Source organism: Bombina bombina, chromosome 10, assembly GCF_027579735.1.
Source record: "Bombina bombina isolate aBomBom1 chromosome 10, aBomBom1.pri, whole genome shotgun sequence".
Lineage (NCBI taxonomy): Eukaryota > Metazoa > Chordata > Amphibia > Anura > Bombinatoridae > Bombina > Bombina bombina.
Window position 1 is genome coordinate 25,471,878 of NC_069508.1, and position 67,608 is coordinate 25,539,485.

Sequence of the window (67,608 nt, forward strand, 5' to 3'; positions counted from 1 at the left end):
CCTCCAGCAGACTCTTATTCACCTTCCTCTGTATCAGAGGACAGTTCATGCAAAGTTACATCAAGCGGAAGAGTGGTGAAACTTCCGGCCCGATATAGGGACTGACTTTAGCTAGAACAGTGACCGGAAGTATGGGCAGAATAATCCCATGGTCACTGTGGACTAGGGTAGTCTACCCCGATGTCCAAGTCAGGATGTGATTAATGTTGGTTATTTTTCTGTAACCAATTTGCTATATACTGTTCAAAAATGTTGTTGTATGCTCTTTGTATACCCTGTTATTTGTTATATTTAAATGTATGCTTCGCCCTTTGAAAAGGGGGAAGATGTGATGAAAGCAGGAAGTGATGTCACTAGTTTGGGGGTGGGGCTTAGGTCCGGTAGTCTGTGTCGCAGTTAGTTAGTGAAATCAACCTGACTAGATGTATGTTTCTATGCTCTGTAATAAAATAGAGTTGTACCATCATTGCTGTGTCCTGCATCTCATGACAAATGTTATTGTTACTGTAAGGGGATTCTGGGCTTTGTAGTCCTTCTGATTCTATTATTCAGCATGCTGCCATCCATCCCCTTTCTACTTTTTCACTTCCTATTCTCAGTTAGTATCTTCTAGACCAGCAGTCGCCAACCAGTGGTCCATGGACAACTGGTGGTCCACGAGAAGCTATTGGTGGTCCTTGACACCATCAAGCAGGAATTAATCTCCTCTGATGGTGTCACCCCTGTCGTGCCTCAACTCCCTACAGTGCCTGGCTGGACATCAGTAAAAATAGACGGAGGAGTTAAATTACAATCTCCTTACGCATGTTGCATAGTACTGTGCAACTTACGTAGCTAGATTGTATTTTTAACTCCTCCCGCCCGGCGCACTGCTCAGAGGAAGATGCTTCCATTCTAAAGTCAGCAGAGGTTGGTATAGTCTTGGCTCAAACAGTGGAGAAAAAAATTCTCATATTTTATTTATTTTCTTCCTTTTACCTGTCTCTTTGTAGTAGTTTTCCTAATTCCTTCAGATGGACTTACATCAATGTTTGTCTACCTACCCTCCATCTTCTTTTTTTAAAATTAAATATATAAAAAAAAAATTTTTAATAATTTTCCTGTGCACAAAGCCATTCCACCTGAATTCCAGTAATTGCCATCCAGCAGATCAGCCATATCCCACCAGTATTATAGTAATTGCCAGTAACATCAGTCGTGGTTAGCTCACATCCATATTGAGAGCTTTCTGATATAAACTTAATTTATGACTCCAATGTCTGTCCATGATCATAAGTAGTTTTAAATAATTCCCGACTGGAGAGGTGACTTAGAAGTCTTGTGGTCCTTTTAAACATAATTGTTTCCCCCCCCCACTTTCTTCCTCTCTGTTTCCTGCTCAAAAGTTGGCACTCAGCCTTCATCTGTCATTTGGAAGTATTCTCTCAGTTCTGTCATTCAGTTAGATAATTCCAAAAAATAATTCTTACAAATGTGTAAATATATACATAATGTAAACTTAACTATGGTTATACTAGTTATGTATAGTATGTCTGTGTGTATATATATATATATATATATATATATATATATATATATATATATATATATATATATATATATATATATTACTCTTTAAAAAAATCATGTTAGTGGTCCACAGGATTAAAGATTGTGAGTTTAGTGGTCCCTGAGGTCCAAAAGGTTGAGGACCCCTGTTCTAGATCACTGCTAGCCGCAAGGTGATTATTATATAGCTCATCCAGATTTTTGTGTGTGTGTTAGATAATTTATTTTTGGCTTTGATTCAATGTACCTTACTATATAGCAGACATCCCAACCTGCACAAACTCATTTCAGGGAGGTGGCTTCATCCGCTACTGCGACACCCCCCCTCCCAGTTATATATTGGACACCTTGAAACCCTAAATAAGATAGAGACTTATCATTAAATTAGCTTCCCACTAAACTCACATTTAAAAAGTAGCTTTATTGCACAACCACATACAACAAACCTATTTTCCAGTGATCGTACGCTTGTTGAATAGTGATGTTGCGAACATAAAAATTTGGGTTCGCGAACGGCGTACACGAACTTCCTCAAATGTTCACGAACAGGCGAACCGCCATAGACTTCAATAGGCAGGCGAATTTTAAAACCCACAGGGACTCTTTCTGGCCACAATAGTGATGGAAAAGTTGTTTCAAGGGGACTAACACCTGGACTGTGGCATGCCGGAGGGGGATCCATGGCAAAACTCCCATGGAAAATTACATAGTTGATGCAGAGTCTGGTTTTAATCCATAAAGGGCATAAATCACCTAACATTCCTAAATTGTTTGGAATAACATGCTTTAAAACATCAGGTATGATGTTGTATTGATCAGGTAGTGTAAGGGTTACGCCCACTTCACAGTGCGCAGTGTAGGTGATATACCTGCCCTGACCATGCTTTGCAGACCAGGTATCAGTGGCCAGATGGACCCTTGCCCCAACACTGTGTGCCAGACATGCCATTATAGCAGACTTATATGGCTTTGGCGTTGCTTTTTGGTAATTAGAAGGCTGCTAAATGAGACTGCGCACCACACGTGTTTTATGCCCAGCAGTGAAGGGGTTAATTAGGGAGCATGTAGGCAGCTTGTAGAGTTCATTTTAGCTTAAGTGTAGTGTAGTAGACAACCCAAAGTATTGATCTAGGCCCATTTTGGTATATTTAATGCCACCATTTCACCGCCAAATGCGATCAAATAAAAAAAAATTGTTCACTTTTTCACAAACTTAAGGTTTCTTACAGAAATTATTTACAAACAACTTATGCAATTATGGCATAAATGGTTGTAAATGCTTCTCTGGGATCCCCTTTGTTCAGAAATAGCAGACTTATATGGCTTTGGCGTTGCTTTTTGGTAATTAGAAGGCTGCTAAATGACACTGCGCACCACACGTGTTTTATGCCCAGCAGTGAAGGGGTTAATTAGGAAGCATGTAGGGAGCTTGTAGAGTTAATTTTAGCTTAAGTGTAGTGTAGTAGACAACCCAAAGTATTGATCTAGGCCCATTTTGGTATATTTAATGCCACCATTTCACCGCCAACTGTGATCAAATAAAAAAAAAATGTTCACTTTCTCACAAACTTTAGGTTTCTCACAGAAATTATTTACAAACAACTTATGCAATTATGGCATAAATGGTTGTAAATGCTTCTCTGGGATCCCCTTTGTTCAGAAATAGCAGACTTATATGGCTTTGGCGTTGCTTTTTGGTAATTAGAAGGCTGCAGTGGCGTCACTAGGGTTGGTGTCACCCGGTGCGGTAAGTCATGGTGTCACCCCCCCCCCCCCAGAAAGCAGACACACACAAAAACACAGGCACACACACATACAAACACTCAGACACACTTAAACACATACTCAGATGCACACACAAACACTCGTAAACACACTCAGACACACACACAAAAACACACACACAAAAACACTGAGACACACAAAAACTCAGACACACACATACAAAATATGTAAACTGCACTGCATTAATTAGGAAGCTCATGCCTAGAGCTGCTCCCTGGCTCAGCAGAGCATCAAATGAAAGATAAACAGAGCACTCTAAAATAAATCACTGAAGAAAAGGTTTAGGCGCGCAAACTATGAAAATTCTGCTCTCTGACTCTGTTCCAAGTCTGTCAGTGCACAGCCCTGGGCCGCATGTCACTGAGCAGTGAGCACAGATAGGCAGGCAGGTTTAGGCTAGCAGCGCAACTTTGCAAGCCCCAAGGCACACCCACAACATTCATAGTGAAATTGGGCAGGGGAGGAGCAAAGTACAAACAAGCAAAAGCAGCCAGGAAAACTATTTGTTGAAATTGCAGCACTGGCTCAAGGGGCAAAAAAATTGTGTGTCTACAACTTCCCCAGTCCCACTAATGTTCACAAATGCCAGCCTCTAATAAAATAATCTATGCATCTCAACATTGTATTTCTTTGAATTTCAATAAAATTAAAAAAAAAAAAAAAAAAAAATTTTTTTTTTTTTTTTTTTTTTTTTTTGGTGTCACCCCCTGGAGGGTGTCACCCGGGTGCGGCCCGCCCCCCCCCGCCCCCCCCTAGTGACGCCACTGGAAGGCTGCTAAATGACACTGCGCACCACACGTGTTTTATGCCCAGCAGTGAAGGGGTTAATTAGGAAGCATGTAGGGAGCTTGTAGAGTTAATTTAAGCTTAAGTGTAGTGTAGTAGACAACCCAAAGTATTGATCTAGGCCCATTTTGGTATATTTAATGCCACCATTTCACCGCCAAATGTGATCAAATAAAAAAAAAATGTTCACTTTCTCACAAACTTTAGGTTTCTCACAGAAATTATTTACAAACAACTTATGCAATTATGGCATAAATGGTTGTAAATGCTTCTCTGGGATCCCCTTTGTTCAGAAATAGCAGACATATATGACTTTGGCGTTGCTTTCTGGTAAGGCCGCTAAATGCTGCTGCACATCACACGTGTATTATGGCTAGCAGTGAAGGGGTTAATTAGGTAGTCTGTAGGGAGCTTGCAGGGTTAACTTTAGTGTAGAGATCAGCCTCCCACCTGACACATAAGAACCCCTGATACCTCCCAAACAGCTCCCTTCCCTCCCCCACAATTGTCCCCGCCATCTTAAGTACTGGCAGAAAGTCTGCCAGTACTAAAATAAAAGTTTTTTTTTTTAAAAAAATTTTTTTTTAGCATATTTACATATGCTGTGGTGTAGGATCCCCCCTTAGCCCCCAACCTCCCTGATACCCCCAAAACAGCTCTCTAACCCTCCCCATCTGCCTTATTGGCGGCCATCTTGGGTACTGGCAGCTGTCTGCTATTATTTCAGTCAAAAAAGTGTTGTTTTTTTAAACGTATACTACAGTTACACCAGATATGAGTGGTGGCACTTGGCAAGTGGGCACAGTATACGCTGTGAGTCTGACACACGCTGGCAGGCAGGAAACTGCAATTAGATTACACAGGAAAAAAAAAAAAGCAGACATGTTCTAGCCCTAAAACGGGCTTTTTGGGGTGCTGTCCTTAAAGCAGAGATCAGATGAGTCCTTCAGGACTGTAGTGGACACTGAATACACTAGCCTAGCTATCGATTTCCCTATTAAATCAGCAGCAGCTACACTGTCCCTCCTCTCACTAAGAATGTAGCTTCCGAATGAATCTAAAATGGATGCTGTCCAGGAGGTGGGAGGGTCTGCTGCTGATTGGCTGGAATGTGTCTTCTGACTGTGAGGTACAGGGTCAAAGTTTACTCAATGATGAGGAATAGGGGGCGGACTGAACATCACATATGTTTGCCGTCTGCAGCGAACGCGAACATGCTATGTTCGCCGGGAACTATTCGCTGGCGAACTATTCGCGACATCACTATTGTTGAATGCTTAAATATTTTATAATACAAAGTTTATTATGTGCAGTAAATAAGGTAGTATTTGTGTTTTATTTTATTAAAATCAGTGGGGGCTTTTTGGTTACTGAGTGATGCATGCTTTGAGGGTTCTATAACGTCCCAGCAACTAAAGGCATTCCTTAAAGAAACACTTTTCCGGATTTGCGCCACGTTGGATCATGGTACTTGGAGTTTCAGGGAGATAGCATTCCATTTGCTGGCTATTACAATCAGGGAGACTCCTTGAACTTCAGGGAGAGTTGGGATGTCTCTGATAGTTTGACCTTGAAGTTGTATCTGTGTCAGTGCTGATCAGTGATCACATAAGAACTATGCAAAACATCTGGAATTATTTAGCAGTTTATTTAGGAATCCTATCATGCGATGGATCTGTGTGTTTGAAAATGTAGATTTGGTAGATGCTGTGAGCGAAGTTGAATATGATTAGGTCTAGGTCAGGGTTCATATTGGTCAAGTCCTACAAACAAAGTGTGGGAACTTTCAACTCTCCAAGGCACCAATATTTCCACACCCCTCATAATTAAAGGGATATGAAACCCTAAATGTTTTTCTTTCACGATTCAGATAGAGCATGCAATTTTAGCCACCAATTAGCAATCGCTACCCAGGCTGCTGAACCAAAAATGGTCTGGCTCCTAAGCTTACATTCCTGCTTTTTCAAATAAAGATACAAAGAGAACGAAGAAGAATTTTTTTTGCACGGCTCTAAAGTGTTCGGGTTTGGTTTGAAGAAAAGGTGGCAACTCTAATCCCACCACATATATTTTTCACCACTAAGCAATCATTTTATCCCCTTGGTTGCCAGTAACACATGTACAGAGCAGTGATGTAACCCCCTTGGCTGACAGAAGTAAACACCCAGCAATTATTGAACGCCGCCAAAGTTGCCTGTAACGCATATAATAGTGTAACTTCTTTTTGAGCCATATTTCTAATGCATAAGCGCCTAGAAGGGCCTTTACATTTAGCTGACAGGGGTCTTTAAATATACTGGACATTTAAAGGGACACTGAACCCAAATTGATTCTTTCATAATTCAGATAGAGCAGCAATTTTAATTTACTCCTATTATCAATTTTTCCTCGTTCTCTTGCTATCTTTATTTGAAAAAGAAGGCATCTAAGCTAAGGAACCAGACAATTTTTTGTTTAGAACCCTGGACAGCCCTTGTTTATTGGTGGGTGAATGTATCCACCAATCAGCAAGAACAACCCAGGTTGTTCACCAAAAATGCGCCGGCTTCTAAACTTACATTCTTGCTTTTCAAATAAAGATACCAAGAGAATGAAGAAAATTGATAATAGGAGTAAATTAGAAAATTGCTTAGAATTGCATGCTCTATCTGAATCACGAAAGAAACCCCTTGAGTGCTAACGACGGCTCTAATCCGTTGCAGAGTTTTCCACTCTGGTGCCAACGACGGCTCAGAGCCGTCGCTAGCACTCTCCCACCTTGAGGGAGATCTGGGGGCTCCCACCCGCTGCTACCCCGCCGATAGGGCCTGCATAGTGACAGGCATCGCCGGGGCTTCACGTTATGCATGGCGACGTCAGGAGCAATGATGTGATGACATCACCACGCAAGTTTATTTAAATTTCACAATGTTAAGTATAGGAGCAGGGGGCATGCTACTTAGAAGTCTGTATCTCAGGCAGCTAAGCAGCTACAGACCCCAAGACCGACCGTTGGAAAGGTAATCGCCTAACCTTTCCAACAGTGTAAGTCTTGGGGAACTTGAAAAAAAAAAAAAAAAAAAAGAGTAAAAAATATTTAAAAAAAACGTTGAAACAGCTTAGCACCCATGGGTGGGAAAGTGCTTAGCCCTCAAAGGGTTAAGTGTCTTGTATATTTGTACAGAGTTTACTGGACAGTCTGCTAAAATACTGGACTGTCCGGTTGAATACTGGACACCTGGCAACCCTACTGGCCACAGTTATTATTGCTCAAGACAAGATATGTCCCCACCCTGTCTCCTGCTTCAGTGCAACTAATTGCTTAAGAACATAGCTTGGCAATCACTGCAGACAAAGCAGTCCCAGATGATTTATCTCTGTCACCTCTGAGACACTCGGCAGGTTAGGGAGCAGTAGTCCTACAACTGCTAGATGATCTTAACTTGGGGTTTGCAGGCTCCCAATGCCCATACACGGCTTAATAAATGGAGACTTATGTGTTTCACCTTTGAAAAGCAATAGCTGCTTGTATAGGACTGGCGAGTTAATTGGTTGCAGGCAGCAGCATACGTAGGTATCCACTAATCTGATACAGGAGTGCAACAGGTGGACAACTTTATGTGTTTAAGTCCGTTTTGCTTCAGCAAAATAATTTTATTTTTACACCAGTAAAGTCCCTTTAGTTACATGAATGGTTTTTTTTTCAATTGACAAAAATGTTAAATACATTCTAATCTAATGTCTTTTAGAACCAGCAAAAAAAGTCAGCTGCTGCAGTCATGAGGGGGCAGTGGGCAGGATGCCAGGGTAAGGGGGTGGGTACAAATAGCAGCTGTGACCTAGATGAACTAAAGTTTTGTTGTGTACACCTCTGGGGCTGATTCACTAAGTGGCCCCTGGCACTACAGGTAAATGGCTTCACTCGTTACCACAGAGGCTGCTGACATTATTCTCATCTAAAGTTATATGTGACAAGGGCTGAGCCAGAGGCACCGTATACAGGTAAGAAGGTGGTCAGAGAGGCGGGACAGGGGAGTAGCGGACAGGCACAGGGCGGGACAGGGGAGTAGCGGGCAGGCACAGGGCGGGACAGGGGAGTAGCGGACACCGGACAGGCCAAGGGCGGGACAGGGAAGTAGCGGACAGGCCAAGGTCGGGACAGGGGAGTAGCGGACAGGCCAAGGGCGGGACAGGGGGAGTAGCGGACAGGCACAGGGCGGGACAGGTAAGTAGGGAACAGGCACGGGGCGGGACAGGGGAGTAGGGGAAGGGGACAGGCACAGGGCGGGACAGGGGAGTAGGGGACAGGCACAGGGCGGGACAGGGGAGTAGCGGGCAGGCCAAGGGCGGGACAGGGGAGTAGGGGACAGGCACAGGGGAGTAGGGGAAGGGGACAGGCACAGGGCGGGACAGGGGAGTAGCGGGCGGGACAGGGGAGTGGCGGGAAGGAAAGAGGCGGGACAGGGAAGACCCAGTGGTGAGTGTAAAGAGTGAGAAGAGGCGGGACGGGGGAGGGCCGGGGTTTATCTCGATCTCATTTAATGCTGCCGCTCCCTGGTGTTAGTCTCAAGCAGCAGACCAGCAAGAAGTGCGATAAGGTGGGATTGGTTTTATATTTACACTAGATTTAGCACCTGGTCATTATGACCAGGGCAGCTTGTGGTGCTCTGGGGCCACCTGGTCATTATGGCCAGGGCAGCTTGTGGTGCTCTGGGGCCACCTGGTCATTATGACCAGGGCAGCTTGTGGTGCTCTGGGGCCACCTGGTCATTATGACCAGGGCAGCTTGTGGTGCTCTGGGGCCACCTGGTCATTATGGCCAGGGCAGCTTGTGGTGCTCTGGGGCCACCTGGTCATTATGGCCAGGGCAGCTTGTGGTGCTCTGGGGCCACCTGGTCATTATGGCCAGGGCAGCTTGTGGTGCTCTGGGGCCACCTGATCATTATGGCCAGGGCAGCTTGTGGTGCTCTTGCGGCTGCAGGGTGCTCTGTCAGGGCTTGAGGGACAGGAGGCTGTATGGGTTACTCCAACAACGTAAAACTTTAGTGGGTCTCTATTAACGTCCTAAGCTTTTGGTTGCATAACAGATTATAGGCAACAAGCCCCACTGGATATGGGCACCTGGTATCTGAGAGCTCCCCAGGATATGGGCATCAGGTTGCTGGGAGTCCCCTCCTGTATATGGGCATCAGGTTGCTGGGAGTCCCTTCCTGTATATGGGCATCAGGTTGCTGGGAGTCCCCTATAGGATATTGGCATCTGGCCTCTTGGAGCTCCCCTGGATATGGACATCAGGCCTCTGGGAGCCCTCCATGATATGGGTTTCCGGGAGTCCCCACCAGGATATGAGCATTTACCCTTTGCGAGCCCCCCTGCATGGTATAGGCATGAGGGTTTTTGGGTGCCCCCAGGATATGGGCATCAGGTTTCTTGGTGCTCCCTGGGATATGTGCATTATCTTTCTGTGATGGAGGCTGTATTTGGTGCCTACAGGCAACTGGGCTGTAAATTCAGCCATGCAGATTATAGGGAACAACCCATCCGTATATGGGTTTTAGGTCTCTTGAAGTCCCCTCCCAAGATATGGGTACTAAGTCTCTGTTGGTTGTCCTGCCCCCCCCCCCCCCCCCGGATATGGGCATTAGGTCTCTGGAAGCTGCCCCAAGATATGGGCATTATGTCTCTTAAGTTCAAGTTCCTGGTCTCTGGGAGCCCCACCGAGGATATGGGCATCAGGTCTTTTGGGACCCCTCTCCTAGGATATGGACATCCAGGTATTTTTGAGCCCCCCCCCCCCAGGATATGGACATCAGGTTTCTGGAGCCACATATAATGGGTGTTGTGTTGTAATACTGTGCAGCAGTGTTTCTCAACTGTGGTCCCCAAGTACCCCCAACAGGTTTTTGTTATAGCTGAACCAGTGCACAGGGGAAGTAATCAGTTGAGCAGTAACCATGGTTACTAACCTGCTCTCACACATAAACTGATTATTTCACCTGTGCACTAGTTCAGCTATAACGAAAACCTGGCATTTTGGGGGTACTTGAGGATTGAGAAATGCTGCTGTGTTTTAAGTGGCGTATGATTTGTTTTTCTATAAAGTGTTATTGGGAGTAGGGGTGTAATGTGACCTAGGGCAGCTCATTTTGAGAGGTGGTTATATAGCATTATGCCTTCCCATTGATATTCTCTCCAAATGTCTTCTATTTATAAGCAACTGGTTGTTTAGTGTGGATTTCTTCATACATCCCTGGCCTGTGGTTGGGAGACACAAGCTAAAATTGTTTTGGGGGCGGGGAAACAGATTTCCCAGGGCCTAGAGCAGCACAAACACTAAATACACCAATGTCAGGAAGATAGAAAGATTTAGAAATGGGAAGTTGTGTTTTTTTTTATCTATCTTTGAAAAATCAATGTCCTTTACATCAAAGGGTCATGAAACAAAAATAATTTCCTTCATGATTTAGATAAATGATGAATTTTAAAACAACTTTCCAAATCACTTCTGTTATCAATTTTGCTTCATTCACTTGGTATCTTTTTTTTTTAAAAGCAGGGATGTATGCTTAGGAGCCAGCCCATTTCTGGAGCACTATATGGCAGTAGTTTGCAAGAATGTTATTCATTTGCAAGAGCACTAGATGTCAGTACTATTTCCTGCCATTTAGTGCTCCAGATGCAACCTAGTATATCTTCAACACAGAATATCATCACGGGAACTAAGCAAATTTGATAATAGAAGTATTTTTTTTTTTAATAGTTTGTTCTGTCTGAATCACAAAACAATTGTTTGGTTTTTTTTTAAACTTTCAATATTGTTAAGTAAGGTTTGTAGTGAGCTACAATTACCAGCCCTACAGGGTGACTGTACTATTTAAATTATGCACCAAGCCAAAATCTCTCATGCAAAATATAATGCTAAACACATTTCTACTCTACCCTCCTACATTTACATTCTTGCATGTTTCAGTTAATAGTTTATCATTTATTAATGTTCCCCAGCTTTAGCAATGTGTGCCATGGTATTTGATCTAAACTATTGCAACATTTATTTAACCTCACTCATTGCCAGTGCACTAAAAAAAATACTGGTTCTGCAAAATGTTACAAGCTGTATGTATTAACCAATAGAATCGTTTTGGAAAACAGATTTATCTCTTCTGATCAGTCGATCTAAAATGACTTTAAATTAAAAAGTTAGTGCAATGCAACAAGAGGCAACTATTCCTTAAAGGGATAGTAGAGAATAAATTAAACTTTTATGGATCAGATATAGGGCCCTAAGCATTATATTGTAATGTTTCTTTCATTCACAGCCCAAACTCTGCATAGCTAAAAATTGCTTACTGAGCAAACTCTCAGGACTGATGAGACTTTTTTTTTATTTTTTTTTGATAATCTCACCAGAAATGAGCTCTTTAGATCGCTGGGCCCAGAGTGTGCAATTTCCAAATTATTTCTTACATCAGATTAGCTTTGTTCTTTTGGTATTCTTTGAGTAAACACAGGTAGGCTGAGAGGAGCTCAGGAGTGTGCACGTGTCTTTAGCACTAGCAACTGTTTTTGCAACTATTTAACATTGCTACAAACATTGTTGCAAACACTGCTGTCAGTGTACTAAATATGTGCACACTCCTGAAGCTCTTATAAGCCTACATAGGTTTACTCTTCAACAAAGGATACCAAGGGTAGAAAGCAAATTTTAAAACAGAAGTAAATTGGAAAATTTCTTAAAATGGTATGCTTTATTATAATCAGTTTGTGCAATTAAAGGGACATGGAATTGGCATATTATTGCATCAACCATATTCTATAGCAAATTATTTGAATTTGCACTTAGCAGAGATTTAAAACTGATAGGTTGCACTTTCATATGCTGTAGACAAATGGCTGTAGCCTTCTGATATCAATGGTGATTGCTAAACTGTCAAACTCAAGTCTCTCACAAACATAACGGCAAGAAATCTAGAACACTATCACTGTGTGGGACATCCCAATGCTGAGTAACTAGTCCATATTATGAATGGGCAGGTTCACGTTCAAAATGGAGTTAAACAACTCTTCTGGTGTGTATGTATTTGTTTTCTTCAGCCAGTAAGCAATGGATATGAATGATCAGCTGTGCACACATTTCCTGTTAATTGTAGTAACATTATTTTAAACTTCTCTAATGGTCATTGATGGGTAAATAAAAATATAGGGTTCTCCATTCTTCGATGCAATTTGTATGACTGGATATTGACGCTGAAAATGTTACATTATGGATTTTCTTTTTTGTTATCCTGAAAATCTTAATAAAAAATATATTTAAAAAACAAACAATGTTAATGTATTTTCCTTCAACTGTTATTGTCTGAAAAGACAGATGATTTTGACTTGGGAGGTGCGTTTTGAGTCTAAAGGGACAAATTAGTCTATGTAAGAATTTGTTACTTTATCCACAGATCAGTGAATGAGACTTCAGAGAATTGGGCCTCTTGTGCATCTGTTGCTCCCTAAAATTAGATTCATCATGAGCCGCTCCATCAGCACAGGAACCTTCCAAAACACTCTCCCTCTCAACTACCGTGGGGGGAGTAGGACACAGCCTGTAGACACCGTAGGACAGGAACAGGCCTATGAGCCGTCTACAGGTGAGTGGGATATACACTGTACAGACTGATAGGAACATGCTTTATATGGACAGTTTACTCAAAATCTATCCCTTTAAGTTTGTTCCCAATGATCCACTTTACCTGCTGGAGTGTATTATATTGTTTACAGGTAGCTCCTTTAGCCTTATATTGGCATTTGAAATGGTTGATTTAGCCTGTGGTATCGCCACCTATTCTGAAAGTTTTTGGCCTTAGGGCCAAACTATAAATAAGCTGTGTAAACACAACCAGCAGAAGAAATTACACTCCCTGTGGGTTGTAGAAGAGATAAGGCAATAAAATGTTAATTTTCCATTGTTCTCTCCAAGTATTGGGGATTGGTTTATGGACAGATATTAGATAAAAAGCAGGTATATGTACACAATGTGATAAAGTAATGAAATCTGATTGTATCTACAGATATAAGAGACACATGTATATGTACACAGTGTGATACAGTAATGAGATCCGATTATACCTACAGATATAAGATAAAGACACATGTATATGTACACAATGTGATACAGTAATGAGATCTGATTATACCTACAGATATAAGATAAAGAAGCAGGTATATGTACACAATATGATACAGTAATGAGATCTGATTGTACCTACAGATACATGTATATGTACACAATGTGATACAGTAATGAGATCTGATTATACCTACAGATATAAGATACAGACACATGTATATGTACACAATATGATACAGTAATGAGATCTGATTGTACCTACAGATATAAGATACAGATACATGTATATGTACACAATGTGATACAGTAATGAGATCTGATTATACCTACAGATATAAGATACCGACACATGTATATGTACACAATGTGATACAGTAATGAGATCTGATTATACCTACAGATATAAGATAAAGAAGCAGGTATATGTACACAATGTGATAAAGTAATGAGATCTGATTATACCTACAGATATAAGATACAGACACATGTATATGTACACAATATGATACAGTAATGAGATCTGATTGTACCTACAGATACATGTATATGTACACAATGTGATAAAGTAATGAGATCTGATTATACCTACAGATATAAGATACAGACACATGTATATGTACACAATATGATACAGTAATGAGATCTGATTGTACCTACATATACATGTATATGTACACAATGTGATACAGTAATGAGATCTGATTGTACCTACAGATATAAGATACAGATACATGTATATGTACACAATGTGATACAGTAATGAGATCTGATTATACCTACAGATATAAGATACCGACACATGTATATGTACACAATGTGATACAGTAATGAGATCTGATTGTACCTACAGATATAAGATACCGACACATGTATATGTACACAATGTGATACAGTAATGAGATCTGTTTATACCTACAGATATAAGATAAAGAAGCAGGTATATGTACACAATGTGATACAGTAATGAGATCTGATTATACCTACAGATATAAGATACAGGCACATGTATATGAACACTATGTGATACAGTAATGAGATCTGATTATACCTACAGATATAAGATAAAGACACATGTATATGTACACAGTGTGATACAGTAATGAGATCTGATTATACCTACAGATATAAGATAAAGACACATGTATATGTACACAATGTGATACAGTAATGAGATCTGATTATACCTACATATATAAGATAGACACATGATGTATATGTACACAATGTGATACAGTAATGAGATCTGAATATACCTACAGATATAAGATAAAGAAGCAGGTATTTGTGTACAATGTGATACGGTAATGAGATCTGATTATACCTAAAAGCTCAACCCATTTTATTAGGTTGTGGCTTCAAAACACACTAATACACAAACCTTAAAGGACCAGTAAACACATTAGATTTGCATAATCAACAAATGCAAGATAACAAGATAATGCAATAGAACTTAGTCTGAACTTCAAATGAGTAGTAGATTTTTTTTATAACAAATTTCAGTTATGTATATTTCCACTCCCCTTGTACCATGTGATAGCAATCAGCCAATCACAAATGCATATGCGTATAGTCTGTGAATTCTTGCACATGCTCACTAGGATCTGGTGACTCAAAAATTGTAAATATAAAAGACTGTGCACATTTTTTTTTTTTTTTTTAATGGAAGTAAATTGGAAAATTGTTTAAAATTACATGCTGTATCTGAATCATGACAATTTAATTTAACCTGAGTGTCCCTTTAAATAGCATATTCTCATACATTTTATTCTCTGCAACTGGTAAAAAAGTAATTGGCAACACATTAAGGGAAAAACAATTTTACAGTATACTGTCCCTTTAAATAGGAATGATGGAGTTAAAGAAATGGAATTCCAGAAATGATGTACATGGATAGATATAGACAGAATAACCTATATAATTAGAAGTCAGTGTTTAGGTGCAATCTGGGATGTGTTGTGTTTGCCAAAATGTGAAAGACCCTAACAATAATTAACCATAGGTACTTTCTAGAGAAATAAGTACCCACTAAATGTGCAGTTTATATCAGTGCTGAAACAAAGGGGTTAAAAAGCAGGATAACTGCTGTCCTTGTGTGCAGACAAATTTCAGACTGCAAGTTGATCTTCTGCCATAGAACTTGTGCAATTGCTGGCACGCACTCTGCATACATTGTGCACACTGGCTACATTAATCTTTTTCTGGGGCCCCAATGGGAGGTTCTGTGTGATCAGAGAAAATCCAGAGAGCAGTTAGGGCTGTAGTTACCAGGTGAAAAAGTTTAGTTAATGAATTCCAAACTCCTCTGGGTAAAGTCTGCTTAACGGTCATAGAACAGTGTAAGATTGGTGTCACTGTAGCCTTGAAATATGTATATTGCTCTGCATTGGACCTGGAATTAAAGGGACAGTATACACTCATTTTTCATATAACTGCATGTAATAGACACTACTATAAAAGAATAAGATGTGTTTAAAAACTTACTTAGAAGCTGTCAGTTTAGCTCTGTTGAAAAGGTAGCTGGAAAGCCCACTGCAAGTGGGGAAATAAGACCCCCCCCTTCTTTTGCATATGAAAAGACCCTTTACACAAACAGGAGCAAGCTGGAGAAGGTAGCTGACGGTATTCTCATAACACTTTGGGGCTTGGTTAGGAGTCTGGAAATCAGAGCAATGTTATTTAAAAATCAAAACTATACATTTAAAAAACAAAAAAAACTTTATGGGCTATATAAATAGATCATCTACAAAACATTTATGCAAAGAAAAAATGAGTGTATAATGTCCCTTTAAGGCTTGTCCTGCACTCTCTAGAAAGGTAAAAAAAAAATTGTACAAATGCCACAGATTGCCCAAACCAGCTGTGTTAGAGCTGTAGCCAAACTTCTTTATAGCTAGATCTGATAAACGTCACCTATTCAGTACTTAAAGGGACAGTAACGTCAATCTTTCATGATTCATATAGAGTTTGTCATTTTAAACAACTTTCCAATTGACGTCTATCTAAATTGCTCTGTTCTCGTGCTATATATTGTTGAAAAGCATATCTAGGTTAGGCTCAGTAATTCTCTTCTGTGAGCTAAATGCTGATTGGTGGCTGCACATGTATTCCTCTTGTCATTGGCTCGCAAGATGTGTTCAGCTCGTGCCCAGTAGTACATTGCTTCTCCTTCAGAAAAGGTTACCAAGAGAACAAAGCAGTTTCTATAATAGAAGTGGGGAAAATTGTTTAAAATTACAAGCTCTGTCTGAATCACAAGTTTTGTTTTTTGATTTAGAATTGACTGCCCTTTTATTCTAATTTTATAGAGGTTTGGAAGAATGAAAAGTTGCGTTGGAATGTTGACCAAGCTGTGCAGTCTTAATTGGAACATATTTGTACGTTTTCCCAATTAAATATAATCGTATCCCTTGTAGATTAAATTAACTACGTCAAATGAGAAAAAGCTATTGTACCTCTGTTTTACACGTATATGAGAGTCGTCTCTATCATTCTTTTGTTGAAAACCAGGGACGTAAGCTCAGGAGCGTGCACATGTTTGGAGTAGTTTTGCAAGAATGTTATTCATGTGCAAGAGCACTAGGGCAGCACTATTTCCTGTCATGTAGTGCACCAGATGCTACCTAGGTATCTCCAACACATGCGAACAAAGCAAAATTGATGATAGATGTAAATTGGACACTTTTTAGAAATGGTTTTGTCTGAATCGCAAAATAACATTTTGGGTTTCCTATCACTTTAAGTAGATCTTGCAGTAATTCCTTGTGTACTTGCAGGTCGGGTGATTGCGACATTCGCCTGCTCAGGAGAAAAGGAGGTGGATCAGGCCATTCAAAGTGCAAAGTCGGCTTTCAAAATATGGAGACAGAAATCTGGCATGGAGCGAGGCCGAGTGCTGTTAGAAGCTGCTCGCATTATCAGAGTATGTTTCAGATTTAAGTCTTACTTCTCTGCACTTCTACATGGGGAGGGGCATGGTAATCCTTGTATGAGCTTGTGGGTCACTTAGCCGTTTGTAGTCTGAGGCCAAAGTCAATCTGCTGTGAAAGACACTAAACACCTAAATTACAACTCCTTGTATTGCTATATAATTACATATCAACCACGTGTAAAGAAATTAATGCCTCAATTGCTGCAAATTGTTTTTTCAGTGGCCAAACTTCACCCCCCCCACCCCACTTGGCTTCTATGACGTGGCTGATCTGGATTTGCTATTTATGTAGCCAAAGCAGTTTTTGGTAACCATGACAGTGGTTAATCTTGTTTTGCAGTTCATTATCTGATCACCTCTGCTTAGGCCAATTATAGACATATGTAGCAGGTTTAGCCTTGAGACGTCTGTACAGTGCCTTTTCAGTTCTATGAATTAGAAAAGCTACAATTTCCAGAATTCAATTAAATGTAAATAACAAAATACTGCAAAGTTGTCTTATCGTCCATAACCGAAAGCTTTATATTGCATATTAAGTTGTTTACTGCCCCTTTAATACCCACAAAAGCCTAGTGTTAGCATGAGAATGAGGTCAGCAATTACTACAGGCTAAATTCCAAGCATGTAAATAATTACAAAATGCCATAAAGTGCTTCTGTAGTCAACAACCAAGGTGCAGGGTTTCAGAAGAACAAATTGTTTGAGGGGAATTTAAAGACCTATTTGCTGGTGTCTATATGTGGGGGGGGGGGGACTATTTAGCACTGCGGAATCTGTTGACACTTTACAAATAACTGATATTAGTAGCAGGGTTCAGCTTGTGAAGTTTGCAGTGTGCACTTAAATTTACTACACATAATTAACCACTTTTGGATTTTACTATAGTGTCCCATGTTAATTTATACTTAGAACTTTACACTCCATACTCTGCTATTTCAGGCTGAGCTTCCCATGGTTGTTACAAAAAGCGCCACCTAGTGTCTTTACTAATACGGTCTTTTGTAACTGCCATAAAACATCATGTGATGTCATTATATTAACAGCCACCTAGTGTCTTTACTAATACTGTCTTTTGTAACTGCCTTACGGCATCATATGATGTCATTATATTGACAGCCACCTAGTGTCTTTACTAATACGGTCTTTTGTAACTGCCTTACGGCATCATATGATGTCATATTAACAGCCACCTAGTGTCTTTACTAATACGGTCTTTTGTAACTACCATACGACATCATGTGATGTCATTATATTGACAGCCACCTAGTGTCTTTACTAATACGGTCTTTTGTAACTACCATACGACATCATATGATGTCATTATATTGACAGCCACCTAGTGTCTTTACTAATACTGTCTTTTGTAACTGCCATATGGCATCATGATGTCATATTAACAGCCACCTAGTGTCTTTACTAATACGGTCTTTTGTAACTGCCTTACGGCATCATATGTCATATTAACAGCCACCTAGTGTCTTTACTAATACTGTCTTTTGTAACTGCCATACGGCATCATGTGATGTCATTATATTAACAGCCACCTAGTGTCTTTACTAATACGGTCTTTTGTAACTGCCATACGGCATCATGTGATGTCATTATATTAACAGCCACCTAGTGTCTTTACTAATACGGTCTTTTGTAACTGCCATACGGCATCATGTGATGTCATTATATTAACAGCCACCTAGTGTCTTTACTAATACGGTCTTTTGTAACTGCCATACGGCATCATGTGATGTCATTATATTAACAGCCACCTAGTGTCTTTACTAATACGGTCTTTTGTAACTGCCATAAAACATCATGTGATGTCATTATATTAACAGCCACCTAGTGTCTTTACTAATAATGTCTTTTGTAACTGCTATACGACATCATGTGATGGGTTTTCTATTAACAGCTTATTCACTCCTTATTACCATCACTAAAGTGTCCTCCACTGGCTTAACCCATATCTTGTGCATTTCTAATGTTGGATATTTGCCAGCAATAAAACAAACGGTGGCACTGAGACGTTATATAAGTTACCTAAATATTATACAGAACCTCTGCTTATCCATATCTATATTTACAGCTTTTTATTTCTTTTTTTCCAGTTACTTTACTCCCCATAATCTGCTGTGGTAATTGGGTTAGCTCTGATACCAACAGGCTAGTTAAACCCCATACTAATGTTCTCCACAGAAAGTGTTACCAGCTGGGTGGCATTATAAAGTAGCCGGGTGAGGGCAGTTCAATACATTGCAATGCTATTACATATTCTGTTTATAAATGTTGCTTAAAGGGATAGTCTAGTCAAAATGTAAACTTATTCAGATAGAGCAGCAACTTTCTAATTTACTCCTATTCATTTTTCTTCGTTCTCTTGGTATCTTTATTTGAAAAAACAAGAATGTAAGCTTAGGAGCCGGCCCATTTTTGGTTCAGAAACTGGGTAGCGCTTGCTGATTGTTGTCTAAATGTAGCCATTCAATCAGCATGCGCTACCCAGGTGCTGAACCAAAATGGGCTGGCTCCTATGCATTACATTCCAGCTTCTTAAACTAAAGATAGCAAGAGAACGAAGAAAAAATGATACTAGGAGTAAATTAGAAAGTTGCTTAAAATTGCTGCACTATCTGAATCATGAACGTTTAATTTTGACTATTCCTTTAAGCTATCCAAAGCGCACATTTATTGTATCATTTAAAATAAACAGATTTTTAATGATTTGTACAACAGCAAAAAAATAGAAGCTACATTTAAGACTTAACATTTTTCTGGGTGGTTAGTAAAATCAGTTCATTAAATAGGTCCTGGAGAGGTTGCTGCATTCTATAGGGAGGTAACTACAGAACCCTAAAATACCCAACACATAAATGGCTGCAGAACCACAATCCCCTTCCCAACTAGGGTGCCATGTTTTCCTGGGTGTGACCGAGGTGGCAACCCTATTCCTAACTGCTACCCCAGTCTGTACAGCTTCAGGCGCTTCCTCCTTCCACCCTCTTCCTTTTCAAGAAGATTCTCCTGCATAACCTTTATTCACAGCCTGCAGCACTGTTTATGTGGCATATGGTTGTGAAAACACTACACCTTATATACTGCCACAGGTAACTGGTCAGTCTGGTTCTAGGACGTGGCTGCTTTTCCATAAGTTGGCACAGATGGTGCTATTGCAGCTTTGTGAACAAGGACTGTTCTGTTTGTCATAACGAGCTGGCACAGAGGCATGGAGCACAGGCTGGCATTTAAAATGATTATAATTTGATGCAGCGTTGGCACATAATTATCACCAATCTGAGTGATGGGTAATTGTGCTTTTATCTGTGTATAACCTTATTGTCTGAGCTCACACAAATAATCTTTACTCCCCCCTCATCTTGGGTGAATGATTTTATTAGGAGACCTCTTCAGATAACCATTTAAACTCCAAATAAAATGTTGAAACCTTAATTTTTTTTTTTTAATGTCATTACTTCTGCAGCTTGAGCTTTTCCAGAGACGTGATTACAAAGGAGATATTCCATGAAATGATGTACCCTGAGTGGCTTCTATAAACGCCATTTTGAACGTCTAGTTTCCAAGTCCCACTAGACTATATAACTAACTGGTTACTAATTTTTCAATAGGAGCGCAGTGAAGAGATTGCTACCATGGAAACCATAAACAATGGAAAGTCTATCTTTGAAGCTCGGGTAGATGTGGAGATCTCGTGGCAGACTCTTGAGTATTATGCCGGACTTGCTGGGACCATGGCAGGTATAAAGGATTCTGGGATGGTCGTTATCTATATGTATGTAATACATATTTGGTATTTCAAAAACACCCTAAAGAAAAAGAAGGGTGTATTCAAATATGTAAACAGGGTAGAGTCCTTAAATATATGCTGAAGTCCAAAGATGGCAGTATGGAAGATGATTCTCCCCCCCCCCCCCCCCCCCCCCCATGCTCCTGTTCTTGTCCATTTAGGCCAAACTAGGAATTGTGTTTTAAAAACAAAGGTAAATGCTAAGCTTGAGGATAAGACCACACACGTCTGAATAAATATTATTTGCATTTAGTACCTTTTGTGTGCACAAGGTACCAGGCTCTGTCTTTTTTTTAAAGGGACGTTTAACAGTAAATACATATTGTGCACCCCCCTAATCATTGGTGCTGCCATTTTGGGTTACACTGCAGGTGTCTGAAGGAGACTCGTTGCACATGTACAAACAGGTCACCACTTGAATTCAGTGAAAGAGATTCCAACGTGGCGGAACTCATGACTAAAGGGAGGCGGGGAATAACCTAAATGCTATTCAAAATGCGTTTTTTTTTTTTTTTTTTTTTTTTTTAATGCCCCTTTTAAATCTAAACAAACTAAGGTGTGTGTGATAACGTTAGTTTAACCTAAAGTGACACAAAACTCAAATCATATGATGTTGGTGTAATAACTTTATGTTCATAGGATTTAAGACCTTAACTTGTATGGCTGTTTTTTCATTGGCTGACAGGAGCAGGTCCCTGACTTTATAATAAATGACAAATCTGATCTCTTTAGTAAATATCCAGCTAGTTTTTACCTAGTGCCAATGAAAAACATTCTTAAAGGGACACTGAACCCAAATTTTTTTCTTTCATGATTCAGATAGAGCATGTAATTTTAAGCCATTTTCTAATTTATTCATATTATCAATTTTTCTCTTTAATTTAAAAAGAAGACATCTAAGCTTTTTTTTTTTTTTTTTTTTTTTTTTTTTTTAGTTCAGTACTCTGGACAGCACTTTTTTATTGGTGGATGAGTTTATCCACCAATCGCAAAGAACAACCCAGGTTTATCACCAAAAATGGGCCGGCATCTAAACTTACATTCTTGCATTTCAAATAAAGATACCAAGAGAATGAAGAAAATTTGATAATAGGAGTAAATTAGAAAGTTGCTTAAAATTCCATGCTCTATCTAAATCGCGAAAGAAAAAATTTGGGTACAGTGTCCCTTTTAAGATGAAGGACAAACACTTTTGTAATATAAAGCCACCAAATGATGGATCAGCTGAATGAGACAGTCACAATAAGTGTCAGACAGCCTTGTACTCATCAGTTAAATTCTTCTACCAAATCTGCCCACATTGCTCCAATCTATAGTAAATAAATACACTTTCTGTGCTGGCAACAGGCTTAGTAAAGTTACCTGTTGGATGTAAAACGGCAACAACAAAAGAGCGCCCCCTAGTGTAGCCAATCACTGTTGGATGTGTAGAATTACTGCTCCCTCATTGTCCTCCTTCCCACAGGTCAGCATGTTCAGCTGCCTGGCGGATCGTTTGGCTACACAAGGAGGGAACCCCTGGGAGTCTGTGTTGGAATTGGTGCCTGGAATTATCCCTTCCAGATCGCATGCTGGAAATGTGGCCCTGCCCTGGCTTGCGGTAAGTCCAGTCTGAAAAAAACATGTAACAACTTTATGTACAGTTTATCAGAAGTTGTTAGAACCTCACTTTTTGCATTACTGACCAGGGATAACTGTGCATAATGCCTTCATAGTGTTAAACACATAGGTAATGTCTTGACCATGAGCTGCCAATCAGGGATGGTAATCACTAGGTTGTGTATAGTGTTATTCATAAGGTAAACGGGCTGAAAAGTGGCTGCGTTTTGTGGCATTTGGCAGCCATTTTATATATGGGGAAAAATGCAACACAAATTTCCTGGATTTGCAGATATCAGTGTTGCCTTTTCTTCCTTGTAAATATAGCTCCACAAACCGCAGAATGCCGCAGACATTTTCTGGCTTTGTTTACCTAACAGAAGTTGCAGCAATATAGGGCTCTATTTATCAAGCCTTCACCTCCCTATGACTGTAGGTTTTCACAAGAGAACCTGCAGTCAGTATTTATCACAGAAGAACTTACAGTCAGTATTTATCACAGAAGAACCTGCAGTCAGTATTTATCACCAGGAGAACCTGCAGTCAGTATTTATCACCAGGAGAACCTGCAGTCAGTATTTATCACCAGGAGAACCTGCAGTCAGTATTTATCACCAGGAGAACCTGCAGTCAGTATTTATCACCAGGAGAACCTGCAGTCAGTATGTATCACCAGGAGAACCTGCAGTCGGTATTTATCACCAGGAGAACCTGCAGTCAGTATTTATCACAAGAGAACCTGCAGTCAGTATGTATCACCAGGAGAACCTGCAGTCAGTATGTATCACCAGGAGAACCTGCAGTCAGTATGTATCACCAGGAGAACCTGCAGTCAGTATTTATCACCAGGAGAACCTGCAGTCGGTATTTATCACAAGAGAACCTGCAGTCGGTATTTATCTCCAGGAGAACCTGCAGTCGGTATTTATCTCCAGGAGAACCTGCAGTCGGTATTTATCTCCAGGAGAACCTGCAGTCGGTATTTATCTCCAGGGGAACCTGCAGTCGGTATTTATCTCCAGGGGAACCTGCAGTCGGTATTTATCTCCAGGGGAACCTGCAGTCGGTATTTATCTCCAGGAGAACCTGCAGTCGGTATTTATCACAAGAGAACCTGCAGTCGGTATTTATCTCCAGGAGAACCTGCAGTCGGTATTTATCTCCAGGGGAACCTGCAGTCGGTATTTATCTCCAGGGGAACCTGCAGTCGGTATTTATCTCCAGGGGAACCTGCAGTCGGTATTTATCTCCAGGGGAACCTGCAGTCGGTATTTATCTCCAGGGGAACCTGCAGTCGGTATTTATCTCCAGGGGAACCTGCAGTCGGTATTTATCAAGCAGCCGTCATCAGACCACTGCTTCCTAACCTCTGCCCGCTCGATCAGGGAGATTGACAGCTCCTGCCCGCGGATGATTGGCTGTGCGCGGGCAGGATGCAGAGTTGCAAACAAGCACAAAATAGCGCTCTTGTGCAATGCAGAAGTCCGCCAATGGAATTCTGCCAGAGGCGGCTGTGGCAGACAGGGGCGCATGTGTACACTACTGACGCTTGATAAATCGAACCCTAAGTGCTGCAGACATGTACATGTACCTGAACTTGCCTTGCTGCGTTTCATTAAAGGACCAAGATATCAAAGAAAATTTGAAAGTAGTTTGAAATCTTATTCTCTATCTGAATCATGAGAGGGGGATATATATATTTTATATTATTGTCCGCCACCTCAGAGCAGGCAAATGAGTTGAGGGGCAAGGGTCTTAAGACTGCTGCTTCTTACCCTTTTTGTTTCCGATGAGCCTGAAGGTCATTTTCAGATTTGCGAATAAACTACATTTATTAATCTGCTACTGAAGAGCATTTCTGCGCAATAACCAGAGCAGGCGGTTTTATACTTGTATTATTGCAGGTTATAGTGGTGGAATCTGAACTGCTCAAATATTCAGCCAACTCGGGAAATGCTGCAAATACAATCGTAACGTCTTCTGGTTATAAAAGTAGCTTGTTTGTAATTTCTGAATTTGAGAAATAAGTGTTAGATTTGCATTTCCTATTCTATCCCCTTTACTTGTACGTTGTCTGTGTGTTCTGTTTAATCTCAGGAGTATGTGTCTGTCCTCAGCAACATTTGAGCTTCAGAAATGTTATTGTAAAAGAAATATAGATCTCCTGTGTTGGTGTCCTCCCTTTACTGTGTTAAAGGGACATTCTGTTTATTACTGACCTACCTAAATGCACATAACCCCCACCAATCCGTTAAACACATAGATAAAACCCTCATCTATAGCCACGAGCATTGCAGCTGATGACTGTCGGGTAAATGCTGCATCTGATTGGCTGACCAGCAGGAGCTACAGCGCTTCCTGGCTCCCACAATAGAAGCACATTACTGTCTCTAGTTAACAGATAAGAGCCTACCATGTTTGGACTAGAGTATACCTTAATTGTCACAATCTCAGGTGCTTTCTATTTCAATCTGTGTAGCGGAGACTGCAGCTGTAAAAGTGTGACTCGAAAGTTGGTGGTTTGGCTAAATTCATCTGGGAAATCCTACAGAAATCTGTCCACACAGGCAACCTAAGCTGTTATTGCGTATTTAAATGGTGCCAAAAGTGTACCTATGCTCCAACTTTATGCACACCAAGCCCATTAGTGCTCCATGTTTGTTATTGTAACATTGTCTACACATAATTCTGAATCCTTTCAGTTTATTTGTATCACCTTCACAGGGCTAAGAGTGGCCACGTGATGAAAAATATTTGCCCGTTTGAGTGTGACACTTCTGTTTTTTCTCGCAGGTAATGCGATGGTGTACAAGCCCTCTCCCTTCACCCCAATAACGGTGGTCCTGCTAGCGGAGATCTTCAAAGAGGCCGGTGCTCCCCCAGGGCTATTTAATGTGGTGCAGGGGGGAGCAACCACAGGGGAGTTCCTCTGCAAACATCCAGATGTTGCCAAAGTCTCCTTTACTGGCAGTGTCCCTACAGGGTCCAAGGTGACGTCACTTGCTTTAGTTACTGTCTGATGGGACACTCAATACTGCACCACTCAGAATATTAGCATCTGCACCCAACTGAGAAAACTAAATTATGATCCCTTTTATAGTGAGAAAATTATATGCTCTCATTCAAACAGCGTGTCATGTTATCACTATTGAATCTGTAAATCTAGGTATGTAACCCCATACATAGGTAATGCACGGTTTAGGAGCCACTGAACTAGTGGGTCAGCCTAAATAAAGTTGTTGCTTGGGCAAGCCAATGTAACTCAGTGATCCAGTCTTTCTCCCGTCTAAGCATTAATGGGGAAGAGTTCCATTATCTATATTAGATAGCTGAACAGCTCGTCAAGCACTTTGAATAAGCTCTTCATTATCACATTTCAATTAAAAAAAAAACAACTGACATCACGCTTGTTATGTGAGAAAGAAGGGGATAGTTGCAGAGCAGGTGACCCAGAAAGGCCAAAACTATGGGGGGGGGGGGTGTAGCATTTGAAAATCAGGACACTATTAGAGCTAGTTTTGTTTACTCAAAGGCCCTTTTGTCAAACCTCTAGGTTGAATAAACAAAATAAGCAGACAATAAATAATTGTACAGACTTTATATCCACCTGCTGCTAAAATGGATTAGAAACTACAAACAGTCCTACTCTAAAGCTACCAGACTGTACCAAACTAAAGCCATTGTCCTTTTTCTCCAGATCATGGAGATGGCCTCAAAAGGCATTAAACCGGTAACCTTGGAGCTGGGGGGGAAGTCTCCACTTATTATCTTTTCTGACAGCAACCTTGAGAATGCTGTGAACGGAGCTATGATGGCAAACTTCCTCTCTCAGGGACAGGTACGTGCGCAGTCTGCAGGACCATGCTTGAGTCTATCCTTCTCATTTTGTTGCTTGTTTAAATGATTTAATAAGTCTCTCCTTGCTCTGACTAGGTTTGCTGCAATGGTACCCGCGTATTTGTTGAGCGAAACATCTTGGACAAGTTCACTGAAGAGGTGGTGAAACGGGCAAAGAAAATCAAAATTGGAGACCCTCTGTTGGAGAATACTAGGATGGGACCACTTATCAACCGACCCCATCTGGAGAAAGTCCTTGGTTTCCTGAAGTCTGCTCGGGAGCAGGTACACAGAGGGTTATCCAAACCTTGTGCTAAAGTATTATGTAAATTGGTCAAAACATGCAATTTACCTGATCTTCCTGTTTTTAAGCAAAATACTCACTGGCTTTATCATTTCAAGATTTTATTAAAGGGACATTATACACCAATTTTCATAACTCTATGTAATACACTACTATAAAGAATAATATGCACAGATACTGATAAAAATCCGGGATTAAACCGTTTAAAACTTACGTAGAAGTTTCTAGTTTAGCTCTGTTTAAAAGGTAACTGGAACACCCACTGCAAGTGGGAAATGGCAGACACCCCCACTCCCCCTGCATATGAAAAGACCCTTTACACAAACGGGAGCAAGCTGGAGTAGGTATACATAAGTATTTTCCTAAAACTTTGGGGCTTGGCTAGGAGTCTGAAAATAAGAGCAATATTTAAAGATAAGCAACACTATACATTTAAAAAAAAAACAAAAAAAAAACTTTATGGGCTATATAAATCTGCTAAACATTTATGCAAAGAAAGTGTATAATGTCCCTTTTAAATGTGACTATGGTAAATCTTTGTAGAGCTGAGAATGACAGAGACCACTTTAACATCTCTGCTTCATTATAGGGGCTTCTTAAATTGCCTTATTTTTGACAAAAGGGATGTCCTGTATGAAGAGAAGACATTCATATATTTTTTTTTTTTTTTTCTCTTCACTGTGCTTTAGCACCCTTAGTCTGGCATAGAGCATCCTAGCTGTTTGGCGGTACTGAAGTCATATTCCCTTCTTGAATTGGATCACAGGCTAGAGGGGGTTAAGCCCTGGTGGGAAGGGGTTAAATGGCCTGTAATAGTGAAACAATGACCTACTCTAATTTGTTACAGCATGCGTCTATGGATGCTGGATTAGCCATTCTCTGCTGAACTTTAGCAGTTTTTGAATCCCACAAAGGGATTAAAAACATAGTTAAAGGGGCATAAAATCCCAAATTTCTTTCATGATTCAGATGGAACATTTTAAACCACTTTCCAATTTACTATTTTCAAATGTTTGTTTTCTTGTTATCCTTTGAAAAGCAGGGATGTAAGTTCAGGAGTGTTTTGCAACAATGTTGTACCTTACCAAGAACACTAGATGGCAGCACTATTTCTTTCATGTAATTGGCAAGAGTCCATGATCTAGTGAGGTATGGGATATTCAATCCTACCAGGAGGGGCAAAGTTTCCCAAACCTCAAATGCCTATAAATACACCCCTCACCACACCCACAATTCAGTTTTACAGACTTTGCCTCCCTATGGAGGTGGTGAAGAAAGTTTTTGTGCTTGATTTTCTTCGATATGCACTTTTCAGCATTTTGAAGCCCGATTCCTCTTAGAATACAGTGAATGTCAGAGGGATGTGAAGGGAGTATCACCTATTAATTTTATGGTTTTCCTTGCGGGAAATCTTTTCACAGGTTCTCTGTTATCAGTTGTAGAGATTCATCTCCTACCTCCCTTTTCAGATTGACGATATACTTCATCTTCCATTACCTCTACTGATACTGGTTTGGCTATCTGCTATATGTGGATGGGTGTCTTTCGGTAAGTATGTTTTTTTCTTATTTAAGACCCTCTCGGCTATGGTTTAGCGCTATATGTATTTTACTTATATTTGCCAAACGTACTACTATTCCTATGGAAGACAGTACTTCTTTTAAAGATCCTTTAGATAGGAAACTTAAATCTTATCTAAGGAAAGCTTATTTATATTCTGGCTATCTTCTCAGGCCTGCCATTGCTATGGCTGATGTTGTGCTAAGCTATCCAACCAAAAGGTTGATGCAGCTGCAACAGGAAACAGATCCTGATTTGTCTAACATTGTTTGTTTGCTTAAACATGCTAATCATTTTATCTGTGATGCTATTTTTGATATCAAAATTGATCTTAAATCTATGTCTTTAGCTATTTTAGCTAGAAGAGCTTTATGGCTCATCTTGGAATGCTGACATGGTATCTAAGTCTAGATTACTATCTCTTTCTTTCCAAGGTAACAATTTTATATGGTTCTCAATTGGATTCAATTATTTCAACTATCACTAGGGGGGAAGGGCTTTTATTTTTTGCCTCAGGATAAAAGATCTAAGGGTAAAAAAAATTTTTTAAAGCTTCTAATTGTTTTTTGTTCTTTTCGACAGAACAAGGAACCGAAAACCAATCCTTCCCCCTAAAGTCTCTGGTTCCAATTGGAAACCTTCTTGGAGTTGGAATAAATCCAAGCCTTTTAAGAAACCAAAGCCAGCCCCCAAGTCTGCATGAAGGTGCGGCCCTCGATTCAGTTCAACTGGTGCGGGGCAGATTGAAATTATTCCAAGACATTTGGGCAGATTCTGTTCAAAATCGGTGGATTCAGAGTATTGTCTCTCAAGGGTATCAAATAGGTTTCAGAGTAAGACCTCCTGTGAGAAGATACTCACTCACTCACTCACACTCGTTCCAGTAAATCCGGTGAAGACTCAGGCTCTTCTGAAGTGTGTTTGAGATCTAGAGCTTTCAGGGGTAATAATACCAGTTCTTTTTCAGGAACGGGGTCTGGGGTTTTATTCAAATCTATTCATTGTCCCAAAGAAAGGAAATTCATTCAGGCCAGTTCTGGATCTGAAGTTTTTGAATAGTTTTGTAAGAGCCCCAACTTTCAATATGGTAACGGACTATTTTGCCTTTTGTTCACCAAGGTCAATATATGTCCACGATAGACTTATAGGATGCATATCTTCAGATTTCATCCAGACCACTATCGGTTTCTGAGATTCTCTTTTCTAGACAAGCATTACCAATTTGTCGCTCTTCCATTTGGCCTAGCAACAGCTCCAAGGATCTTTCCGATTCTCGTGCCCTTCTATCTGTAATCAGAGAACAGGGTATTGCAGTGTTTCCTTATTTGGACAACATCTTGGTACTAGCTCAGTCTTTACATTTTAGCCGAATCTCACACAAATCAACTAGTGTTGTTTCTTCAAAGACATGGTTGGAGGATCAATTTACGAGTTTCTTGATTCCTCAGACAAGGGTCACCTTTTTAGCTTTCCAGATAGATTCAGTGTCCATGACTCTCTTCAACAGACGAATGAAATTGGTTTCAGCTGGTCGAAACCTTCAGTTTCAATCATTCCCTTTAGTGGCTATGTGCTTGGAAGTTTTAGGTTTCATGACTGCAGCATCTGACGCAATCCCCTTTGCTCGTTTTCATATGAGATCTCTCCAGCTTTGTATACTGAATCAATGGTGCAGGGATTATACTCCGATATCACAATTGATATACTTAAATCCCAACATTCAGCTCTCTGACTTGGTGGTTAGACCATCATCGTTTAATTCAGGGGGCCTCTTTTGTTCGTCCTACCTGGACTGTGATCACAACAGATGCAAGTCTTTCAGGTTGGGGAGCTGTCTGGGGAACTCTGACAGCACAAGGGGTTTGGAAACCTCAAGAGGCGAGGTTACCAATCAATATTTTAGAACATGCTAGTTTCAGGGCTCTTCAGGTTTGGCCTCTGTTAAAGAGAGAACCATTCATTTCATTTTCAGACTGACAATATCACAACTGTGGCATGTCAATCATCAGGGTGGGACTCACAGTCCCCTAGCTATGAAAGACGTATCTTGGATACTTTCTTGGGCGGAATCCAGCTCTTGTCTAATTTCTGCGGTGCATATCCCAGGTGTAGACAATTGGGAAGAGGATTATCTCAGCCATCAGACCTTACATCCGGGGGAGTGGTCTCTCCAGCCAGATGTTTTTTTGTTAGATTGTACAGAAGTGGGGTCTTCCAGAAATAGACCTGATGGCTTCTCATCTAAACAAACTTCCCAGGTACCTGTCCAGGTCCAGGGATCCTCAGGCAGAGATGGTGGATGCTTTAGCAGTTCCTTGGTTTTACCAACCTGCTTATATCTTTCCGCCTCTAGTTCTTCTTCCGAGAATGATCTCCAAGATAATTATGGAACAATCGTATGGGTTTCTGATGGCACCAGCGTGGGCTCACAGGTTTTGGTATGCGGATCTTGTTCGGATGTCCAGTTGCCAGCCTTGGCCACTTCCTCTAAGACCAGACCGTTCAATTTCCATACCTTCAAATTTAACAATTTGAGATCCTGATGGAAAAACGGCCCTTGAGACAGCTTAGTCATAGTGGTTTATCTGACTCAGTGATTAATACTATGCTACAGGCTCGTACGTCTGTTTCAAGAAAGATTTATTATTGAGTTTGGAAGACCTATTATTCATGGTGTTCTTCTCAAATTCTCCTGGCATTCTCTTAGAATTCCTAGAATTTTACAGTTTCTTCGGGATGGTTTGGATAAAGGTTGGCCTGCAAGTACTTTGAAGGAACAAATCTCTGCTCTTTCTGGGGTTTTTTTTTTAATGTAGAAAGATTGCTAAGCTTCCTGATATTCACTGTTTTGTTCAGGCTTTGGTTCGTATCAAGCCTGTTTATTAAATCAATCTCTCCATCTTGGAGTCTAAATTTGGTTTTGAAGACTTTGCAGGCTCCTCCTTTTGAGTCTATGCATTCTTTGGATATTAAACTACTTTCTTGGAAAGTGTGTTTTTCTTTTGGCTATCTCTTCAGCTAGAAGAGTTTCCAAATTGTCTACTCTCTTGTGAGTCTCATTTTCTGATTTTTTTCCATCAGGATAAGGCTGTTTTGCGGACTTCGTTTTTAAATTTCTTCCTAAGGTTGTGAATTATAACATTAGTAGGGAAATTGTTGGTCCTTCCTTGTGTCTTAATCCCAAGAATGCTCTTGAAAGATCTTTGGATGTTGTAAGAGCTTTGAAGTATTATGTTGAAGCTACTAAAGATTTCAGAAAGACTTCTAGTCTATTTGTTGTCTTCTCTGGTTCTAGGAAAGGTCAGCAAGCTTCTGCCATTTATTTGGCATCTTGGATAAAGATTTTGATTCATAAAGCTTATTTAGAGGGGGGACAGTCCCCACCTCAGGATTACAGCTCATTCTCCACTTCTTGGGCTTTTAAGAATGAAGCTTCGGTTGATCAGATTTGTAAAGCAGCAACTTGGTCTTTGCATACATTTACAAAATTTTACCATTTTTATGTATTTGCTTCTTCTGAAGTAGTCTTTGGTAGAAAAGTTCTTCGGGCAGCTGTTTCAGTTTGCTTCTTCTGCTTATGTTAAAAAAAAAAAAAAAAAAAAAAATTCTGTGGAAAATGGCTGTTTTATTTTATCCCTCCCTTTCTAGTGACTCTTCTGTGGACTTCACCATCTTGGGTATTTCTATCCCATATGTCACTAGCTCATGGACTCTTGCCAATTACATGAAAGAAAACCTAATTTATGTAAGAACTTACCTGATAAATTAATTTTTCATATTGGCAAGAGTCCATGAGGCCCATTTTTTTTTTTTTTTTTTTTAAATCACCTCACTACTTGGCTATTAGTTAAACTGAATTGTGGATGTGGTGAGGGGTGTTTTTATAGACATTTTGGGAAACGTCACTAGCTCATGGACTCTTGTCAATATGAAAAAAATGAATGTGGTGGTGTGTTTTTGTTTTTGTTTTTCCCCTGTTTCCCCCCCCCGCTAGACTAGAATGGCCCTTTTAACCCCTTAACTACCCTGTAAGTTGCTGGTTAAGGATTTTCTTGGGTATAATATCGCGGGTCCCAACGCCACCTGCAAGACTGCGCTATTAAAAATTAAATCCCAATAGAAAGGGTACGTTGCTTGTCCTTAAAGGGTTAAGGACACATTGAACTCCAAACAAGCCTTACAATCAAATGAAACCTATTTAAAGTACAGGGACAGCTATAATAAACTGAATATAGCAGTGTTCATTGTTTTACCTACTGAAATGTTTATTAGCTAATTATTTCCTAAAAATGCTTATTGTATCCGCCAATGGGAATTAGCAGGGACTAAACCGCCGCAGGTATTAGATTCACTTTATATGTAAATTGATTCAACTTCATTGTTTAAGCAATAACTCTCTTTTTTTTTTTTTTTTTTGTGTGTGTTTCAGGGAGCTAAAGTCCTCTGTGGGGGTGAACTTCACACTCCAGAAGACGCTAAACTGAAAGGCGGGTTCTTCCTGTTGCCCACTGTACTGGGTAAGTACGTAATTTATTCTGTTTATTTCCTAAAGACTTTTTTTTTTATACAAATTATTATTCTCTATAGTTCTGGATTTTGGATGTCTAAATGAGGCGTTTGCAGAGATCTCATTGCAGCATTGCCTGGAAGATAAATAGCCACAGGGTTAAGGTCCAAATTGTAGCATGGCATGTTATGCCAGCAGGTGACATGTCCGTGTATAGAACTACACCTGCAAGTGCCATGTGACAGGCCTGGCAATGACTCCATAGAGATGGCATAAGTAACTACATTTTTATAATCTCTTTCTTCTATCAATGTCATTCTGACTATACTAATAGTCTATGAAATCAAGAGTTACTTACACTATTAATAGTCTGCAGTGTCTGAGTACTATAAACAATGTAATAACTGTACTGAATCCTAATGCTATGCAGCGTCTTCTACTAGTATTTAACTTAAAGGGACATAATACTCAAATGTTAAAGCACTCGAAAGTGATGCAGCATAACTGTAAAAATCTGACTTTAAAACATCACCTGAACATCTCTGTATAAAAGGATATTTACCTAAGTGTTCACACCCCACTGTAATCGGTGTTAGTCCCAGGACTTGCAAGGGAGCGTGTATCTGGCACGTGCAGGCAGTTATGTTTTCCTATTCAGTTCAAGGAAGTTTACTGTGGAATTGTATGAGATCACAGCAAAGCATATTTTTTTTTAATTTATTTTTTACCTCCAACTTGCAGCTGAAGTTTAACTGTTACCAGAGCACTTACTCTGGTGAGCTGAGGAAATTGTGAGGTAAAATATCATATTTTTTTTTTTTCATAGAGATGTTAAGGTGATATTTTCCTGTCTGCCTTTTACAGTTATACTGCATCACTTTAGTGATTTAGCAGAAGAGTATTATGTCCCTCTAACTGCAATGAGAAGGGAGCTAAACGGTTAACTACCCAGCCACCACCTCTCACAGTAAATTTGTGTATTTACTGGTATCTCATTCACTAACCACCCCTTTTACATTTGGCATTAAACTCACGTGTGAGAGGAAAAACTGATCATGGTATTAAATCATACTTTTGCTTAGAATAGTCTAGATAAAAGCAGTGATTTAAAAAAAAACATTCACTCAATATTCTAAAATGTAAACTTTATTTGCAAATGGTGGCTTGTGCGTAATATATAAATAAATCCCTGACCTTGGTAAGACTATTGCTGTACACAGTGAAGCTGATCTGCCAGTAACTACCATCTGGTAACGATCAGGCCCCTCATACATTTTGGACATACTTTCCTTGCTTACAGGAGGTTGTAAAGATGACATGACCTGTGTTAAGGATGAAATATTTGGCCCTGTGATGTCCATTCTGCCCTTCGATACAGAGGAAGAGGTTTTGGAGAGAGCCAACAACACAACTTACGGTTTGGCAGGAGGTGTCTTCACCAGGTTTGCACCAGCTCGCTTTTATTGCTATGGGGGGGGGGGAGAAAGAGAGGCACAACTGGATGTGGTTGGGCATACAATGTGTGTGATTAATAATTTAATTCTAAAACTGACTCCCCCTTGTGTAACAGCACTATTCCTGTGACAGAACCATTAGCAGCCTGCAACTTGTTTCATTTCTATACATTGATTTAATCTTATTAAAGTAAATTGAACTGATAATGGCTGTATAAAGTTTTACAAACCTGAGCCTATGCAGTGCATGATGGGACTCATATTGATCTGCTGTAGAACAGACCAGGGGCAGCAAAGCTTTGTTCAGTCTGTGCCCAAATATGTCATAGAATTTCATTTTAGAAGATTCCCAAATGCCCATTAAAAAGTGACTAAATAAAGGGATATTAAAGACTTTTTTTTTTTTGTGATAAATCAACAATGACCTGATTTTTCCTCATTGCAGTTAATGTAATGAAGCATTATGGTGGTACCCAGAGTCTAAATGATTGCCACCTTGAGCACCTATGGCATAGATTTGCCATCCCTGGTACCTTAATTTATATACAGTTGCTAGACCAGGAGAACTTGCAAGTTGTTCACTAAATGCACCTGGTAACTACTTGGTACAGCTGCACATTCTACTGTGATTTATTTAACCCAGTGACTTTCTCTGCTCCTCAGGGATATCCAGCGAGCGCACAGGGTAGTGGCTGCTCTGCAAGCCGGAATGTGCTTTATCAATAACTACAACATCAGCCCAGTGGAGCTGCCTTTTGGAGGCTACAAAAAATCTGGTAGGTACCAAAATCCTGTCACTAATAAGTCCTGAATATAGACATTACAGTAGGTGTCACTGCACGAAAACTAAGGAGTGACCTTTTAAAGGGACATACAAGTTAAAATTCAAATGTCTTTGTTCAGAGCATAAAGGGACATGAGACAATTTCTTTTGTGATTCAAACAGAATATACAACTGTAATGTACCTGAGGATACTGTCTATTGGTAGCTGATGTATTTGTTCTGTGACATGAAGCCCCAGCGCTACTGCTGTAATGTACCTGATGATACTGTCTATTGGTAGCTGATGTATTTGTTCTGTGACATTAAGCCCCAGCGCTACTGCTGTAATGTACCTGATGATACTGTCTATTGGTAGCTGATGTATTTGTTCTGTGACATTAAGCCCCAGCGCTACTGCTGTAATGTACCTGATGATACTGTCTATTGGTAGCTGATGTATTTGTTCTGTGACATGAAGCCCCAGCGCTACTGCTGTAATGTACCTGATGATACTGTCTATTGGTAGCTGATGTATTTGTTCTGTGACATGAAGCCCCAGCGCTACTGCTGTAATGTACCTGAGGATACTGTCTATTGGTAGCTGATGTATTTGTTCTGTGACATGAAGCCCCAGCGCTACTGCTGTAATGTACCTGATGATACTGTCTATTGGTAGCTGATGTATTTGTTCTGTGACATGAAGCCCCAGCGCTACTGCTGTAATGTACCTGAGGATACTGTCTATTGGTAGCTGATGTATTTGTTCTGTGACATTAAGCCCCAGCGCTACTGCTGTAATGTACCTGATGATACTGTCTATTGGTAGCTGATGTATTTGTTCTGTGACATGAAGCCCCAGCGCTACTGCTGTAATGTACCTGATGATACTGTCTATTGGTAGCTGATGTATTTGTTCTGTGACATTAAGCCCCAGCGCTACTGCTGTAATGTACCTGATGATACTGTCTATTGGTAGCTGATGTATTTGTTCTGTGACATGAAGCCCCAGCGCTACTGCTGTAATGTACCTGATGATACTGTCTATTGGTAGCTGATGTATTTGTTCTGTGACATGAAGCCCCAGCGCTACTGCTGTAATGTACCTGATGATACTGTCTATTGGTAGCTGATGTATTTGTTCTGTGACATTAAGCCCCAGCGCTACTGCTGTAATGTACCTGATGGTGACTGCTTATATCCTTCACTGTGCTGAGTATATACTGCTTTGTGACCTGATCATTTTGGCTGCAGGTTTCGGACGAGAGAACGGGAAGATTGCCATCGAGTATTACTCCCAGCTCAAGACTGTCTGTGTGGAGATGGGGAACGTTGAGTCCGTGTTTTAGGTTCAATGAAAGATCTGTAGTTTTTCTTCTGCGCAAATCCTTCTGAATATGCCTGATGTCGTCAAACCTTTATATACATTTTGTGTTCTCGCATTCCTCAAGTGTTAATTAAAAAAATATATAAATACATTGGGCTCTGCAGTTTAATAACCCATCTCACCCGTGATATTTGGATAATTTTGTTCTTAAAGGAACAGCAAGCACTGTTTAATTAAAGACGTTTCTATAGAATAACATCAGACAAGTCTTAAAGCAACATTAACCCCAATTTTTTTTTTCTTTAATGATTTAGAAAGAGAATGCAATTTTAAACAACTTTCTAATTTGCTTCATTCTCTTGATATTTGCTGAAAAGCATATCTAGATAGGCTCAGAAGCTGCTGATTGTTGGCTGCACACAGATGCCTCATGTGATTGGCTCACCCATGTGCATTGCTATTTTTTAAACAAAGGATATCTAAAGAATGAAGCAAATTAGATAAATAGAAGTCCATTGGAATTTTGTTTAAAATTGTATTCTCTATATGAATTATGGAGGAAAAAAATTGGGTTTAATGTACTTTAATATTTTTAAATCAAATTAACTTTTTTTGTTTCTACTGTAATTCTTTTTCAGTAGCCAAACTGCACCCACCGTTCCTTATTTTGAGGAGCCAATCAAGTCTTTAGTCAGCAGACAGGCTAGCCACTGTCATAACATACATTTTGTCTAATTGCTTTTAACAGGTAACGGCAAATAAATGCATTTTGTACTGTTAGCCATAAGTCAGCAAGGTGCATTTCAAGTTCTGAGTATTAGAAATTGCAAATTAAATAAAGAAAATATATTGCAAAGTTGTTTCATTCCATTTTATATATCTAAAATATATATACAGTATATAATCTCTATCTAGGTGTTTACTGTCTCTTTCAACCATAAAGGGATATTCTGATGCAAAAACAAAAAATACATGTTACAATTAAAGTATGTAAAATGCATTGATAATGTTTAGCTCTGGAGCTACAAGTATTGTTCCTGAGCAGTATACGGTGGGTCAGCCAATCGGGACCAGCAGCTGCACAACCCCCACCAATCACTAGCTGAGTTCTGCTCCAAAGCCCCAAGCAGAACTTTACTTATGTGTATAACACATTGGGGTCCGTAATGCAAACTTGCAATGCTCTTACATGTAGCAGGGTTAGAGTTCTGAATGTACTACATTGTCTCTTGGGGTAGTGGGGGAAGACAAGTTTTTTTTTTTTTTTTTTTTTTTTTTTTTTTTTTTAAGAAAAAATGGGCTGACTAAATCTGTGGTGCTAGGCAAGCTGAATATATAGGTGTTTATGGCTAAAGTCAAATATAAACCATCTGTAGATGAAATATAAAGATCCTATTTGATCAATAAATGAAAAATATAAAACCAGTGTAGTATCAATAAAAAAATATTGATACTACACTGGTTTATTATTTTTTGTTTATTGATTAAAGAGGATATTTATACTTGTAGCTCCAGAGCTAAACATTATCTATGCATTTTACATACTTTAATCTACAGATGATTTTTATATTTGACTTTAGCCATAAACACCTATATATTCATCTTGCCTAGCGCCACAGATTTATTCAGCTCATTTTGGATTGAGTAGTGATTTTCTTTCAAGTTGTTCATTTAGGGTATTAAGAGTTATTCCTAGATCTGTGGCTTTATATAAGGATCTTTTAAGCATGGTTCACATATTTAACTATCACTGAACCTTTGTTTCAAAATTAATTTTACTGCACAGTTGTTTTACAATGCAAAATTAAACAAGTGATGGGAAGCAAAAGTACTAATTTAGTATCCCTTTGCAAGATCATGACTTAACGGTCTCTCTGAGAATTTCTGGGTAGGTAGCAGGTCCGTATATGATTTCAGTGCTGTCTCAAATGGTCATAAAATGAGATTTGGTCCATAACAATTGTGTCCTGAGTACCAGCTGGCACACAAACCTATTTATAGCCTCAATGTAAGCGCACACTGACTGTGTCAAACTGACAAACACACCTTGCTGTGCATTCTAGCTACAAACAACCTCTTACCTAGGAGACTGAATTCATAGGTGTGCAGCCAGGGAACCAAAGGATTTGCCAATTCCTTCTCAAGCACAACTAACAAAAAATGTAACAGCATGCTAAATGTTAAAGACCTTTTTATATTTCATATACGTCGGGGTCCAAAAAAAATGTTTTGAACCAGCTATTGGCCCTTAATCATGTCTATTTGAGCATATGACTAAATTACAGTATATGAAACCCAAAATTTCTTTGACTTTGAAAATAGAGCATACATTTTTAACCAACTTTACTTCTGTTATTAATATTGGTTCATTTGCTTGGTCTTCTTTATTGAAGGAGAAATAATGCATTACAGGGAACTAGCTGAACATATTGGTAAGCCAATGAAAGATACATATCTGCAGCCACCAGTCAGCAACTAGCTCCCAAAGGATTCCAAGAGAACTAAGCAAATTAGATAATAGAAGTAAATTGGAAAACTATTTAATCAAACCCTGTTCTTTCTGAAACATGAAAGGAAACATTTGGTTTCATGTTACATAAATATATAAAGATCATGTCTGTACATATTCTTTCATATTGGTTATGAAAAAGTTACTTGATGCCTACAAAAATACTATTACCTAATATTGGAACTATATTCATTGATTCGCTCTCATTTCTGCTACATAGGTAATTCCACAGAGACATTTAATAAATAAAAAAATAGATATTTACCTACATATTTAAATCTTGTTCCTAAAGTTGGATGGTGAAGAGAGTCTCCCTTAATCATTTAATTAAAATTGTTGCATCCAAAACGGGGGAAACATCCTGTCCAGTGTGCACCAATGGCTTTCTGGATACTTTTTAATAACTTCTAATATCTGCCTTAATTAAAAAAAAAAAAAAAAAACATTTTTTTGGACCTTGATGTATCTTTGAAATGAAGGTCCTTTTAAGCACTTTTTTTTTGGTGCCTCTAGCTTCAGCATCACTGCAAGATGCTTAGGTCTGACAAATCCAGGGAGCCGTGACACTTAAAGGGACAGACACCTTTTGTGGTAAAATTTTTTATCCCTGACTCCCATCAGAGGCCAAAAAGCATGCTCAGTGACCTTCACTTTCTAAGTGCTGCAAACTGAATTAACCAGCTGTTTGATTTGTAGCATTTTACAGCAGTTACTTTTTGGCATTTCTAGGGAGTGTGAAACAAGCACAACTTTTACACAAAAGCAAAAGGTGAAGAATGGTCTCTTACATTATTTTAGTTCCGGCTCCTATTATATATTATACACAATTTTGTGCTGGCCTTCTCCAGTTTATACCCTTGGCATCCCTGAGGAATTCAGCGCCCTATAAAAACCTGTTACACCGCTGATCATGCTGCATCTAGTGAGGAACGTGTATCCAGGGGGAGACGGAATGTCTGTTGTATGGCAAATATTTATAGACTAACAGACTTTCCTCCAGTATGAGCATAAATGTTCCATTTCTCCCAAAATAGAAAAATAGGCATTTGTAGACAGAGTATGGAAGGTCCCAGGTTTAAGCACGTGAGCCCAAGACAAATTAGAGAAGTGTGCTCAGATCAGAATATCAGAGTTCTGCTTTCCTGTAGTACAAAGAGAGGCCGAGCAGTACACGTGTGTGAAGTGTTTCCCCCAGGACCTTTTTAGCAGGTGCACCACACAGCTGATTTTAGCCAATAGTAAAAATGTTCAATTTTTATTGCACAAATTATTATTAACCCCTTAATGACCACAGCACTTTTCCATTTTCTGTCCGTTTGGGACCAAGGCTATTTTTACATGTTTGCTGTGTTTGTGTTTAGCTGTAATTTTCCTCATACTCATTTACTGTACCCACGCATATTATATACCGTTTTTCTCGCCATTAAATGGACTTTCTAAAGATACCATTATTTTTATCATATCTTATAATTTTTTTTTTTATAAACTTTGACCCCCAAATTCTGTTACACATCTACAACCACCAAAAAACTCCAATGCTAAATAGTTTTTAAATTTTGTACTGAGTTTAGAAATACCCAATGTATACAGGTTTTTTGCAAGTTATAGGGCAATAAGTACAAGTAGCACTTGGCTATTTCCAAACCATTTTTTTTTTTTCCAAAATTAGCGCTAGTTACATTGGGACACTGATATCTTTCAGGAATCCCTAAATATCCCTTGACATGTATATATATTTTTTTACAAGACATCCCAAAGTATTGATCTAGGCCCATTTTGGTATATTTCATGCCACCAAATAAAAACAATTGTTTACTTTTTCACAAACTTTAGGTTTCTCACTGAAATGATTTACAAACCGCTTGTGCAATTATCGCATAAATGGTTGTAAACGCTTCTCTGGGATCCCCTTTGTTTAGAAAAAGCAGACATATGGCTTTGGCATTGCTTTTTGGTAACTAGAAGGTCGCTAAATGCCACTGCGCACCACACGTGTATTATGCCCAGCAGTGAAGGGGTTAATTAGGGAGCTTCTAGGGTTAATTTTAGCTTTAGTGTAGTAGACATCCCCAAGTATTGATCTGGGCCCATCTTGGTATATTTTATGCCACCGTTTCACTGCCAAATGAGATCAAATGAAAAAAAAAATTACATTTTTCACAATTTTAGGTTTCTCAATGAATTTACAAACAGCTTGCGCAATTATGGCACAAATGGTTGTAAAAGCTTCTCTGGGATTCCCTTTGTTCAGAAATAGCAGAGATATATGGCTTTGGCGTTGCTTTTTGGTAATTAGGCCGCTAAATGCAGCTGCGCACCACACGTGTATTATGCCCAGCAATGAAGGGGTTCATTTTAGCTTAAGTCTAGTGTAGTAGACGACCCAAAGTATTGATCTAGGCCCATTTTGGTATATTTCATACCACCATTTCACTGCCAAATGCGATCAAATAATAAAACACGTTCACTTTTTCACAAACTTTTGGTTTCCCACTGAAATTACTTAAAAACAGCTTGTGCAATTATGGCACAAATGGTTGTAAATGCTTCTCTGTGATCCCCTTTGTTCAGAAATAGACATATATGGCTTTGGCGTTGCTTTTTGGTAATTAGAAGGCCGCTAAATGCAGCTCACACGTGTATTATGTCTAGCAGTGAAGGGGTTAATTATGGAGCTTGCAGGGTTAATTTTAGCTTTAGTGTAGAGATCAGCCTCCCACCTGACACATTACACCCCCGATCCCTCCCAAACAGCTCTCTTCCCTCCCCCACCCCACAATTGTCCCTGCCATCTTAAGTACTGGCAGAAAGTCTGCCAGTACTAAAATAAAAGGTATCTTTTTTTTTAATCATATTTACATATGCTGATGTGTAGGAGCCCCCCCCCAACAGCTCTCTAACCCTCCCCCTCTACCTTATTGGGAGCCATCTTGGGTACTGGCAGCTGTCTGCCAGTACCCAGTTTACTAAAAAAAGCTATTTTAAAACAAAAAAATAATTTTGTAGTGTATTTTTCCCACCCCCTCCCAGATCCCTTAGATGCCTTTTTTTTTTAATTAAATTTGACCCCACTCTATACCACGTTTATTAAAAAAAAAAATTCTGTAGTGCAGCCGTTCCCACCTGCTTCCACCCTGTGCACGCACCCACCCCCGGTGATCCCGTCCACCTCGACGTCATAGGGCCCATTGATGGCCGCCCACAATACCGGCCATTGATGTCCGGTGCAGAGAGGGCCACAGAGTGGCTCTTTCTGCATCGGATGACCAAGGGGTGTTATTGCAGGATGCCTCAATATCGAGGCATCACTGCAATAACCGGAAAGCGGCTGGAAGCGATCAGGATCGCTTCCACCGCTTGAAACCCCTAAGGATGTACAGGGTATGTCCTTGGTCATTAAAGGAACATTATACACTTGATTTTTCTTTGCATAAATGTTTTGTGGATGGTTCATTTATATAGCCCATACAGGGTGTTGGTTTATATATATATATATATATATATATATATATATATATATATTTTTTTTTTTTTTTAATGTAGTTTTGTTTATTTTTAAATAACATTGTTTTATATATATATATATATATTTTTTATTTTTTTTAACTCCTAACCAAGCCCCAAAGTTTTAGAATACTGATGTATACCTACTCCAGCTTGCTTCTGTTTGTGTAAAGGGTCTTTTCATATGTGTGTGTGGGGGGGGGGGGGCTTATTTCCCACTTAAAGTGTGTTCTAGCTACCTTTTTAACAGAGCTAAACTGGAAGCTGAATTTTTATATCAGTATCTGAGCATATTATTCTTTATAGTAGTGTATTACATGCAGTTATATGATAATGGTGTATACTGTCCCTTTAAATACATTTCTTAAATTATGCCATTAGTTTTTGCTTTAGACAGCAGAAATTACATTGCCCCCACCTAGCTACTTCATAATGCCATTCAGCTGCAAAATTATCTGGGGAGAACACTGGTGTGTGTCTAGAAACAAGACAGAAACCCGTCTGCGGTGCAGTACACGTGTGTCTAGAAACAAGACAGAAACCCGTCTGCGGTGCAGTACACGTGTGTCTAGAGAGAACCTGTGTGTGCTGTAGTACAAATGTCTAAGGAGACAACAGAAATGCGTGTGTATCTAACGAGAAGACAGAAGCCCGTGTGTGCATAGAGAGCCCAGAATCTCACCCCTACTGCAGTATGCTTGTTTGCATATAGAAAGATCAGAAGTGTCTACTGACGCACTTATTATACTGCACCTATGTACAGAACCCAGGTGCTAGTCCTGTTGTATAGAGTAGCCTGGAATATAGCTGGAGTGAGCTGATCTTGTACTGTGTATAATTATTATAGTTAAGTATTGGTAGTTGGGGGGGGGGGTATGCCTGAGGGTGTATCCAGACAGTTACAAAAACACTAGTAAGAATCCTTGTAAAAAGTTTCTTTACTAGAAATCATTTGATAGATATAAAGAGCATAACAGAGTGTGTTGTGTGTAATTAACTTTACAAATGTATTAGGTTTATTCTAAATTACATGCAGAGTGAATCACATGACTGTTGTGACAGTAGGGTTGGCACCTAGCCGGTATCTTTTTCCAAAAAGGTGGCAACTGTATCTCATATCCTGCTGCAGGTGATACCCCTTACTATAGTAATAGAGGCACCAGAAGGTTTTTACTAAAAAAAAAAAAAGTTACAAATAAAAAATCGTTACACAGATTGGATAGAATTTAAAGGGACATGTAAACCAAACTGTTTCAGATAGATCATACAATTTTAAACAACTTTATTATCAAATGTGTTCATTCCCATGGTATTCTTTGTTGAAGGAACAGTAATGCACTACTGGGAGCTAGCTGAAAAGCAATGACAAGACATGTGCAGCCACCAATCAGTAGCTTATGTGCCTACCTAGGTGTATTTTCAACAAAGGGAACAAATTAAATAGAAATTTGAGTTTTTTTTTAAATTTCATGTACTGCCAGAAACATTTGGGTTTCATGTCCCTTTAAACTATTGGACCTCTTGTGTTGTGCTGAGATGGAATCCCCTCTTACGACCAGGGGTCACATGATCTAGTGTTGTGAACCTACTGTACCCAGAGTCCCCGTGCCCCACTGCATTACCTATTACTAACTTAGTGTCTTGGATTCATATTGATAATCATATGAACAAAGTGTAGATTACCTTTGAGGTTTCTCTAAAAAGTTTCCCCATAAAAATTACACACATACAATTGACCTTAGAATATCCCCTGCCGCACTTTGTTAGTAGCAGTTATAGCACTATCGAAAAACCTTCATAGTACTCTGTCCCTTTACATTTTTGCTTATTACTCAGCTGTGTTTCATGATACAAGCTACAGGACAACTCACAGGTCCAGATTTATAATAAGGCAGCGTAGACACGTGCCTACAAGCACCTTCTATAGAGGGGCACCTGTGTCTGCCTATTATAAATACCAATCAGTAGACTTGTGTGGCTTCGAAAAATTCGTATCAATACGAATTTCGGTTCGGATCTATTTGAAAAAATTTGAATGAATTAGTTTTGGAAAAAATTCGATTCAATTTGAAGAGATTCGGAATTTCAGTAAGTGTTAGGTGGGATGTGCTGTGTATTACACTAGTATTATGTACTGTATATTAGGTTTAACCCATAGCAGAGTGATAAAACCTAATATACTGTACAATACTAGTGGTAATACACGGCCATCCGAATTGATTCGGATGTATTCGGTAGATTCAGCAGTATTTTATTTCGGAAATTCGAATCGATCCAAAACGAAATCGCACATGTCAACCAATCAGCCACCTTAACTAAGAGCTTTGTTAAGGTTGCCATTAGCATTACACATGCGTGGCATTCAGCTTCCCTAGCATATGTGCAATGTTTGCGGCAGCGTTGTTAAAGATTAGTTATAGGGACATGAAAATAAAATTTCTCATTTATGATTTAGATAAAACATATAATTTTAAACAACTTTCCAATTTACTTCTATCAAATTTGCTTCATTCTCTTGGTATCATTTGTTGAAGGAGCAGCAATGCACTTCTGCTTTGTAACTGAACACATGTGTGAGCCAATGACAAAGCGAATATATATCTATCTAGACAGAAGCGCACTCTAAAGGTCTTGTATTGGTAGACACTTTTAATGTGAACGTTTGAGTCTAACAGAAGTTGTTTCAAGTGGTATGTTATGTCATAATTAGACATTCGTGATTCAGACAGTGTTGTTCCTTTAAGGTTCCCTGCACAGCAGTGAACGGTGAGTAGGGAGAGCTTCAGATTTTGGTCTACAGGATCCTGGGCTGTAAATTCAGCCCTGACTATTCATAAAATAGTCTGGCAGCCAAGTGAAAAAACATCAACCTCTAGATTATAGAAACCATGAGATGCTGCATCAGGGAGAAATTAAATATACTGTGCAATATATATTTAGAATATTTCTCTGTGGGTATAAGGGAACAAATAACACGCGCTGTGCACTCAAGTGTAATGTATTGCTAGTGTCCTGTAACACATTGCATCTCCCAAGCATGATACAGAGAAACACAGCACGTGCACAGCCATGGTGTAAAGGGACATTACACAAATTTACAACCTGCACATAAACAATGTGTGTGATAAATACCCAAGTTTGTCACATTTCTTTTACATTTATAAAAAGTATGTTCCTGCCATGAATAAAGGCAGATTTTTAGACATGTCTGTCCACTACTAGCAATTTCTGAGTATAACTGCCAATGAGAAATCTACCACTGAGTGAAATTTAGTGATAGTATAAAAACAGCTTTAAACAGAAAAAAAAGGTTTGGATTAATTTCTACTAATGGTTTGCATATTGTAACCAGCTCAGTTGCATTGACAAACAGCTTCCTAATGGTAGCACACGTGGGTTATGTTAGTTTAAGGTGAAACTAGGTGGTGTGGGTCAGTGTAATTAACACTTTAGCTGCATTATTGTGAAAAAAAAAAAAACTGGTGCAGAGGCAGCTAATCTGCCGTCACTAATGAATGTTTTTAAACTCCATAAGATCTGTTTTCTGCTGCCTTGCTTCGGTTCAGATGGTTCCAGAGAGAGAGAGAGAACAAAAACAAACCACATGCACCTTTAGACAACAGTTTTAACTTTTATTTAGAAAATGGTTTACATCGCTATTATGCTAGTGAGACACTTGTACATCAGGCCAAGCCCCCCCCCCCCCCCTCCGGGGTACTGTAGCCAGGTTTTGCACATGGACGGTTACAAAAAGAACTGGATTAGGCTTCTTTGCAGTCACTTCTCCCTTAGCACCAGGTTTTTGGGTGCAATGACCAGTTGAGTAGTTTGAAGGCAGCACATATACTGGTACCAAGCAGACCAAAAAGTGCGAAGGAGCCAATAGCACCTCTTGTGCGCTTGCTGGGGTCTGAAATAGGAAAGAGGTTAAATGCGGTTTTATTACAAACACTTATCTAAGAAGTTATGTTCTTGGGTGGCAGCTAGTTGTGTCCTTTCACTTTTTAACACACAGATTTGTGCCATTGTAACTAAACATTCCATTTTCATATATTCAGTTAGACAATCTATATAAAGTATTTTTAAAATGAAGGGCGATTACAAACAATATATTCTGAAGGTCTTGGGTCTTCCCATTAGTTGACCACAGCCAGTGACAAGGACTTCAGCTTGTTAATCTTAGTCACAAAGCAAATACATCCTGGTGTGTGCACAAGTTTATTCATCAAGGACAGTCACAAAATGGATACACAAAATACTAGACTGACTAAATATGAAACTATATTCTAGGGGAAATAAGCAGAAGGCACCAAGATTCTCAAAAACAGACTTCATGGTGTGGTTGTCGTTTGAAGAGACTTCTTCCAACCCTAGCCGGAGAGGCAAGTACGTCCCTATAGCATACATTATAGGTCACCACTCTTTATGGTATAAGGAACAAGAGGTGTCACTCACCGCCAGTGGAATAGCCATGGGCATACAGCTCCCTGCCCACTATCCAGGTTAATCCCAAGGCACTGGTGCAACGCTAGAGAACATCACAAGAGAAGACATTAGTACTTCAGTTTGCCTTGGTGGTTTCACAATTCTCATTCTGCAGTGTTAATACAAGTTAGTCACTGACCAACCCAGTCAGAGCCTGAACTAAAGCAAATGATGCAACATTGCCCCCATAATATCAGACAGCCAAGCTACCAAGTGCAGCAAAATGAGACAAAGGGGCTTTGGCTAGAGAATAAGTACTAATGCAATTATTAGTTGGGTATATAACAAGTTACCCCATGTTTTTCCTTGAAAAAGCCAGCTGTGACAGTGAAACGTATATTTGACGATTGGGAATTGATTTACTCCTATTATCAATTTTTCTTCATTCTCTTGCTATCATTATTTGAAAAAGGCATCTAAGCTTTTTTTTTGGTTTCAGTACTCTGGACAGCAGTTTATTGGTGGATGGATTTATCCACCAACCAGCAAGGACAACCCAGGTTGTTCACCAAAAATGGGCCGGCATCTAAACTTACATTCGTGCATTTCAAATAAAGATACCAAGAGAATGAAGAAAATTTGATAATAGGAGTAAATTAGAAAGTTGCTTAAAATTTCATGCTCAATCTGAATCACGAAAGAAATTTTGGGTACAGTGTCCCTTTAAACACAGCTGGTCTCATTGCAAACAGTATTGGTGCGATTCATTTATCTTGTGATACCTGTGATTTTAATACATTTTTTTTTACTTACCCGATGTTCCCTGGTTCATTTTTACTTAGAGTTAAGTCATAGCTCTACAAAGAGACTGCCTTTACTGAAAAATCATGGGACAGAGAGCTACAGTATATCACTTTTTATTATTGTTAGTTTCACTCCTGTTGTGATTTATAAAAGCCAACACACTTATTTTTTTTAATTTGATTCTACAAGTTACTTTGCCTTGTAGGAGCAGCTAAACTAAAGATATTAGAGCAAGCTCACCAGACTATGTGTTTAACCCAGACAAAACCTTAGTGTTCTGCACAAGCTCACTGGAGGTAAACTATAGACCAACACAATCGTTCCCAATATAAGATATACAAGATAGGAGCACCATCTTCACAGGAAGAATGGCTTAAATACGGCATAGAGATGCATTATGTAAACAAGTGTAACATTATTTAAGTTACATATAATGTCTGGCAGTATGTCTGACCATACCCAGATAGAGATTATGAAAGAAAAAATTCAGTGGTTATCAATTGTAATCAATAAAATGCAAGAGTATGTGCTTAGGAAGCTTAATACAATACAACAAACAGTGTAGAGAGAGGTAGCACTGTTAAAGTTGTGTACAGTGTCCTGAGGATCAATAAGTGGTTTGTGAAATAGAAAGTGACTAATAGTCACAACATAATAGCTACTTGTGTTTTAAAAAGAAAGAGGAAGCCGTTTCATGTATAGAAATAGACACTACAAGCTGTTAGTGTGAGGAATCATATTGAACTAAAGCACTACATCCAGGTCAGAGGTAGGAACAGGAAGTATAAGGCAATGAAATGTTACCATAAACAAACAGAGTCACAGTAGTTGCATAACATCTCCCCTTTTTACATTCAATCCAAAATTTGCTAACAATTTACCTAAAACAGATCCTGAACAGTCTTAAAAACATAACATACTACATTACTGGTAGATACACTACCGATTGAGTCTATCTGGAGGTCTTGAAACTTGACCACTACATAAGGCCACAGGGATTTTGCCTGGGTGAAGCTATTCAGCTCCAGAAGGTGTTAAGGAGCTGCCCTCTGTCCCTGCTGGTGTGTTTGGCACGGAAGAACTTGCTGGTATACGAGGCTGCATTATGGCATCCTCATTGTATCCTTCAGATATGACAGCAGTCTCTGCCTTGCTTATGTGGTCCAGTAGGACTAGGTGCATTGAGAGCCTCGGAATGCTCAAGTGCCGGATGGTTATAGGTTTGTGTGGTGAGATGTTATGCCACTCGCAGGTCCACTCGATTGCGGCGGTACAGACTGCCTTCCACATCCACAAGATATGAGCGAGGAGCAACCCTCTGAACACAGGTACCCAGTCTCCAGCAACCAGTCCTGTCACCAGGGAGCGGCTTCATACGGATTGGCTTTCCAATGCTTAGTTCAGGTAAGTCTTTGGCAGACATCGTATGTCAGTTTGGATATCTGTTTTCTCCGTCGCAGCTTCTCAAGTACCCCTGTTACCACACAAGGTTCAAGTAATTTATTTGCCACTGGCAATGAAGTCTTCAGCCTCTTTGACATCAAGCGCTGTGCAGGACTGCTGTCCATGGCTTCAGTTGGGGTGTTCCTCCAATGTAGAATGGCTTTCCATCGGTCATTACCTTCATACTTGGCCTTTTTGCAAAGATTCTTTACAGCCGATTCCGCTTTGACATTAGCTTGAGGGTGCTGCGGAGAAGAGGTAAGATGCTCAAACCCCCAATCTGTAGAGAACCGTCTGAATTGCTCACATGCAAACGGAGGTCCATTATCTGAGATTACCCTGTCTGGCTGTCCATGACGTGCAAACTGCTTTACAATGCTTGATTGTAGTATCAGCAGACAGGTCGGGAAGGAGCTCAATCTCCCAAAAGTCAGAATAGTGATCAACGATTAGTAGAAAATCTTGCCCAGCATAATTCAGTAAATCCATACTTACAATTTGCCAAGGCCGTGTGGGCAGCACATGTGACATCATGGGTTCTTTCTGTTGTGCCTGCGCATATTCATTGCATGCTGAACGGCTAACAAAGTCTCTAATCACATTTTGCATGTTAGGCCAATATAGTGTATCTTGTGCCTGTCTATAGCATGCTTCACCACCAATGTGACTGGCATGAATACGCGTCAGCATCTCCGATCTTAACGATTTAAGAATGATGACCCTTGACCCCTTGTACAGTACACCATCCTGAATGCCGATTTCTTCTCTGAAAGTCCAATATTCTCTTACAATGAATGGCACCTCTGCCTTTGAATCTGGCCACCCATTCAGAACATACTTAAGTGCTTGCAAACTCTCGTCAATTTCTGTGTGCTGTCTTATCTGAAGCAATCGTTGGTCTGTAACGTTTAAATAGTCTGAATGATTAATCTGCGACAGGACATCCAGGTCCTGTTGAACATTGCAAACTGTGTTGTGCACTCTCAGGTGTACCACTTGCTGCTGTAGCTCTGCTAAGAGTGTCATTAATGTACATTTCAGGTCCAGGTTTACAGACAACATTTAGGCAATAATTTTGTAATGTGAGCAACATGCTCTGTAGACGTTTTGGTGCACACAAAAGTGGTTTCTTGAAAATAGATATCAGAGGCTTATGGTCAGTTTCTGCCGTGATTTCGTCATGACCATAGAGGTAGTGATGAAAGCGCTGGCAGGCAAACACAATACTCAGACATTCCTTTTCGATTTGTGCATAGTTTTGCTCAGTAAGGGTCAGTGCTCTTGAAGCAAAAGCGATAGGCAACACCCTAGTCCACTTGCTTGCATCACTTTGAATAGTTACAGGTTTTGTAACGTCATAGTACTTCAGGACAGGTGCATCAGTGACCAAACATTTGATGTCCTGCACTGCATTATCATGCTTAGGAAGCCAATGCTAAACTGCATCCTTGTCCAGAAGCCTTCTCAACGGCTCGCAAACCTCTGAGAGGTGTGGTAGGAATTTTGATAGGTGGGTAACAAATCCTATAAAGCGCTGCAGGGATTTCACATTCGTCGGCTGTGGCATATCCAGTATAGCTCTGATTTTTTCTGGGTCAGCCTTCAAAGTATAGTATGTGTCTATGGAAGCGGACCTCTTACCTTGAGCTGCAGTTTTTTCATGCCAAGTCTTAGTTTCACCTGCCTACAACGATTCATTAGTTCCAATAGTTTGCCATCATGATCTTGCTCTGCTTCCCTATCTGTGTCCCCACAGCCAACCACAAGGATGTCATCAGCTATTGGTTCGATACCGAGTCCAGACAATAGTTCATGTTTACGTTGATACACCTCTGGTGCAACTGATACTTCAAAAGGCAACTTGAGCCATCTTTTTCTGCCCCAGGGAGTCCAGAAGGTTGTCATGTAGCTACTTGCATTATCCAACTTACATTGTAAAAATGCATCACGGGCATCAACAAGCGTGAACAGACGTGCCTTAGGCAGCTTGTACAAAACATCCGAGAGTTGGCATGATGTAGTGAGATCGCCTCAGTGCCAGATTCAAAAATTTGGGATGTATGCATATTCTTAGCTTATCAGGCTTCTTTACAATCACCGTGTTACTTATCCAATCAGTTGGTTCAGTCACTCTAGCTAAATGTCCATCAGCCTCATACTGGTCGAGCTGCGCCTTAACTGCCTGTTTTATGGCCAATGGCACGGTGCGCATTGTACTGGAGGGACACATGTCAAGGTCAAAAAGAACTTCCCCTGGTACAGATTCTACTGGCCCAGTAAAAAAAAAAAAAAAAAAAAACCACTAAATTCCTTTAATAGCAAATGTTTTGTCAAGGGCCCTTTGAATTGATTGTCCATCACATTGAGCTCTGCGGGAATAGAGAAATGCATCAGCCCTAGACGCTCACAGGTTGAGCCGGATAACAGTGGCTTTTGGCAGGCTTCCACAATTTCAAACTCTAGCTTGTGTGTCCTTCCACGTATGACACATTCTGTCCTGATGAGTCCTAGAGATTTCATAATCTCACCGAGTATAACTTTAGTCTGGTGTCACTTTGCAGTAGACTTACTTCTGGTGCCAACATCATCATTTTGTCTTTCAAACACATTACATCACATGTTGCTCCTGAATCGAGCTGGCAGGATTGGGGCTTATTTAAATTTAAAGTGACAAACCATTTCTTTCCTCTGGCTTGCACAGTGCCGATCAATTCACTACTGTATATCACTTCAGCAGTGTGTGGCTCTTCCTCATATGCAGATGTGTAACTTTCCTAGTGATGGCTCTCTTTTACTTGACAAACAAACGTTAGCAAAGTGATTTGTTCTACCACAAGACTTCCCATAAGCTGGACATTGCTCTTTAATTCTTTGATGCACAGTCCCACAATATTTACATGCTGTAGGGTTTGCAGCATTTGTGTGGCATTGCTGCGGTTTGCTTATGTGTTGTTGCTGCATTGCAATGTTTATGCTGTCGGTGTGCTGTCTGTCCTGTTCCATAACTTTAAGACGTCTGTCAGTGAGCTCTGCTGTACGGCACGTTTCAATGGCTGAGTTTAAAGTTAAGTCACGTTCTTAGTAGACGCCTGCGCGTGCTCTCACTAGCTACACCAAGAACAATTTTATCCCTTATTAATTCATCCCTTAGAGTACCATATTCACAAGTTGCAGCCTTTTCTCTCAAGCGTGTAACAAAGTTATCAAGAGATTCTCCCTCTTCTTGTTTGCAGCATCCAAACATATACCTTTCATATATAACATTTTTAGCAGGTTTAAAATAAGCTTCCAGTGCATCTAAAATGGCTGTAACATTCTCTTTCTGCTCTGCTGTGAGGGTCAGATTGTGCTTATACACATGCTGCATTCACTACCCATGACTCTTCTCAGCTACCTGCACTGCTGTAAGGGTCAGATTGTGCTTATACACATGCCTACACTCACTGCCCCTGACTCTTCTCAGCTGCGTGCTGTGAGGGTCAGATTGTGCTTATACACATGCCTGCACTCACTGCCCCTGACTCTTCTCAGCTGCGTGCTGTGAGGGTCAGATTGTGCTTATACACATGCCTGCACTCACTGCCCCTGACTCTTCTCAGCTGCGTGCTGTGAGGGTCAGATTGTGCTTATACACATGCCTGCATTCACTACCCATGACTCTTCTCAGAGTTGCTGCCTGCACTGCTGCAGATTTCCCATTCAACCCTGTAGCCAGGGAATAATCTTCAAATTCAGCTCTGAAAAGTTTCCCAATTGCTGCTGCAATCCCCACTGATTCTCATTCCCTCTGGGGGAGGTATGCAATTCATGGCAGTCATATTGTCTTTAAGTCTCTAAGCTCTCAAATAGGGGGAAAAAATAAAAAAAAATAAACACGTTTTACAGACATCCCAACTCTCCCTGAAGTTTGGGGAGTCTCCCTGATGCCAGCAAATGAAATGCAATCTCCCTGAAACTCCAAGTACCATGATCCAATGTGGCCCAAATCCGGAAAAGTGTTTCTTTAAGGAATGTCTTTAGTTGCTGGGACGTTATAGAACCTTCAAAGCATGCATCACTCAGTAACCAAAAAGCCCCCACTGATTTTAATAAAATAAAACACAAATCAATCCTGATTCTAGTTACTAGTTTTGACACCATGTTTCATGTATAGAAATAAAGACACTACAAGCTGTTAGTGTGAGGAATCAGTGTTAAAGAGTAGTGAAAAAAAAAAAAAAAAAAAAAAAAAAAAAAAAAAAAAGTGAAATTACGTGGTGTGAAGATTTCAATCCTTGCAGATTTAAGATGGAATTACAATAAACTATGATGATTTACTAATAACCTTTTATTTGATGAAATATAAAATGAAATTGTATGTATCTCATATACATGGTAACATACTAGAAAATGTTAAAATGTGGTGACATATGAATGTTATATTAACCCAGTTGTGGGGCTGGCAGTGTTGGATGATTAGCTATACACATACTACTCCCCTTATGTTTGGGTGCACTACATACTAATCTTTCTCCAGAGGTTCAGCTGGCAATCCCAACACAGGGGATAGAGATTACCTAGTGTGCCGCACCCTGCAGTGACAACACTCTGGGCTGCAGCCCCTGTATGTCCCACAAACAATGCATCTATTATACCCTCAGGTTATGTGTTTGATGGATCTAGCAGGTAATTTGTATCTTACCGGATGAGCAAGTCCTCCAGTAGCAAGGAAGAACAGGAATGCTGGGTAGGCTTCAAGTCTGCAAGAAGAGATAGCTTTATGCATTTGTTCTGTTACTAGCTGTGCGTAGTACATACAAAGATTTGCAGAGGGGTTAGAAGTACCTTACTCCCTCATATTTAAGATTTGTGGAAAAACAGCAAAGCACCATCAAAATACTGCTACAGCACCGGAACATTTGTTGCAACTATGTAGTTAAATGGCCGTAAAAAATAAAATGCTGCAAATTACAGACTGAAATGTAGCAAGGTTAGACTTGTAAAGCAGATATGTAGTCTTTAAATTTTCATGACTGGAAAATCCTCAGTTGTCAGACTTTTTTGCCTCCTCTTCCTTTATTTTAAGCATATTGCAAAGTTGTGCTATGCATAAAGCATTTCACATTACAATCACAAAGTACTGACGGTCCCTTTAATGAAGGATTGGTGAGTGATTGATAATAGGAAATGTCAGTGCATAGACCCCTTTACTACACCATTGCATTAGGCTCTTCATGAAGGTTAAAAAGGGGCATGAAAACACAGATTCGGATAGAGAATTCAATTTTAAACAACTTTCTAATTTACTTGTATTACAGAATTTGCTTTATTCACTTGTTATCCTTGTTGTTCACTTGTTGAAACAGCAATGCACTAGGTGAGCCAATGAGATCAGACACCAATCAGCAGCGCCAGTGTCTACCTAGGTATACTTTTCAATAAAGGATATCAAGAGAACAAAAAAGTAAAATTAGAAAGCAAAAATCACATGCTATCTGAAATATATATATTTTTATGACCCTCAGTTAAGCTAGGTATGTGAAAAATGTGTTAAACGAATTCCAAATATGGTTGCGTAAGCAGCATTTGGCGATTAATTTTAATACCACCATCAGTTTTAGATCTGTCCTTATGTACATGCAACCCTTTTTTTTTTATATCTTTCTCTGTGTATAAGTGTGAGATGTGAAGTCACTTACGTGTTTTGATGTGCTCTCTGGATGCAGTTGAAGATTTTCCCATTTACAGGGTCATCACTATACATAGCAGGGTACTAAGTGGACAAAAAAAAAAAAAAAAAAGTTACTTGTTGGCAGCTTTGGTGTGCGTATGTGTATATATATATATATTTTTATTTTTTTATTTTTTTTTAAGTCGAAGTTTGCAATTTCATTTGGTTATCAAATTTATTTTGAGCTCATGGTATTTTGTTAGATACCTAGGTAGGTACCACTGTAGCAGTATAGATTTTTTTTCTCTGTAAATGGGCACAAACTTTTTAGATTAAAAAAAAAACTTTTACCCCCCTAAATTATCAGTTTTTTTTATTGTAGGGTGACTGGTTTTCACCAAGTTGTTAGAAAAGTTGTGCAATTTATTATTGAGTTAATACAAAACGACAAATTATAGATCACTTGGAGTTCTTTATCACCAATATATCAGACTCACCAGTATTCATATTCTGAAGTTACCCAGCACAAATATGGTTTGTGCCAGGAACAGCTCTATCTGCCCAGTGTGTGACACAAACTGATTACATTATGTAGCATCACATACACACTATGCTAGCAGTGTATCATTAGTAACCATCCCCTGGCACACACAAACTGTTTCACTGCCGTCAGTAGTGGACCTACTCAGATGGTGCCCCCCCAAAGGTAACATTAGTAATACACATCTGTATAACAAGATAAAAGGCGCTCTTGCATTAGGATTGTACTTCAGCCCTGGTGCACCAATGGTAGCTCCGCACCTGTAATATCTTCACAAGGCCGAGTTATCATTAGGGGACAGACCACTCACCTCTACTTTGTATAGCCTGCGGGCCTTTGACACATTTATGGCCAGGTGTGCGACCATAACAAAACTAGCAGCTCCCGTCAGAACCACATACCCATATTCCTTTGATAAGACCACCATTTTTATTCTAGGGGAAAAAAATAAATAAATATAAATACGTAAGTTTCACAAAACAAGTGGAAAACAAAAACAAAATGCTATGCAACATGAGAACACACAAAAAACAACTTGGGCCCCACAGCTGAAGATGTTAGTGAACAGGTCATCTCCCCTTGTTATATAGGTGTGTAGCACATTATGTAGTCAGATTAGAACACTGTAAAACAAGATATAGATTGGACCTTCATGGTTTAAACAATTTACAGATGTGAGATCAGCATTTAATTAATAAATAAGTCACATGGTCCTCTTACCCAATGCTAATTGTGTAACTGAACCAGCAGGTCAGAAGGAAAAACTACATAGCCTGAGTCAGTCGTCTACAGGGGAACAATGTGCTATACAGGCTGAGGTTACAGCATTAACCCATGCTGGCACGGATTTGTCACATAGTACTGCTGAGTATCTCCCTATGGCATGGCCACAAGGGCCTGGCAGTGATCACCGTTACAATCAAGTTACCATGGCAGCCCTGTGAGGGTTAAGCGAACAGCTATATATCATTAACCTCTTCAGCACTAGAGAGGGCTGCAGCTCGTTCATAAATAAAGCACTGCAGCTATCTCTGCTATATAGTCTGGTACAGTAATTATAGTGAGATAGCAGGAATGGTTGTAGTTGGGGCCACGGACCCTCATTTATTGCTTTAGCACTGCAAATAATGCCAGCTAATGCCATTTTTACACCTCCACAAATCTACAGAGGCAGAGTGGGGGAATAAAGTTAGTACTAGGTGCAGCAGCAGATGCATCAAATTGGGGAGTGCAGAATAAGTGACTCCATAATAAAATTATGGTTTATTTAAAAGAGAAATTAAGTCAAAATTCTCCTGATTCAGATAGACCACTGGTTTTCAAACCTGTCCTCAGGCTTCCCCAACAGGTCAGATTTTCAGGATTACCTTGGATGAGAGCAGGTAAAATAACCATGGTTACTAATCAGCCGATTGTTTCACCTGTGCTCTAGTTCAGATATCCTCAAACTGTGGCCTGTTAGGGAGCCTGAGAACAAGTTTGAAAGCCAGTGAGTTAGAACATGTGATGTTTAACAACTTCTCCAAATGATCAAGTTTGCACTGCTGCTCATTTAGTACAAAGAATGCAGCACTTCTGGGAACTTTCTGGCTACTTTGTGTGTTGTATTTCAGAGATTTTACCCTTGGGAGGCTGACCACCTTCTCAAAGAGCTGCCTAGGAGTGGATCGATCACAGCATGATCACCTTTGTATGGGCTTAGTTTTTTTTTAATTATTCAAGAGAGCACCCCCTAGAGGCTACCATTGTGTGTGCAGTTACCCTTTTGGTGGGCTCACATATGTAGTCTCCTTTACTTTTGGGAACTAGCGGCTGATTGGTGGCCACACACATGCCTCTTGTTGTTGGCTCAAGAGATGTGTTCAGCTAGCTCCCAGTAGTGTATTGCTGCTCCTTCAAAATGATACCAAGAGAATGCAACATTGTTAACAGAAGTACATTGAAAAGTTTTAGGATTTAAAAAACAAAAAACAACAAAACACACAAAATGCACTGTAATGCTTAAAGCGGTGTTCAGAACACTATCGGAACAAAAACATATCCACTCTACACTTTGTTTTTAACAGATTCAAAAAACTTTCCATATTTGTAGTCACTTATACCGGCCCAACTGGCATACAAAGGGTCTTTACATTAAGCAAGTCTCGCTTTTGTAAAAAACCGGTTTACACCACGCTCCCTAGGATAGCTGGTCTAGACAATTGGCAGCAGTTTGAAACCTTATGTTTGGCATCTAAGGAGTGTGCAAGCCAGTAGAATAATCCAGTTAAACTGCTTCCAGCAATGATCATGTTAAATAAGGAAATTAAAGGGACAAGTCTACACCAAAATTGTAATTGTTTAAAAAGATAGATAAACACCTTTACTACACAGTCCCAGCTTTGCACAACCAACATTGTTATACTGTATTAATATACTTTATAACATTTAAACCTCTAACTGTTTCTAAGTCACTACAGACAGCCTCTTATCACATGCTTTTTATTTGCTTTTCACAACAAGAGACTGCTAGTTTGTGTGAGAGATTCGATAACATTCACGCCCGAGAAGTTATTTAAGAGTCAGCACAACACAGCACTAATTGGCTAAAATGCAAGTCAATAGATAATAGTCATTTGATCGGGGGGGCTGTCATAAAATGTTTAGATACAAGGTAATCACAGAGGTATAAAGTGTATTAATATAACTGTTGGTTGTGCAGAACTGGGGAATGGGTAATAAAAAATAAAAAAAATATCCATCTTTTAAAAGATGGACAATTCTGGTGTAGACTGTCCCTTTAAATTAAAGACCTAAAACAAATTTCCTTTCATGATTAAAAACACCAAATTTCAGTCAGATAGAAGACACAATTTAAAAAAAAAAAAAAAAAACTTTCAAAATGTACTTCTATTATAAAATGGTTTGTTATCCTTTGTTGAAAAGCAGGAAGGTATACTAAGGAGTGGGCACGTGTCCTGCAGCAGATTTTCAAAAATGCTAAATACATTAGCAAGAGCTGTAGATGTCAGCACTATTGTCTGTCATGTAGAGCTACAGACATCTTCATGCTACCTACCTAGATCTCAAACAACGAATAGGAGACTGAAGCAAATTGTCATCTTCTAAAGTTGTATACAATGCTCTGTCTGAATCATGTCCCTTTAAGGCTATAGCATTCGATTGTATACAACTTTCTAATTTAATTCTATAATCAAAATGTCTTTGTTTGCTTGGTATCTTTTGAAAAGCAAGGCCGTTAGGAGCGTGCACGTATATGAACACTATATGGCAAGCATGCTATCCGTACACAAGAGCACTAGGGAGCAGCACTACTTACTACCATGTAGTGCTCCAGATGCTACCTAAGTATCTCCCAACACAGAATATCAAGGAAACGCAGCAAATTAGAGAATAAAAGTAAATAGGATTTGCTCTTTCTGAAAATAAAAAGAAAAAGGGTGTTTCTTATCCCTTTAAAAAGGAGTCACTGGTTTCAAAAATTGCAGTCTTAGACAACTATCCAATTTACTTCTAATATCTAATTTGCTTTGTTTTCTTTGTATCCTTTGTTCAGACAGCAGCAATGCACTACTGGGAGATACCTAAATGCATTGGGGGAGCCAACACTGAGGCATGTGCAGCAACCATTCTGTAGCTCCTGAGCATACCTAAGTATCATTTTCAACAAAGGATACCAAGAGAACAAAACTAATTAAATAGAAGTAAACAGAAAAGTTTTTGATATCACAAGCTCTATCTGAATAATAAAATAATAATAATTGGGTGTTTCATGGCCCTTTACAGGGGGAGGGGAACATATAGCTATAGTGCAAAACCACAGTCACACCTCACCTTTGTAGAGATTACAATGTCTGGGCGCGGTAAGAAACGCCAGTACTACATCTATTAGCAATAAAATAGAGCATCAATTAAAGGGACAGCAACAGAGTGTAAGGTTATTCTGCAATCTTGCAAGTCTGAGCATACTTTAAGACTGTTTGCTGCAAATAGTTTTCCAAAAGCCAAACAACTGCTCCCTACCGTTTGTTTATGGATGACTTAGACACATCTAAAGGAGAGTCCATGTGTCGAGCACTATATGGCAGTGCTTATATCAACGTTATACATATAGTGCTAAAGACACATGCATGCTCCTGAGCCTACCTCAATACGCCCTGGGGAAAGAAGCCAAGTAAAGGGGCTAAATTTCAGCCAAGGATATTGTACACTATGTATCATGAAAGTGAAATAATAAATATACTGGCATTGTTTTCTCCCTTTTCATGTAATCTAGAAGAAAAAAAAATGGCTGACTAATCAAGGCTGACACTACTACACATCTTCCCCCAACTGTCTTTAACTGACAACTGCAAAACAAATATACTCTGTACTAATATAATCACTGTAGTTAGTCTTGTTGTCTGCAGACTCAAGCCCGGATTTATAATAATTACATTATAAAAAAATATTACAAAGCAAAACATTTTCACGCTTGACATGAACTTTACACAACCAGATTATAAAAATGACTGAAATAAAACAGACAATGGTTTATAGGAACTACCTGGGCCTTTCAGGTAAATGAAATAAACCAGTTTCCCATAATCCCCTGTCAGATATTGATCTGCCCCATCTAGTTTCATCTCAGACCAGCTGAAGGAGGAAATGCCCACTTGTACTTTACTGTTTGCAGTGCTTTAAAGGGATGAGAAATCTCAGCACATTATACAAATCACCATCTCATAAACAGATACTGGCAACCGCAGATTAACCTTGAGAGGTCATTGTCACTTATAATGTTTCCCTATTACACTTCATTGTGACAGTTCTAGGGGGTGCTGGGCACTTATCCACAGAGGTGGCAGCAGCCTTAGGTTTGCATAACTTTATGTTCTGCTCCAACAAGACAAGAACTGAGATCATTTAAATAAATGTGGCACTGACGCCCTTCCCTGTGCACTGATCTGAGCTTGGTAGCAGCTTATGATACTAAGGTGTCAGCTGACCCATGCACCCAGCTCATACAGAGCACAATAGGGTGCAAGCAGCTTCAGCACACAGGGAGGGGGGGAGCAGCTGGGTCAGGTTCAAGGTCATGGGAACAGGAAGAGAGCAGCTGTAGAGTTTGCAGAGCCCCTTCCCCATGACAATGTAGCTGGAAGAGTCTGCAGGGCCCCTCACATATTTACCTGTTTCCTTGTGTGCTATCCCAGCTAAACAAGCTCTCAGTGTGGTGTCTGCGAGCTTCTGTGTAGGGCGGCTATAAAGGCAGACAGGAGGCAAGGCCCACAAACCCCTCCCATACAGCCCTGCTTTATAGGCGAATGTGTCTGCTGGGGAAAAACTCCACTTTTTATTTTAAAGGGACGTCCAAGTCATTTGTATTTGTGCACAGTATTTATCAGCTATTAGTCACTGCACTGCAAAAGACATGTTTTAGAAGCATTTTCATTGGTTTGCAACCCAGTATGTTTTTTTAAAGGGATACTGAACCCACATTTTTTCTTTCATGATTCAGATAGAACATGCAGTTTTAATGGAACTTTCTAATTGACTCTTATTATCATTTTTTCTTTGTTCTCTTGGTATCTTTATTTGAAAAAGCAAGAATGTAAGCTTAGGAGGCAATCCAGTTTTGGTTTAGCACCTGGGTAGAGCTTGCTGATTGGTGGCTAAATGTAGCAAGAGGGATATATGTGCAGCCACCAATCAGCAGCTAATTCCCAGTAGTGCTTTGCTGCTCCTGAGCCTACCTAGGTATGCTTTTAAACAAAGGACAACAAGAGAATGAAGTACATTTGATTATAGAAGTAAATAAATAAAATTATTAAAATGGCATGTTCTATCTGAAACATAACATTTTATATCTGCATCATAAAATAATAACTGCATTGCAAAATATCTGTTTTCTAACTGAATGTTCTAAAAGCATTTTGTTAGCAAACTCTGCATTGTTTTGCAGACCAGGGACAAATCCCCTGAAAAGGCTCTTTGGTGTTGCTTATCTTTCCTCCTCTGCTGTGGCCAATAAGGGACAGATATATATGAGCTTCTGTCAGTAACGGACCTATTTATCAGAGGGCCCTGGTAACTCATTTGTAAGCAATAGTAGTAATATACATGCTGGTCTGTTTAATGATTCTTGATAGATAGATGGATAGATATAGATAGATAGATAGATAGATAGATAGAGACAGACAGACAGATGATAGATAGATAGATAGATAGATAGATAGATACAGACAGACAGATGATAGATAGATAGAGACAGACAGATGATAGATAGATAGATAGATAGATAGACAGATAGATAGATAGATAGATAGATAGATACAGTAGATAGAGACAGACAGATGATTAATAGATGGAGATAGATGATAGTTAGAGACAGACAGACATAGATAGTTATAAATAGACAGGCAGACATACAGACAGATAGATAGATAGGATAGAAAGACTGGCAACCTGCCTCAGTAAAAGGCTCCCCTGTATTAGGATTGTTCACATTCTGCACATGCTGCTATGGGTCCCTCAGCACTTGTGTCCCAGTGGCCCTGTACCTGCTGCATTATGTGTAGTTCTGCTTCTGGCTTGTGCGCTGGTCCAGCAATCACTGTGAAGCATGTAGGAGTTCTGAATTACACTCAATGTGCAACAGTCTCTTTTGAGGCAAAGGAAAAACTACAATTTCTCCTGTTAAGTGTAGTCAGTCCACGGGTCATCCATTACTTATGGAATATATATCTTCCTAACAGGAAACTGCAAGATAATTACCCAGCAGAGCTGCTATATAGCTCCTCCCCTCACCTATCATACTCAGTCATTCTCTTGCAGCCTAACTAAAAAGGAAGCTGTGAGAGATCTGTGGTGTTTTTTAACTTAGTTTATTTCTGCAATCAAAAGTTTGTTATTTTAAATGGCACCGGAGTGTGCTGTTTATTCTCAGGCAGCATTAGAAGAAGAATCTGCCTGCGTTTTTTTCTATGGTCTTAGCAGACGTAACTAAGATCCACTGGCTGTTTCTCATCTGAGGAGTGAGGTAACTTCAGAGAAGGGGAATAGCATGCAGGGCTCCCCTGCAACAAATGAGGTATGTGCAGTAATTTATTTTCTGAGGAATGGAATTGACTGAGAAAATACTGCGGATACCATTGTAAAGTAAGTTCAGCCTTAAATGCAGTGATAGCGACTGGTATTAGACTGATGAGTGTGTGTACAGTGAATGTATTTTTCTAAGGAATGGAATTGACTCTGAAAATACTGTTAATACTGAAATAATGTATGAGCCTTAACTGCAGTAAAAGCGACTGGTAGCAGGCTTATTAATAACAATTCATAACTTTTCAAATGTATGTTTAAAACGTTTACTGGCATGTTAATCGTTTTTGTGAGGTACTTGGTGATAAAACTTATTAGGGCATGATTTTTACCACATGGCCATTTTTGTTTTCTGCATAGAAACAGTTTCTGAGCTTCCCCACTGTTGTAATATGAGTGGGAGGGGCCTATTTTAGCGCTTTTTTGCGCAGTAAAAATTCAGTCACAATCTGTCTACTTCATCCTCCATGATCCAGATCGTCTCTAGAGAGCTCAGGGGTCTTCAAAATCCATTTTGAGGGAGGTAATCAGGCACAGCAGTCCTGTGACAGTGTATTTGACTGTGAGAAAAACGTTAATTATATAATTGTTATCCGTTTTTGGGTACTAAGGGGTTAATCATCCATTTGCTGGTGGGTGCAATCCTTTGCTAACTTAATACATTTACTGTGAAAATTTGGTTGCTATAACTATTTTGGTCATTGTTATTTCAACTGTGTCAGCTTTTCTGTGCTTCTTAAAGGCACAGTAACGTTTTTTATATTGCTTGTAAATTAATTTTGAAAAGTATTTCCAAGTTTGCTAGTCTCATTGCTAGTTTGTTTAAACATGTCTGACTCAGATGAATCTCTTTGTTCACTATGTTTAAAGGCCAATGTGGAGCCCAATAGAAATTTGTGTACTAATTGCATTGATGCTACTTTAAATAAAAGTAAATCTTTACATGTAAAGAAATTATCACCAGACGACGAGGGGGAAGTTATGCCGACTAACTCTCCTCACGTGTCAGTACCTTCGCCTCCCGCTCAGGAGGTGCGTGATTTTGTGGCGCCAAGTACATCAGGGAGGCCCTTACAAATCACTTTGCAAGACATGGCTACTGTTATGACAGAAGTATTATCTAAGTTGCCAGAATTAAGAGGCAAGCGCGATAGCTCTGGGTTAAGGATAGAGCGCGCGGATGAGATGAGAGCCATGTCAGATACTGCGTCACAGTTTGCAGAACGTGAGGACGGAGAGCTTCATTCTGTGGGTGACGGATCTGATCCAGGGAGACTGGATTCAGAGATTTCCAATTTTAAATTTAAGCTAGAGAACCTCCGCACATTGCTAGGGGAGGTATTAGCGGCTCTGAATGATTGTAACACGGTTGCAATTCCAGAGAAATTATGTAGGTTGGATAGATACTATGCGGTACTGGTGTGTACTGACGTATTTCCTATACCAAAAAGGCTTACAGAGATTATTAGCAAGGAGTGGGATAGACCGGGTGTGCCTTTTACCCCTCCTCCCATATTTAGGAAAATGTTTCCTATTGACGCCACCACACGAGACTTATGGCAGACGGTCCCTAAGGTGGACGGAGCAGTTTCTACTTTAGCTAAGCGTACCACTATCCCGGTGGAGGATAGTTGTGCCTTTTCAGATCCAATGGATAAAAAATTAGAGGGTTACCTTAAGAAAATGTTTGTTCAACAAGGTTTTATTTTACAGCCCCTCGCATGCATTGCGCCTGTCACTGCTGCGGCAGCATTCTGGTTTGAGTCTCTGGAAGAGGCCATTCGCTCAGCTCCATTGGATGAAATAATCAACAAGCTTAAGACACTTAAGCTAGCTAACGCATTTGTTTCTGATGCCGTTGTGCATTTAACCAAACTTACGGCTAAGAACTCCGGATTCACCATCCAAGCGCGCAGAGCGCTATGGCTTAAATCCTGGTCAGCTGACGTGACTTCTAAATCTAAATTGCTTAATATTCCTTTCAAAGGGCAGACCTTATTCGGGCCCGGCTTGAAAGAAATTATTGCTGACATTACGGGAGGTAAGGGCCATGCTCTACCTCAGGACAGGGCCAAATCAAAAGCCAAACAGTCTAATTTTCGTGCCTTTCGTAACTTCAAGGCAGGAGCAGCATCAACTTCCTCCGCTCCAAAACAGGAAGGAGCTGTTGCTCGTTACAGACAGGGCTGGAAAGTTAACCAGTCCTGGAACAGGGGCAAGCAGGCCAAGAAACCTGCTGCTGCCCCCAAAACAGCATGAAGAGAGGGCCCCCTATCTGGAAACGGATCTAGTGGGGGGCAGACTTTCTCTCTTCGCCCAGGCTTGGGCAAGAGATGTCCAGGATCCCTGGGCGTTGGAGATCATATCTCAGGGATATCTCCTGGACTTCAAAACTTCTCCTCCACGGGGGAGATTTCATCTTTCAAGGTTATCAGCAAACCAAATAAAGAAAGAGGCGTTTCTACGCTGTGTACAAGACCTCTTACTAATGGGGGTAATCCACCCAGTTCCGCGGACGGAACACGGGCAGGGATTCTATTCAAACCTATTTGTGGTTCCCAAGAAAGAGGGAACCTTCAGGCCAATCTTGGACTTAAAAATCCTAAACAAATTTCTAAGAGTTCCATCATTCAAAATGGAAACTATTCGAACCATCCTTCCCATGATCCAAGAGGGTCAGTACATGACCACAGTGGATCTAAAGGATGCCTACCTTCACATACCGATTCACAAGGACCATTACCGGTATCTGAGATTTGCCTTCCTAGACAGGCATTACCAGTTTGTAGCTCTTCCCTTCGGATTAGCTACGGCTCCAAGAATCTTTACAAAAAATTCTAGGATCACTTCTGGCGGTACTAAGACCGCGAGGCATAGCGGTGACTCCGTACCTAGATGACATTCTGATACAAGCGTCAAGTTTTCAAACTGCCAAGTCTCATACAGAGATAGTTCTGGCATTTCTGAGGTTGCATGGGTGGAAGGTGAACGTGGAAAAGAGTTCTCTATTACCACTTACAAGAGTTCCCTTTCTAGGGACTCTTATAGATTCTGTAGAGATGAAAATTTACCTGACAGAGGCCAGGTTATTAAAACTTCTAAATGCTTGCCGTGTCCTTCACTCCATTCCACACCCGTCAGTAGCTCAGTGCATGGAAGTAATCGGCTTAATGGTAGCGGCAATTGTGCATGCTAAGTCAGTGGAACGGGGATTACTCAGATTTGTCCCCCCTACTAAATCTGGATCAAGAGACCAGAGATTCTCTTCTATGGTGGCTTTCTCGGCCACATCTGTCCAAGGGGATGACCTTTCGCAGGCCAGATTGGACGATTGTAACAACAGACGCCAGCCTTCTAGGCTGGGGAGCAGTCTGGAATTCCCTGAAAGCTCAGGGATTATGGACTCAGGAGGAGAAACTCCTCCCAATAAATATTCTGGAGTTAAGAGCAATATTCAATGCTCTCCTAGCTTGGCCTCAGTTAGCAACTCTGAGGTTCATCAGATTTCAGTCGGACAACATCACGACTGTGGCTTACATCAACCATCAAGGGGGAACCAGAAGTTCCCTAGCGATGTTGGAAGTCTCAAAGATAATTCGCTGGGCAGAGTCTCACTCTTGCCACCTGTCAGCGATCTACATCCCAGGCGTGGAGAACTGGGAGGCGGATTTTCTAAGTCGCCAGACTTTTCATCCGGGGGAGTGGGAGCTTCATCCGGAGGTCTTTGCTCAACTGATTCGTCGTTGGGGCAAACCAGATCTGGATCTCATGGCGTCTCGTCAGAACGCCAAGCTTCCTTGTTACGGATCCAGGTCCAGGGACCCGGGAGCGGTGCTGATAGATGCTCTGACAGCCCCTTGGGTCTTCAACATGGCTTATGTGTTTCCACCATTCCCGATGCTTCCTCGTTTGATTGCCAAGATCAAACAGGAGAGAGCTTCGGTGATTCTGATAGCGCCTGCGTGGCCACGCAGGACCTGGTATGCAGACCTAGTGGACATGTCGTCCTGTCCACCGTGGTCTCTGCCTCTGAGACAGGACCTTCTAATTCAGGGTCCTTTCAAACATCCAAATCTAATTTCTCTGAGGCTGACTGCATGGAGATTGAACGCTTGATTCTATCAAAGCGTGGCTTCTCGGAGTCGGTTATTGATACCTTAATACAGGCTAGGAAGCCTGTTACCAGAAAAATTTACCATAAGATATGGCGTAAATATTTACATTGGTGCGAATCCAAGAGTTACTCATGGAGTAAGGTTAGGATTCCTAGGATATTGTCCTTTCTACAAGAGGGTTTAGAAAAGGGCTTATCTACTAGTTCGTTAAAGGGACAGATTTCTGCTCTGTCTATTCTTCTACACAAACGTCTGGCTGAAGTTCCAGACGTTCAGGCTTTCTGTCAGGCTTTAACTAGGATTAAGCCTGTGTTTAAGTCTGTTGCTCCGCCGTGGAGCTTAAACTTAGTTCTTAATGTTCTTCAAGGCGTTCCATTTGAACCCCTTCATTCCATTGATATCAAGCTGTTATCTTGGAAAGTTCTGTTTTTGATGGCTATTTCCTCGGCTCGAAGAGTCTCTGAGTTATCTGCCTTACATTGTGATTCTCCTTATCTGATTTTTCATTCAGACAAGGTAGTCCTGCGTACTAAACCTGGGTTCTTACCTAAGGTAGTTACTAACAGGAATATCAATCAAGAGATTGTTGTTCCATCTCTGTGTCCTAACCCTTCTTCAAAGAAGGAACGACTTTTGCATAATCTGGACGTAGTCCGTGCCCTGAAATTCTATTTGCAGGCAACTAAGGATTTTCGTCAAACTTCTTCCCTGTTTGTCGTTTACTCTGGACAGAGGAGAGGTCAAAAGGCTTTGGCTACCTCTCTCTCTTTTTGGCTTCGTAGCATAATACGCTTAGCCTATGAGACTGCTGGGCAGCAGCCTCCTGAAAGGATTACAGCTCATTCTACTAGAGCTGTGGCTTCCACCTGGGCCTTTAAAAATGAGGCCTCTGTTGAACAGATTTGCAAGGCTGCGACTTGGTCTTCGCTTCACACTTTTTCAAAATTTTACAAATTTGACACTTTTGCTTTGTCGGAGGCTATTTTTGGGAGAAAGGTACTTCAGGCAGTGGTTCCTTCTGTTTAATGTTCCTGCCTTGTCCCTCCCTTCATCCGTGTACTTTAGCTTTGGTATTGGTATTCCATAAGTAATGGATGACCCGTGGACTGACTACACTTAACAGGAGAAAACATAATTTATGCTTACCTGATAAATTTATTTCTCCTGTAGTGTAGTCAGTCCACGGCCCGCCCTGTTTTTACGGCAGGTCTAAATTTTAATTAAACTCCAGTCACCACTGTACCCTATGGTTCCT

At 40.0% G+C, this 67,608-nt stretch overlaps 2 protein-coding genes across 2 annotated transcripts; one reads left to right on the forward strand and one right to left on the reverse strand.

Moving 5' to 3' along the window:
• The first annotated feature begins 8,562 nt into the window (after positions 1–8,562).
• Positions 8,563–37,138, forward strand: ALDH9A1 (aldehyde dehydrogenase 9 family member A1). The gene is made up of 12 exons (XM_053693879.1): positions 8,563–8,696; positions 12,543–12,731; positions 16,984–17,129; positions 20,756–20,885; positions 22,400–22,534; positions 25,327–25,523; positions 26,231–26,371; positions 26,467–26,655; positions 32,664–32,751; positions 34,042–34,183; positions 34,859–34,971; positions 36,210–37,138. Exons 2-12 carry the CDS (start codon positions 12,551–12,553, stop codon positions 36,302–36,304), a joined length of 1,557 nt encoding a protein of 518 aa, XP_053549854.1. The 5' UTR covers positions 8,563–8,696; positions 12,543–12,550; the 3' UTR covers positions 36,305–37,138.
• Positions 37,139–45,906: 8,768 nt separating this feature from the next.
• Positions 45,907–60,467, reverse strand: MGST3 (microsomal glutathione S-transferase 3). Its single transcript, XM_053693880.1, has 6 exons — positions 60,330–60,467; positions 55,469–55,592; positions 54,646–54,719; positions 53,649–53,706; positions 46,751–46,823; positions 45,907–46,205 (listed from the first exon to the last, which is right to left on the reverse strand). Exons 2-6 carry the CDS (start codon positions 55,583–55,585, stop codon positions 46,084–46,086), a joined length of 444 nt encoding a protein of 147 aa, XP_053549855.1. The 5' UTR covers positions 55,586–55,592; positions 60,330–60,467; the 3' UTR covers positions 45,907–46,083.
• Between the last annotated feature and the right edge of the window lie 7,141 nt (positions 60,468–67,608).

Coding starts and splice junctions, on each gene's coding strand:
- ALDH9A1 (XM_053693879.1), top strand. CDS start 12,551: ATGAGACTTCAGAGAATTGGGCCTCTTGTGCATCTGTTGCTCCCTAAA. Junction 12,732..16,983: donor GGCCTATGAGCCGTCTACAG/GTGAGTGGGATA, acceptor GTGTACTTGCAG/GTCGGGTGATTGCGACATTC. Junction 25,524..26,230: donor GTGTCCCTACAGGGTCCAAG/GTGACGTCACTT, acceptor CTTTTTCTCCAG/ATCATGGAGATGGCCTCAAA.
- MGST3 (XM_053693880.1), bottom strand. CDS start 55,585: ATGGTGGTCTTATCAAAGGAATATGGGTATGTGGTTCTGACGGGAGCT. Junction 46,824..53,648: donor CTGGAGGACTTGCTCATCCG/GTAAGATACAAA, acceptor GATGTTCTCTAG/CGTTGCACCAGTGCCTTGGG. Junction 46,206..46,750: donor CCATGGCTATTCCACTGGCG/GTGAGTGACACC, acceptor TTCCTATTTCAG/ACCCCAGCAAGCGCACAAGA.